Source organism: Gossypium arboreum, chromosome 13 (genome assembly GCF_025698485.1).
Source record: "Gossypium arboreum isolate Shixiya-1 chromosome 13, ASM2569848v2, whole genome shotgun sequence".
NCBI classification, from domain to species: Eukaryota; Viridiplantae; Streptophyta; class Magnoliopsida; order Malvales; family Malvaceae; genus Gossypium; species Gossypium arboreum.
The window spans coordinates 47028451-47100539 of record NC_069082.1 but is presented as its reverse complement, the minus strand read 5'-3'; the positions used below and the strand labels follow the sequence as shown (position 1 = coordinate 47100539).

General features: G+C 34.5%; 1 protein-coding gene across 1 annotated transcript; it reads right to left on the bottom strand.

Moving 5' to 3' along the window:
* Window positions 1–39470: 39470 nt before the first annotated feature.
* On the bottom strand, window positions 39471–57590 carry LOC108463048 (polyprenol reductase 2-like). Its single transcript, XM_053024416.1, has 6 exons — window positions 57304–57590; window positions 56941–57218; window positions 56627–56843; window positions 39998–40087; window positions 39844–39915; window positions 39471–39743 (listed from the first exon to the last, which is right to left on the bottom strand). The coding sequence occupies exons 1-6, from the start codon at window positions 57448–57450 to the stop codon at window positions 39639–39641; spliced, it is 909 nt and encodes a 302-aa protein (XP_052880376.1). The 5' UTR covers window positions 57451–57590; the 3' UTR covers window positions 39471–39638.
* Window positions 57591–72089: the final 14499 nt, after the last annotated feature.

The window sequence follows — 72089 nt, the reverse complement described above, 5'->3', positions numbered from 1 at the left end:
ATACTCAGTTTTGGCCATAAGGGCAAATTGAGTCCGAGATTCATTGGGCCGTATGAAATCTCCGAAAGAGTTGGTCCAGTTGCGTATAGATTGATTTTGCCCCCTGAACTTGAAAAGATTCACAACGTCTTTCATGTATCGATGCTTCGACGTTATAGATCTGATCCATCGCACATAATTAATCCATCAGAGGTTGAAATTCAATCCGACATGAGTTATGAAGAAGAACCGATTCGTATCCTAGCTCGTGAAGTGAAAGAGTTGCGAAACAAAATGGTTCCGTTAGTGAAAGTGTTATGGCTCAAACACGGGATCGAAGAAGCTACTTGGGAACCCGAGAACTCTATGAAAGAGCGATACCCAAACCTATTTACCGGTAAGATTTTCGGGGACGAAAATTTCTTAAGTGGGGGAGAGTTGTGACAGCCCTAAATTGACCCTAGTCAAAAAGTGGTTTCGGGACCACGAAACCGAGTCTTATAAATAATTAAAGGTTATATTCTGTGTTTATGATGTGCGTAAATGCTTGTGTGATAGTTCCATACTTTAATTTGGTCAGTGTATGTGAAATTTATTAGTAGGGACTTATGTGAGACAATTTAGAAATATGCTAGGCAAGTGTTCAAGTGGCCTATTAATATATGTGGGAAAGTGCTTGTCCTTGCATGTCAAATTAGCCAAATTAAAGCATAGTGGCGGCCATGCTATGGTGGAAACATGTCACAAACATGTTATGTTAGTGATGTATGTTAGGAAAAATAAAATAAGGAGCATGGTAATTAAATAATGAAAGGGAGGAGTGATGAAAAAAAATGGTCTCATCCATGCCCCCCCCTTTGCCGTGAATGGAAGAAAGAAAACAAAGAAAAAAAAATGTGTTCATCCTTGAACATCTTTGGCCGAATAGAAGAAAGAAAGGAAGGGAATGAGCTTGGAGAAAAATCAGCTTTGAAGGCTCACTAGATTAAGGTATGTTTAATGTTGCTTTGAAAGTTCATACATCCCTTGGATGATTAGTCTAAATTCTAACTATCTCATGGATGGATTTGGGATTATTAGAGAGTTAGTATTCGACTAAGAGGCTTCAAAAGTTTTAGTTGAAGCCTTGAGACTAGTAGCATGTTAGCTATATGGATGTGTTATGAGGCTTGAGGTATCTTGAGCATCCGACCATGGTAGGAATTAGAAGGGAAAATATGGTTATTGTTAGATGAAGTAGAGTCTAACAAATGAGCACATATGTGCATTAGTTGCTAGATGGAGAAGAATCGGCTAGCAAGTTGTGTGCTAAGGCGAATATAATTTTGTATAGTAATGAGTAATGCATGTGTTGAATTGATGGAAAGGAGAGGATGCTTTACTAGTGTATATATGTGTATTGGCCAAGTTTTGAACTTGAAACAAAATGGTGTTTAGTCCATACAAGTGACCATACTTGTAGAATGTATTAAGTGTTGCAATCGGCCTCAACATAGACATGTATGTTCGCCACATGAATGAGTACATAAGTTGATGTGTATGTTCGGCCAAAGGTAAGCATATTGATGGCTTTATCTTGACTTAGAAAATTCGCTAAGGGAATATTAGCTAATATGTTGAATTCGATTCGTGATTTCGTACATATGTGACTCTAATGTCTAATGTATATATGGGCTAAGTACCTTGAGGTCCTCTTTTGATGTTCAAATGAATTGTGTTAAATTGCTTAATGTGATTAAAAATGCACATGACCATTGTGTATTTGAGCTAAAGGGTGGCCATATGACCTATTAAACTCCTTGTCATGTAACACCCCGAACCCGAGACCGTCGCCGGAGTCGAACACGAGGTGTTAACAGACTTCAAACCACTTATTAGAAATTTCCCAGACAAGCTGCCAATCTGCATACGAGTCGTATTAAAAATCATATCTTGAGTTCTGAAACTCAAAATCCATTTCCGTAAATTTTTCCCGAAACTAGACTCATATATGCATCTACAAATTTTTTTCTAGAATTTTTGGTCGGGCCAATTAGTACAGTTTATTAGTTAAAGTCCCCCATGTTACAGGGATCGACTACACTGACCTTTGTGCATTACGACTTAGATATCTCCCTGTACAGGGCTTCAATACTGATGCCGTTTATTTCTACAGAAACTAGACTCGAAAAGTAATCTGTACATATATGGCATGGCTTCTAATTATCTCTGGTCCATTCACGATGAATTTCCAAAGTCAGGACAGGGACTCCAGTAACCGTTCTGGCCCTATCTCACGAAAACTTAAATATCTCTTAACATACGGCTCACATGGTCACTTCGTTTCTTCTATATGAAAATAGACTCATCGAGCTTCGATTACATAATTTATTAATTATTTAATTCCATTCCCACTTTTTTTAGTGATTTTTCAATCTTACGTCACTGCTGCTGCCAGCATCTGTTACTAAAGCAACTATGCCTATTTCGTGATTTCCCCTTGATCTAACTAGTAATTCATCATACATATCACAAATTATGATCATGACTAGCCATACCAAAGGCTAATCATTGTCAAATATCTCCCTACTACACTATTGCCATATCCTGAATTTTAACACCAAAAATAATCAACCATAACATATGGCATAAAAATCAATTACCAAGACTTGCGACCTAACATTATAGAACCAAATCCAACCGAACATTTATGCCATTTTCGCATGGCTAAAAGTTTACATACCAAATTTCAACAAAACATATTAGCCTATACATGCCGAAATGTTCTCCTAGACCGACTAAAAGAAGATACCAAAAGTTGCTAGCCGTGTGATGACTTCGATGACAATCCCGAGCACGCAAAAAGACGAGTCCAAGAAACCTAAAGTAGGTGACAAGCAAACACCGAGTGAGTATATAACTCAGTAAGTCATAAGCATTACATTGCCGTTCAGTAATAATATATCATAAGAGAAAATAAATAATGCGGGATTAAAATCCTCCATTCACACCCAAAGCGTGCTATAATTCCTTAGGCATTTCGGTTTAATCTCATACCAAGCCCTACTTTGATATTTCATACATTACACCATATGACATTGGATGCATTTATCTTCAAGTATAATCACCACATAGGTTCAAGACTTACCAAGCTCAATCCCAAATATAAATAAAATGTCTATTCCTCATGAGCTCAAGGTGTTTACTGCATCGCTGTCCATGATTGACTTGATAAGGCCGCACACTTAGAGCATGTATATTTATTAGAGAATGTATAATAAGCCCGCACACTTAGTGCTTAATAGTCGAACTCGCACACTTAGTGCTATATAATCAAACTCGCACACTTAGTGCTATACAATTTGAACCCGCACACTTAGTGCCAATTCATGATCATAAATGTTTACACCCGCACACTTAGTGCCGAAACCAATAACTCAATACATCTCACCTCTTTTCTTTTTCATTCAATACTTTCATCACCCCATGCATACATGTATATATATATATATATATTTATCATTCCATTCAGCATCATTACATAGACGTTATGACCATTTAAATTAATACAAAATATATGCTTAATGACTTACCTTATATTGGATGAAATGATTCCCAATCGACTACTCGATTATCTTTGCTTTGCCTTTGTTTGATTCTCCCTCTTTGATGTCTTGATCTAAAATAAATACATTTAGTAGTTTAATTTTCTTGCTGGATACTTATGTGTATAATTTAATGGTTTTCACCCCATTTCACAACTATCCTTGTTCAAAATATCAAAACCTCAACCATTATTCGATTAATGCTTCAAGGTCGAATGTATCATCACTATTAAGTTAACCTAGTCTCAAGTATTTTTAATCCTAATATACAACATCATGAATCAACTCAACCTTATAAGCCAATATTACTCCTTCAATCGATTGTAAAGAGTTAACAAAGAAAAATATATTTTCACAAACATATACACCTATATGGCCGATTATGTAACACCCCGAACCTGAGACCATCGCCGGTGTCGGACACGAGGGGTTAGCAAGCCAAGTTCACTTGTTTTGCCCATCCATTGGACATTTCCAGTCAGGCTGGAAAAACTGCGTCACTGTTGCCTTAAAAATCATATCTCGAGTTTCAAAACTCGGAAACTGGTTTCGTAAATTTTCTCTGAATTTAGACTCATATATCCATCCATGGATTTATTTCTAGAATTTTTGGACGGGCCAATTGGTACAGTTTATTAGTTAAAGTCATCCATGTTACAGGGATCGACTGCTCTGACCTTCGCGCGGTATAACTTGAATATCTCTCTGTACAGGGCTTTAATGCTGGTGCCGTTTGTTTCTAATGAAACTAGACTCAAAATGGAATCTGTACGTATAAGGTATGTCTCCTAATTCTTTCTGGATAATTTATAGTAAATTTTTAAAGTTGCGACAGGGAACCCAGAAACCGTTCTGGCCCTGTCTCACAATAGCTTTAATATCTCTTAACATGTAACTCCTATGACCATTTCGTTTCTTCCATATGAAAATAGACTCATCAATGTTCATTTACATAGCTGATTCACTATTTAATACCATTCCTACAAATTTTGGTGATTTTTCACATTCACGTTACTGCAGCTGGCAGCATCTGTTTTAAGGTAGGTCTCACCTATTTTGTAGTCTCCATGAACCAACTAGTCTTGCCTTACATAGGTCCACATATGATCATTTTAACCATGCCAATGGCTGATCATGTGACCAACATTCCCATTTCCAATTCATAGTCACATCATGACACCATATATATATATACAAACCGCAAATAGTTTAAGTTGATACTTCACTATTACGAGCCATTTTAGCGTGGCCGTATACATATACATCATAACATATTTAAACCAACAAGGGTAGTCTTATACATGCCATTTCAAGTTCAACCAAGAATTTATACCAAAATGGGGGCTTGATAGTGTGGATGACTTGACTTCAACGATCCCGAATCCGATTGCTATCGGCGAAATCTAGAAAAGCGAGAGCCAAAGCAGCGGAGTAAGCATTTTTATGCTTAGTAAGTCTCAAGGAATATAATCAACTCTAATTACAGCAATACATTCACATAGTTAAATGCATCATTTCATTAATGCACATTCACATAATCATACTTACTTCACCATCCCAACTCTTATGTTCATACACAAATAACGGCTTCATTAAGGCCGATAACTCGTTCCATCATAGGAGCGGATATTCACACGCTCTTACTCCTAGCGCCAAAGCACACACCGCACTTACCTTGTCATTGGAAAATTTCACAAGTGCATTAGCTGAAATTTTCCAGCAAGCTTATAATTTTCAAATCACATACCTTCGAGTTTAACCGGATGTCGCTACTCGATCAATCGTCTTGGGACATAGCCCGTTATGGTAACCCGCACCAAGGCCTCACGGACTTAACCCGGATATCACGATTTGCACAAATGCCTTGGTCTTAGCCGGATGTAGCCACTAGCACAATTGCCTTCGGTCTTAACCGGTTATAATTTCCAGCATAATTGTCTTCGGGCTTAGCCGGATATCATTCAATTTCTCATGCACACATACATCAATAATCATTGGACATACATATTTATTTTCGTTACTAAGGCTCAAACACAATTATAATCACTAACATAATTGCCTTGGGACTTAGCCGGGTATCATTCGAATACTCATACACATAAATCAATAATCAATACATCCATATTTCATTCCACATAATTCAAGTAAGGTCACTTCTTGAGGACTTACCTCGGATGTTGTCGAACGGCTTTTACGGCTATTCGATTACTTTTTCCTTCCCTTGTCCAATTGTGGCCCTCTTAGCTCTTGAGCTAATTCAAACAAATTCAATTTATCAAAACCTCATTGTGCTAGCTTATGGCGAATATGACAAGGAATTTAAATGGTCATATGGCCACCCTTTAGCTTGAATACACAATGGTCATGCACATTTTATACTACATCAAGCAATTCAATACAATTTATTCGAGCATCAAGGAAAAGCTAAGGCCTTCAATAGGCTACCCAAGGCGAATATACTTGTCCATGTTGAGGCCAATTATCCACTTAATACCACACAAAACAGCATGCATTTTACTAGTTAATGCTTTGCATATTGTAGCTCAAAACTTACAATATAGCATCAAGCACTCATATGTGTGCTAGGCGAATGTGCTTACAATTTCACAATTATTCTTCAACATCTTCTTCTTTAAACAAACTTATTCATCACTTCCTTCATAACCAAAACATCATGTGCAAACATATATATACATATATGAGCATGGCCGAATTTCAAGGTGTCCATAGCCATCCAAAACACAAATTTTAACTAACATGCAAGAAGCATGAACCATGCTCATGAATGCATCATGGCGAATATGACAATCATGCTCCTTTTCAACTTCAATCATGATAAAACAAAAGAAAGCTCAAAATCTTACTCAAGAGTAGACAATCCATCATTGCATGCATCATCATCAAGCTTCACACTTAGCATGCAATGGCTTTATCACCATAACAACTTTGGCCAAATACCATTTCCATGGCTTAACAAAGATTTGAGCCATGGCTAACATGCACATCAAGTTAGCAACCAAAACATGCATGAAACTCCTAACACAACCTCATACATACCTTAATCTTGATGCAAACTTAGCCAAATCTCCTTCTAGATCTCTTCCAAACCAAGCATGAAGCAAAAATCCTCCTTCTTCCTTAGTTTTGGCTCAAAGAAAGGATGAACAAAATTTTTTCTTTCCTTCTCTACAACTCACGGCAATGGGGGGATTACCACACTCACACACATTTTTTTTTCAATTTTTATCACCCATACACCTTTGTTTATTATTTCACCCTAATGCACCAAGAAAACATGTTTCATGACATGTTTAGCCCATCCTCCTTGTCATGGCCGGCCACCACCTATAAAGGGGAATTTGACATGCAAGTCCATTATTTTGCATGCATGCTTTAATTAGTCATCACACATTTCCTATCATACTTTCAAAGTTCATTACTAAGTCCTTTCTTGTGGAATTCACCCTTATAACACTAAATCAATCATCATAAAATGTCATACATGAGGACACACATATTATAGGCATCAAAATAAATTTTAATTATTTTATGCCTCGGTTTTGTGGTCCCGAGACCACCTTCGACTAGGGTCAATTTTGGGCTGTCACAACTCTCCCCACTTAAGAAATTTTCGTCCCGAAAATCTTACCGTATATAGGTTTGGATATCGCTCTTTCATAGAGTTCTCGGTCTCCCAAGTAGCTTCTTCTATCCCGTGCTTGAGCCATAACACTTTTACTAGCGGAACCCGCTTGTTTCATAACTCTTTCACTTCTCGTGATAGGATACGAATCGGTTATTCCTCATAACTCATATTAGCTTGAATTTCAATTTCGATGGACTAATCACGTGCGATGGATCGGATCTATAGCGTCGAAGCATCGAAGCGTGAAAGACATCGTGAACCTTTTCGAGTTCGGGGCAAAATCAAACGATATGCCTTTGGATCGACTCGCCGGATAACTCATATGGGCCAACGAACCTCGGGCTCAACTTGCCCTTACGGCCGAATCGAGTATCTTTTCCAAGGCGATACCTTGAGAAACACTTTATCACCCACGATACTCGATATCCTTACGCTTCAGTCCGCGTCGACTTCGACGATCGGAGGCTATCTTGAGACTTTCACGGATTACTTTCACTTTCATTCAGCATCCCTAATCAAATCCACCGAAAATCTTGCTTTCACCGAGCTCGGTCCAAAACAATGGTGTACGGCATTTACGACCGTACAAGGCCTCGTAGGTGCCATCTTAATACTTGATTGAAAGTTTGTTGTTGTAAGCGAATTCAATCAACGGCAAATACCGTTCCCATGAACCACTAAACTCGAGGACGCAACATCTTAACATATCCTCAAGTATCCGAATTATCCGCTCGGATTGACCATCGGTTTGGGGGTGAAAAGCGGTCTGAAATGCAACTTGGTACCCAAAGCTTCTTGCAACTTTTTCCAAAATCGCGAGGTAAATCTCGGATCTCTATCCGACACGATGGAAATAGGCACCCGTGTAATCTCATAATCTGAGAAACGTACAATTCAGCTAATTTGTCCATTGAAAAATCCGTACGTACGGGGACAAAGTGGGACGACTTAGTCAATCGATCTACCACGACCCAAACCGCATCCTTCTTACTTGCTGACAATGGCAGTCCGGATACAAAGTCCATTGTGACTCGATCCCATTTCCACTCGGGTATCGTGATTGGTTGAAGTAATCCACGAAGGCACCGATGTTCCGCTTTCACTTGTTGACATATTAAACATCTCGAAACAAAGTCGGAGATGTCTCGCTTCATACCATGCCACCAAAACCGAGCGTTTCAAATCATTGTACATCTTCGTACTCCCGGGTGGATTGCCATTCGGCTACAATGGGCTTCATTGAGAATTATCGAAATGAGTTCAATTCTTTGGAACACAGACGACTTTTGAACCTCAAACAATCGTCATCATCGATTTGAAACTCCGAATCCTTGTTCGAACACACTCAACCCATTTTGCGCCAACTCGTCGTCGACTTTCTGAGCTTCTCGAATTTGATGTATCAATAGTGGTTTGGCTTTCAATTCAGCTACTAACACACTATCGGATCGAGCAGACAAGTGCACATTCATCGTCGTAAAACAAATAATGATTTACGACTCAAGGCATCCGCAACCACATTCGCCTTTCCGGGTGATAGTCAATGACCAGCTCGTAATCCTTTAACAGCTCGAGCCAACGTCTTTGTCGCAGATTTAAGTCTCTTTGGATCATCAAATATTTGAGACTTTTGTGATCCGAGTATACATGGCACCTTTCACCAAATAAGTAATGTCGCCAAATCTTTAAGGCGAATCGATGGCGCCAATTCGAGATCATGAGTCGGATAATTTTTCTCATGTGGCTTTAATTGCCTCGACGCATAGGCCACAACTCGACCTTCTTGCATTAATACGCAACCTAACCCAAGTAGAGAGGCGTCGCTATAGATGACAAACTCTTTCTTGGGACTCGGGTTGCACTAGAATTGGGGCTTCATCAAATAAGTTTTCATTGATCGAAACTTTTTTGGCATTTCTCCGTCCATTCGAACTTAACATCCTTTTGGAGTAACCGTCATCGGCGTGGCTATCGTTGAGAAGCCTTTACAAATCGTTGGTAATAACCGGAAAGCCCCAAAAGCTCGAACCTCATAATATTTCTGAGGCTTCCAATTAAGTATGGCTAAAATTTTATTGGGCCCGACTCGAATACCGATGCTGATACCACATGACCCAAGAAGCTAACCTCTCTTAACGTAACTCACACTTGCTTGAACTTAGCATATAATTGCTTATCCGTAAAATTTGCAAGCACTAACCGCGGTGTTCAAGATGTTCGGTCTCATTTCTTGAATAGACCAAGATGTCATCAATGAACACGACTACTGAATCGATCCAAATATGGTCTAAAGATCCGATTCATTAAATCCATAAATACCGCAGGGGCATTAGTGAGCCCAAACGGCATCACTAGGAACTCATAGTGACCATTTCTCATTCTGACGGCAGTCTTGGGTACGTCCGAATCTCGGATTCGCAATTGATAATAGCCGATCTCAAATCTATTTTCGAGAACACTGAGGCTCCCTTTAGTTGATCGAACAAGTCATCGATACGTGGCAATGGATATTTGTTCTTTATTGTCGCTTTATTAAGTCGACGATAATCGATGCATACCGCATGGTTCCATCCTTCTTTTCACGAACAACACCGGCGCACCCAAGGCGAAAAACTCGGCGAGCAAAACCTCTATCCACCAATTCTTGCAACCGAGCTTCCAACTCCTTTAATTTTGTTGGTGCCATACGATACGGAGCTATCGAAATTGGAGTGGTACCGGTACCAATTCGATGCCAAATTCTATTTCCGAGCAGGTGGTAAACACGGCAATTCTTGAGGAAAACATCCGGTATTCACAAACCACGGGCACAGATTCGGGTTTCTTTTCGATTCCTTGTCATCGAAAGCACGTGACGCAAGGTACGCCGCACTCTTTTCTTACATATTTTCGGGCCAACATTGCGATATTACGGTGGCAACCCCTTTAAGTCCGTAGACTTAACCCGAATTATCTCGTTATTCGCGCACCTCAAATCGATAGTCTTGCTTTTGCAATTTACGACCGCATCGTGCATGGTCAACCTATCTAAACCAAGAATAACGTCAAATTCATCGAACGGCAAAAGCATCAAGTCCGCGGAAACAAGAACCTCGGAACACTAGGGACTTTTCTTGCACACTTTGTTGACAAGCACGTAATGACCCAAGGGGTTTGACACCGAATTACAAACTCGGTGAGACTCAATAGGCAAAGTCTTCTTTGGATGCTAAGGTTTCACATATATAAGATTGAGTAGAACCGGGGTCAATCAAAGCAATCACATTAGTATTGAAAAGAGTGAAAGCACCGTAATGACATCTAGAGAGGCAAACATCCTCGCGTCGCGTATGGCATAAGTCCTCACAGAGCACGAGCCTCGAGATCGATGGTAGCATCTCTAGATCCTCTCGACCGCCAACGACATTGCCCATATTTCTAGGTGGCCTACCTCGGCGATGGTAGCACCCGAGTTTCCACTCGACTCACATTCTTCAAGCATCCTCGGGCAATCCTTCCTAAAGTGGTCGGCCGATCCACACTTATAGCAGAGGCGATCACGAAACCAACAGCTCCCGAATGCCATTTGCCACAATGTTGACACTCCGCCTCTCTCGCGATCATTTCCACCATGGCGATCGAAGTGACTCGTGTGGTCACGGGGTCGATCGCGTCCTCGTCTAGACAAGCCCAAAGCGCCTCTAGACCGGTTCACATCATCTCGAAATCTCTTGATTGCTGTTGAAGAGACTTTCCGAGGACCTCTTCGAATTCTCCGGTTCCCACATCAGCTTTTTGTTTCTCCTTTCTAAGCTCTTCGACTTTACAAGCTCGCTCAACAAGTACTACGATCTCGTATTTCGAGAATGCCAACGAACATCCTTATATCATCATTCAGCCCATCCTCGAAGCGTTTACATAATAGCTTCGGACGAAATGCATTCTCGCGTATCGGCTAAGCCTCACAAATTTTCGTTCATAGTCGGTAACAGACATAGAACGTTGCTTAAGATCAAGAAATTCCTTCGCTTTTGGTCGATGAATCTCTGGTGATATACTTTTTTTTTTTTGAACTTGGTTTAAAAGAATTTCCAAGTCACTTGCTCTCTAGGTACCACAGAAGTCGAGTACTCCACCAATAGTAGGTGGAATCACGTAGCAAGGAGATGGTACACTTTAAGCACTCATCGGTGTACAAGATAGCTCATCGAGCACCGGATAGTGTTGTCCAACCAAAATTCAGCTCGTTCGGCATCATCATCATCCGTAGCTTTAAATTCAGTGGCCCCATGTTTCGAATCTTATCGATTGGGGCTTACTTGACCTTATTTGGTCGATTCTGGAAGTATTGTAGGTGCGGGGTTGCATTTGTCGGGAATGGAGGTTGTGGGACGGTAGTGTTAGTTCGAATGTATTGATTAAACCATTCGTTCATCACACTATAAAAGGCTTGCCTAGCCTCATCATTCGGATTGCTGGCCATAGGTTGAGAGTCATGGCGCTGTCCCTTGTCTGGGAGCAGGCGCCACACTCTCCACATCATCAGCTATTGCTCGGTTGGGATCGGGATCCATTGCTATAAACAAACTCAAAGTCAAATTGTCGAAATCACCACACTATCGATTCATCATTTAATGGCATGTATAGCTAGACCCCAAACACCTCACGGTAGTCCTAGAATCGACTAAACCGTGGCTCGATACCAATAAAATTGTAACACCCGAACACGAGACCATCGCCGTGTCGGACACGAGGGCTTAGCAAGCCAAGTTCACTTGTTTTGCCCATCCATTGGACATTTCAGTCAGGCTGGAAAAACTGCGTCACTGTCGCCTTAAAATCATATCTCGAGTTTCAAAACTCGGAAACTGGTTTCGTAAATTTTCTCTGAATTTAGACTCATATATCCATCCATGGATTTATTTCTAGAATTTTTGGACGGGCCAATTGGTACAGTTTATTAGTTAAAGTCATCCATGTTACAGGGATCGACTGCTCTGACCTTCGCGCGGTATAACTTGAATATCTCTCTGTACAGGGCTTTAATGCTGGTGTCGTTTGTTTCTAATGAAACTAGACTCAAAATGGAATCTGTAAGTATAAGGTATGTCTCCTAATTCTTTCTGGATAATTTATAGTAAATTTTTAAAGTTGCGACAGGGAACCCAGAAACCGTTCTGGCCCTGTCTCACAATAGCTTTAATATCTCTTAACATGTAACTCCTATGACCATTTCGTTTCTTCCATATGAAAATAGACTCATCAATGTTCATTTACATAGCTGATTCACTATTTAATACCATTCCTACAAATTTTGGTGATTTTTCACATTCACGTTACTGCAGCTGGCAGCATCTGTTTTAAGGTAGGTCTCACCTATTTTGTAGTCTCCATGAACCAACTAGTCTTGCCTTACATAGGTCCACATATGATCATTTTAACCATGCCAATGGCTGATCATGTGACCAACATTCCCATTTCAATTCATAGTCACATCATGACACCATATATATATATACAAACCGCAAATAGTTTAAGTTGATACTTCACTATTACGAGCCATTTTCGCGTGGCCGTACACATATACATCATAACATATTTAAACCAACAAGGGGTAGTCTTATACATGCCATTTCAAGTTCAACCAAGAATTTATACCAAAATGGGGGCTTGATAGTGTGGATGACTTGACTTCAACGATCCCGAATCCGATTGCTATCGGCGAAATCTAGAAAAGCGAGAGCCAAAGCAATGAGTAAGCATTTTATGCTTAGTAAGTCTCAAGGAATATAATCAACTCTAATTACAGCAATACATTCACATAGTTAAATGCATCATTTCATTAATGCACATTCACATAATCATACTTACTTCACCATCCCAACTCTTATGTTCATACACAAATAACGGCTTCATTAAGGCCGATAACTCGTTCCATCATAGGAGCGGATATTCACACGCTCTTACTCCTAGCGCAAAGCACACACCGCACTTACCTTGTCATTGGAAAATTTCACAAGTGCATTAGCTGAAATTTTCCAGCAAGCTTATAATTTTCAAATCACATACCTTGAGTTTAACCGGATGTCGCTACTCGATCAATCGTCTTGGGACATAGCCCGGTTATGGTAACCCGCACCAAGGCCTACGGGACTTAACCCGGATATCACGATTTGCACAAATGCCTTGGTCTTAGCCGGATAGAATGACTCATACGAATGCCTTGGTCTTAGCCGGATGTAGCCACTAGCACAATTGCCTTGGTCTTAACCGGTTATAATTTCCAGCATAATTGTCTTGGGCTTAGCCGGATATCATTCAATTTCTCATGCACACATACATCAATAATCATTGGACATACATATTTATTTTCGTTACTAAGGCTCAAACACAATTATAATCACTAACATAATTGCCTTGGGACTTAGCCGGGTATCATTCGAATACTCATACACACATAAATCAATAATCAATACATCCATATTTCATTCCACATAATTCAAGTAAGGTCACTTCTTGAGGACTTACCTCGGATGTTGTCGAACGGCTTTTACGGCTATTCGATTACTTTTTCCTTCCCTTGTCCAATTGTGGCCCTCTTAGCTCTTGAGCTAATTCAAACAAATTCAATTTATCAAAACCTCATTGTGCTAGCTTATGGCGAATATGACAAGGAATTTAAATGGTCATATGGCCACCCTTTAGCTTGAATACACAATGGTCATGCACATTTTATACTACATCAAGCAATTCAATACAATTTATTCGAGCATCAAGGAAAAGCTAAGGCCTTCAATAGGCTACCCAAGGCGAATATACTTGTCCATGTTGAGGCCAATTATCCACTTAATACCACACAAAAACAGCATGCATTTTACTAGTTAATGCTTTGCATATTGTAGCTCAAAACTTACAATATAGCATCAAGCACTCATATGTGTGCTAGGCGAATGTGCTTACAATTTCACAATTATTCTTCAACATCTTCTTCTTTAAACAAACTTATTCATCACTTCCTTCATAACCAAAACATCATGTGCAAACATATATATACATATATGAGCATGGCGAATTTCAAGGTGTCCATAGCCATCCAAAACACAAATTTTAACTAACATGCAAGAAGCATGAACCATGCTCATGAATGCATCATGGCGAATATGACAATCATGCTCCTTTTCAACTTCAATCATGATAAAACAGAAAGAAAGCTCAAAATCTTACTCAAGAGTAGACAATCCATCATTGCATGCATCATCATCAAGCTTCACACTTAGCATGCAATGGCTTTATCACCATAACAACTTTGGCCAAATACCATTTCCATGGCTTAACAAAGATTTGAGCCATGGCTAACATGCACATCAAGTTAGCAACCAAAACATGCATGAAACTCCTAACACAACCTCATACATACCTTAATCTTGATGCAAACTTAGCCAAATCTCCTTCTAGATCTCTTCCAAACCAAGCATGAAGCAAAATCCTCCTTCTTCCTTAGTTTTGGCTCAAAGAAAGGATGAACAAAATTTTTTCTTTCCTTCTCTACAACTCACGGCAATGGGGGATTACCACACTCACACACATTTTTTTTTTCATTTTTTATCACCCATACACCTTTGTTTATTATTTCACCCTAATGCACCAACAAAACATGTTTCATGACATGTTTAGCCCATCCTCCTTGTCATGGCCGGCCACCACCTATAAAGGGGAATTTGACATGCAAGTCCATTATTTTGCATGCATGCTTTAATTAGTCATCACACATTTCCCTATCATACTTTCAAAGTTCATTACTAAGTCCTTTCTTGTGGAATTCACCCTTATAACACTAAATCAATCATCATAAAATGTCATACATGAGCACACACATATTATAGGCATCAAAATAAATTTTAATTATTTTTATGCCTCGGTTTTGTGGTCCCGAGACCACCTTCCGACTAGGGTCAATTTTGGGCTGTCACAGATTATACCAAATTAAATTTAACCTTACTTATTCAAAAATCTTCATTCCATACTATCATCCCCCTTCTAACCCAAACAACATGCAAGTGACCTCCAATGTTAGCACTTAGATTCACGGCATGATGCCCAAACCACCATAAAAGCTCCGACTTTCTTAACATTACTAAGAGTGCCTCCAATTACTAACTTAACCTATCATAAAACTAAATCAACAATTCAAAACTTACCTCTTACTAGCTAAAGAAGAATGCCGAATTTCTTTTGGTAAGTTCCCTTATTTCTTCCTCTTCATTCAGCCAAGAAGATGAGAGAAAGATGGACACTTTTTTTGTTTTCCTTCTTACATTCACGGCAATGGGGAGGGAAACAACTACTCACACTTTTTTTTTCATTTCTTTATTACCCATTCTCACTAATTTATTTTTCCACCATGATGCACCAACAAAACATGTCTATGACATGTTTTGCCCATAATCTTTGTCATGGCCGGCCATTAGCAAATTAAAGGGAAATTGACATGCAAACCCTCATTTTTGCATGCATGATCAACTAGTCATCACACATTTCCCCATCATACTTTCAAAGTTTTCTACTAGGTCCTTTCTAGTGAAATTCACATTTATAACTCTAAATCAAAACATCAAAATGTCACACATGAGTTAACACATATTATAGGCATCAAAATAAATATTAAATTATTTTTATGCCTCGGTTTTGTGGTCCCGAAACCACATTCCGACTAGGGTCGTTTTAAGGCTGTCACATGTCATATTCGGCCATAAGCTAGCATAATGAGACTTTAATAAGTTAAATTTGTTTGAATTAGCTCAAGAGCTTAGAGGACCACAGTTGGATAAGGGAAAGGAAAAAGTTATCGAATAGCCACCGAAATCGTTCGACCACATCCAAGGTAAGTTTTCGAGTAATGGAACTTAGATTATGATTTGATTAGATCATGTTTTAAGCAAATCAAAATCATGCTCTTTGTATGTGGCTATTGAGTCGAAATTGCAAGTGTGATAAGTGTCTTGTGTTTGAGCTTTGGTAATGAAAATGAAATACGGATGTGTCATGATTTATTGATAAATGTGCATGGTTATTCGAATGATGTCCGAGCTAAGTCTCGAAGGCTTTGTGCTAAGTCACTAAATCCGGGTTAAGTCCCGAAGGCATTTGTGTGAGTTACTAATTCCGGGCTAAGCCCGAAGGCATTGGTGCGAGTCACTAAATCCGAGTTAAGTCCCGAAGGCATTTGTGCGAGTTACTAATTCCGGGCTAAGCCCGAAGGCATTGGTGCGAGTCACTAAATCCGGGTTAAGTCCCGAAGGCATTTGTGCGAGTTACTATAACCGGGCTATGTCCCGAAGGCATTTGAACGAGTAGCTATATCCGGTTAAATTCCGAAGGTACGTGATTCGGGAATGAGCGATCTTGCTGTAAAAATTTCAGTTAATACGCTTGTAAAATCCCAACAATGAGGTATGTTTCGTATGTGCACTGGAATAGTTGATTCCCTTCGAATAATATTCGCTCAGTCGAGTAATGAGCTTCCGGTATTTGGCTAAGATGATCCCTTATGTATGAATATAGGGGTTGGAATGTGAAGTAGGAATGATTTCAGAATATGTATATATGGAATTATCCGTTTAGTTATATGAGTGCTATACTTCAGATGTGCTTAAATTCTTCGCTCAAAACTTACTAAGCATTTAATGCTTACTCCGTTTATTTAATTCTCTGTTTTATAGATTTTGGTTCTTCAGCTATCAGATTCGGGATTTTGAAGTCAAAGTCGCCCGCACTATCAAAGCTCCTTTTGGTATACTTTTGGCTGAACTTTGAAATGGCATGTATAGGACTACCCTTTTGTTGTTGGTCATGTACCCTTCGGTTTTGTGTAAATTTGGATAGCCATGCGAAAATGGCTTAAATATACTTTGATCATAGCATTATAATCGTTTTGTATGTTGTCCGTCGAGAGGTATGGAAATGTTGGTAAGGGTTAGCCATGGGAATAGTTATTCATGATCACTTTTGGTATATGTATGACAAACTCTAGTTGATCCATGGAGGATCATGGAATAGGTAAAGTTTACCTTAAAAATAGATGCTGGCAGCAGCAGTGATGTGGATGTGAAAAATCACTAAAAATAGTAGGAATGGAATTAAATAGTGAATAAATTATGTAATCGAACCTTGATGAATCTATTTTCATAGGAAAGTAACGAAACATTCATATGAACAGTATATTTTGAGATGTTAAAGTTTTCGTGAGACAGGGCCAGAACGGTTTCTGGATCCCCTGATCTGACTTTGGAAATTCATTATAAATTAACCAGAGACATTTAGAAGTCATTCCATATATGTATAGATTCCTTTTTGAGTCTAGTTTCTATAGAAACAAACGGCATCAGTATTGAAGCCCTGTACAGGGAGATATCCAAGTCGTAATGCATGAAGGTCAGTGTAGTCGCACCCTGTAACAGGGGAGACTTTAACTAATAAACTGTACTAATTGACTCGACCAAAAATTCTAGAAACAAATTTGTAGATGATCATATGAGTCTAGTTTCTGGAAAAATTTACGAAACTGGTTTTCAAGTTTTTAAACTTAAGATATGATTTTTAAGGCGACAGTGATGCAGTAACCAGCTTGTCTGGAAAATTTTCAAATGGACTGTGAAAATAAGTGGATTAAGCCCGTTAACCCCTCGTGTCCGACTCCGGCAACGGTCTCAGGTACGGGGTGTTACATGTGTATTCTGAATGATAGGGCTTCAAAACGAGAAATTTTGGGTGAAGCTCAGAATATTACCTATGCAATTCATCCGAATAGTACGAAAATGTATAACAATTTGAAGGAAATGTATTGGTGGTCAAGTATGAAACGTGAAATATCTGATTTTGTGACTAAATATTTAGTATGTCAGTAGGTGAACGTCAAGCATCAGGTTCCATTGAGTTTATTACAACCTGTGATGATTCCGGAATGAAAATAGGAGCAAGTCACTATAAACTTTTTACGAGATTGCCCCTGCCTCCGAAAAAGAAAGATGTCGTTTGGGTTGTTGTTGACAGCTTGACGAAATCCGCGCACATTATTCTGGCTAGAATTGATTATTAACTCGAGAGATTAGTCAAGTTGTATATCTCTGAGATTGTCTGATTGCATGGTGTGCTAGTATCCATTATTTCCAATCAGAATCCATGATTCACCTTTAGATTTATGAGTTTATTACACTAATCTTTGGGCACCAAATTAACTTTTAGCATGACATTCTATCCCCAGATAGACGGTCAGTTGAACGTGTAATTCAGATTCTTGAAGATATGTTGAGATGTTGTGTTATTGAGTTTGAAGACAGTTGGGAGAAGGTGCTACCGTTAGCTAAATTTTCTTATAATAATAGCTATCAAAAGGGTATCAAAATGGCACCGTACAAAACTTTATATTGACGGAAGTGTAAGACTCTTTTGTCTTGGCCAGAGATAAGTGAAAGACAGATAATTGGTATTGATTTGATTCGTGAAACTGAAGATAAAGTTAATATTATTCGTGATTATTTGAAAGCTGCCTCTAATAAAAAAAAATCATATGCTAATCTGAAATGAAAATCTAACAGCCCATTTTTTAGTGGTGTCGAAAACAATGGTTCCAGGGCCACAAATCTGACGAGTAAATTCGTAAATGTTATTATTTAATATTTATGCGTCAAATATGGTAATAAAATAAATTTTGAATTGGCAATTTATGCTATTTGGATGAAAATTTGGTTCAAGTGGTATGATCCAAAAGCCAAGTGATTTTAGAAAGTAAGCTAATGAGACATCGTTTCTATAAATTGAGCCATAAATATTTTATAAAATATTTACGAAGTGTTATTAAAGTTGTCTTAAAGTTCCGTTAAGAAATTTTAATGTTTAGATAGTTAATTAAAGAAAAAGGATTAAATCATAAAAATCGTAAAACTTGATCACTTTTTATTTATATTAATTAATTGGATTAAAAAATATTTTTGCATGGCTTGGAATGGTAATATTTTTGAGTGGTTTTAGTTGTTTAAATTAAAAGTTTATAATTAAAATGATATTAAAATAAATTAAACATAAAATAAGAAAAGAAAACTATACCATCTTTTTCATTTCATCTCTCCCATCGAATAAGCCACCATGGAAGGAGAATTTGAAAGCTTCAAATACACTTTAGCATTCGATCTTTTGCATGGTATGAAATCTAAACTCGTTTTTAGTAATTTTTATGTTTTTGTGATTGTTGTAGCTTAATCTAATTAACCTGTACATCCATTTTCAAGACTGTTAAAAATTTCTAAAGTTTCCATGATGAATTTAATATGTTTTTGAAATGTTATGATAGATTGTTAAGCTTGGATGTTAAATGGACATGTTTTATTAAGTAATTTTTGATGATTTTCAAGTCTAGGGACTGATTTATGAAAAAAGGAAAAATTAAAGGAAAATATTACAAATTGATGATAAATATAGGCTACTATAAAGTTAGGTAAAATTGGTTAGCATGAATTTTAATTAAAATGGTTAAATTGCATGCTTTGGGCTTAGGGACTAAATTGTATAAAAGTAAAATGTTGGGGGCAATTTTGTAAAAATATCAAAAATGACATAATTGCATAAAATAAATTGATGTTTCTTAGAATTTGTGAATTGAATGGAATTATTATTTTAGATCAAGAATGAGTGAAAAATCAAGGAGAAGAGAAAATTACCAAATAGCCCTGTATTTAGTCGTTGCTACAGTTTAGTCAGGTAAGTTCGTATAAACTAGAATAACTTAAATGTTGTTTAAATTGAATGTTTAAATTATTGTTTGATGTAAATGAATCATACTATAAATATAGCAAAGCTATGATGAATTGACGGATATCGAGACCTGGTTAAGCCTTTGGAATTCTTAGGATACAAATGACATGTCATTATGACTTTTATGTTTTGGGTGCTGGTCTTGAACGTCCTATTGATGGCTGAGGTCCTACATTTGTTGTGGTTTCTCTACAGATTTTTTGAGTAGCATCGTGTAACTTACATTCTGACCCATAACTCGTGTGAACAGGCCTACTTCACAAATCATGTCAGCATTCATGTAAAGGAAATGTTATAGTTATATGTAAAGGCATACTTCGTATAAGCTTTCTCGAGTATTGGATGTAATTCTAGATGGTTCAACGGGTAAGAAAATAAATGGAACAGTAAGTGACTTAATGAAAAGGTTCATGATTATATGAAAGAGTTGATGCTTATGTAATGTATCTTATAAAATTCTACTTATGATGTAAATGAGTTTATATGTGTTGTTGATGAACCTATTAACATGTGAGTTCGGTGATGCTTAATAGGCTTATACTAAACTCAAGGCATTGGTAATGGTTTATGCTTAACCTCTAATTTGTAAGATAGGAAATATTAAGTATGCAAATGGAATGAATTAAAATCGTATGGTAACAATGATGAAATAAATGTTATGTTTTTACATGATTGATTTCATATGAATCATGAACAGATGTACTAACTTGTGAGTTTGATGGTGTTATATAGGCTTCTACTAAGTTTATGGCATTAGTAGAGATTCTTACTTTTACTATAAATTTCACTATTGAAATGGTAGGTTATGTTTTATAGATTATCGGAAGCTCAATTGGTTGGAAGTTCATCGGAGATCTATCGCACTACCTAGTGGACAATTCGATAGTTGTTGAGTAATTTGGTTAAGGTTTATAATGGCATGTATAGAGTGATTTGTAATGGTATTATGGTGCAAGTGTTAATGGTGTTTTGGTATGTATAAGGTTTGATGTTTGTTTGGTACACCTTGATGCCTTACCAAGTTATGTGATTTTGGTTACTTTAGAGTGCTTGTTGATATGGTTCTCTTGGCGTGTTGATGATGGTTTGAAAATGGTTACTTGTGACATATTTTATTTAATATTTGAACTAGATTATTATTTTGAAAATGGTCATATTAACATATATAAGGTGGTTTATAATGGTGCTTTGATGAGTAGTAAATGGTAAATTGGTATGTTTGTGCCTTGATGTTTAAGTATGGCTGATGGACTTATAATGCTTGAATAGCTAAGTGCTTGTGGTCACTTTTTTCTAATTGATGTGTATGGCATTCTGGTACAAGATGTTGAATTGGAAATTGTCAATTATGTTGTGTTTTAGCCATATAATAGAATGAGGTCTTTATGCATGGAATTAGATAATGTTCACATGTTTTGGTAAATGTTGTGTTGTTATAATTGTGGTGCCTTTGAATGACATATTGGTTAGTTGAGCTAGGATCTTGAAATGACATTTTGATGTATGTTTGGATGTTATTTATGTCCTCTTTTAAATCTGTGCAAATGAGTTGAATGTTCATGCATGGTAAGGTTATAAAATGGCTTGATTTAGGTGAAATTTAGGTTCACATGGCTTGAGACACGGGCGTGTGACTCAGCCATGTAAAGTATACACGGCCTGGCGACATGTTTGTGTGTCATCTGAGAATTTCTTAAGATTCCAAGTCAGTGAGTTACACGGCCTAACACACGGCCTATCACACGGGCGTGTGAGAGAGTTACACGGCATAAGACACGGGTGTGTGTCTCAACCGTGTGAGGCACATGGCCCAGCCACTCGGGCATGTGACCCTTATTTTGCAAATTTTGCATCTTTTTCCTAAACTTTCCAAATTATTGCAAATTGGTCCCCACTTGCTTGTAAGATATTTTTAGGGCCTCGAGTGCTTGATATAGGGACAGTGTGCATGTAATTGAGTGGTTTATGATGTGATTAATTTATGGGATGATATAATGTTTAAATATTTTTTATTATACGGTAATACTATGTAACCCTAATCCGGCGACGAAGACAGGTTAGAATTGTTGTAGAAAAGATTTTGAATTTCAGTTTGGGGATAAGGTATTCTTGAAAGTCTCACATTGGAGAAAATTTTTACGATTTGAAGGAAAACGGTAGCTTAGCCTGAGGTTTACAAGACTATATGAAATTCTTGAAAGAACAGGACCTGCAGCATATTTTCTGCTTTACCACCAAAGCTGGAAAAGATTCACAATGTTTTCTATGTGTCGATGTTACATTGATATTGTTCAGACCCGTCATATGTGATATATGTTGATGAGATTGAACTACAGTCAGATTTGTTGTATAATGAGGAACCGATTAAAATTCTAGCTCGAGAAATCAAAGAATTGATAAATAAATGCATAGCTTTAGTTAAGTACTTTGGCAACGTCATGGGGTTGAGGAAGCTACATGGGAACTAGAAAAACTATAAAATTACAATTTCTGAACCAACTCTTTGGTAAGATTTTTGAGGACAAAAATTTCTTTAGGGGGAGAGTTGTAACATCCAATTTTTCAAAGGTTTCAAAAACAGTGGTTATGAGACTATGATTCTAACTAGTGAGTCATTAGTTATGTTTTATTTAGTATTTATAAAATTTCTATAATGTCATATTAAAATTTGGTTAAGAAATTTTAACGTTTAGATAGTTAATTAGGTGAAAAGGATTAAACCGTAAAAGTTGAGAAAGTTTATTGCTATTAGTAAAAAGGGTTCAATAGCTTTAGAAACTTGATCTTTGTGGCCTTAAATGGCAACTAGACCATCACTAATTATAGTGGACAGTTATGGGTTAGTAAATTGTTAAATTTTGATGTTAATAGAAGGTGCGAAATAATAAATTAGAAAATAAATGAAAAATTCTATAAAATAAGATGGAATATCAATCATCTTCTTCTTTCTTTCACCTTAGCAAACCCAAATACCATTCATAATTTAGGGAAAATTTCGGCCAAGCTTGGTTTTGCTTGCATGGTATGTATTCAACTTAGAGGTTAAATCGTGAAGTATGATGAGTTTGGAGGGTTTTTGAAGTTTGATGACAAATTATAAGGCTTGATTGTTAGATTGGACTATTTTGTAAAGTGATTTTTAGTGATTTTGATTTTTAAGAATTTAATTGTTAAAGTTGTAAAATCTCATGAAAATACTATGAAATAGAGAAGTATATAGGTTGTTCATGGATTATAGGAAATTTTGCTATCTTGGTTTAAGCTTAAATGTGTTCAATTTGATAGTTTTGAGTTTAGGGGTAAATTCGTAAAATATGATTAAAATGAATTAGATGCATAAATTTGATTGTTTATGCGGTTTGAATTGATTTAATTAAACTAAAATATACTTTAGATTAAGAATCTCAATGATTGGAAGGCATACAAGGAAAAGGAAAAATTTTCGATTAGTCCCCAATAGTTGAATCATTTAACAGGTAAATTCATACTACATTCCATGGTTACAATTTGTTATTAAATGTTGTTAATTATATATATATTCTGAAATAGAAATCGGGCTATATGATAATAAAATTGAATTCTTGAGATAATTCCAATGGAACGAGTAAAAGTATCATACATAAGGTTTTTAAATGATTCTTGTTCTGGACCGAGCTCTAGCATTTGTCATGGACTCGGATATAGATGTGACACAGATTTATCCTGAACTAGTAATTTGTTTTCGTTTTAAAGGTTTAGCCTGGACTGGTAACTTTACATGTATGCATAGCTCTGGCCAGGCTATTTTTCTTCTATGTTATCATTGGTTTAGCCCGAACAGGTAACTTGACACATATATTTTTGTATCCGATTAGCTAATATAAACATCATCTGTTTCCCGAACTTGTGTATTGAATTCTTTTACAAAGTTTTATTGAAAAAGTAGTGGATGTATGGTGTTAAATTGTTTTATTAAAGTGAAGAAAATATGAACTCTGAGTATCCATATATTTTTTGTTTACTGACTTGGAGTCGTTGAATCATGTTGTGATAAGGTTAATACTTGAATAGTTATATGCAATTAACTACTAAATGAGTATGGTAAGTTACTAAATTGAATTGTATGAACCTACTAAGTATTTCGTGTACTTTTTATTATTCTTTGTAGATTGTGAATACTTGGAGCGTGTCGATTGGATCAATGGAGCTCACACCTATTGATGCGATCCGGCTCGGGTTGATGAGTCGAATTCACTTTGTTGCCCGATCGTCGTTCGAGAGAGTCATTCGTGCTTCGAGTTTTAGAATTAGAAGTGAATGAAAAGGGATGGGTTAGCAGAAGGTTTCAAGAAGGGTAAGTTTAGCAATAGGTTCGGTTAAGGGTAGCAAAGATGGATGAAGGATAGATGGTTCGGTTTGGGTAAACAAGAAAGAAAGTTAAAAGTTGGGAATGGAAAACGAACTCAACATTAGGAATGATTCAACACTAAAAAGTGTCACCCCGATTCCTATATTGTTAAGGTTTAATAATTATGGATAGATGGATAGGTGAACGCCACACCAAAATTGGTGATAAGTTCAAAACAAGACGATTGACGCCACTAGCACAAGCCAGATAAGTCTTTCGAAACTTGTACGAGATATGAGAGGAAGCAACCTCACAAGAACAAATGTTCATTAACAAATTTGGCAAAAGTCCCTTTATAATGAAATGTGCAAACTATTTATAGGCTTACAAATAGTAGCCGAATGGACAAACTAATAGCTTAAAGACTAAATAAATTCAGCTATGAATGCACTAGAATAATCTAGAACAAGTCTTTAATTTGCTAGGACTAGATTCGGCTGATGGGAACTCCATTGGACAGCTTCATGTGTAAGCAAAGCATCTTGGATGAATGTGAAGTCTTGGGAACTCAATAGCTTGTCTAAATTTGGCCATGGGATGAATGAAACATTCAAGAAGTGTCTCTTGGTCGAATAGACACCTAGGGAAGTCATTTGGACAACAAACAATTCATGTATTTCACCCCATACATTCGGCCATGCATTGAACTAGAAGGGAGCTTGAATCTGGTCGTACATGAACATTCATTAAATGCTCTTCATTCATGCATGTGTGCCGTCCAAAGTGAATGTATCTTCTCAACCCACATGCATGTAATTAACCTCCCATGTACATGAACTTAATTTCCCCCAAGCATTGAACCAGGCCGTGCATGAATCTTCTCATTCATTGAACTTTCCCATTCATGCATCTCTTCATGAATGTACCTTCCACATTCGGCTAACCTACATGGATTAAACACACAATTAAATAAAATATAACTATTCATAAAAATCATAATTTAAATTAATAAGTAAATAACTTAAAAGCAATAATTAAATTTAGACATAATAATTATAAGTCAACTTATGAAGTAAATTCGGCTAGCTCAAAAATAGTCAAAGCACTTAGTGAGCTAAGTTGAGCTAGGGGTTTCGGCATGAGCTGTAGCAAACTTAATTATAAATTAGATTAAAACTTAATTTATTGGAATGAAAAAGAAATAAGCTAGATCGAGCTAAATTCTAGCTTAAACGAGCTGAATCGAGCTCAAGTGAGCTGATGGGAGCTGAATGGCGCATGGGGAGCTGAAGAGGAGCTGAGATCGGATTGCAAAATGGTGCATGGAGTCTTCAAGGAGTTATCCTTAGCTCCTCCAACATCATAGACCTTGTTGTCATCCCAAATGCGCAACACCAAAGCTGATAAGGCGTCTTGAATTCGCTTGGTTCGAGCTCGAGTCATAGGGCCTTTTGGAAGCTCGATTAGATCTTGATTTGCATTTGAAGATGCCCCGGGCATGCTCACATCACCTATCACCATCTAACAGTGGTAGATTTTGAAGCCTTGAATTGTGGTTATTTGTGGCATGTATATAGGATGCTTATTTTGCAAATGTTGGACATGTTTTGACACTTTTTTTGTAAATGCACTTATGTGCAAAGTTGGTATATATATTTCATAGTTGGTATCTTGGTAATATGTAGTTATAAGATATGTTTGAATAATATTTTTGGATGATTATATGGTGACAAATTTGGTATGTTAATTGATAGTTGAAGGCTTGAATGAATGAGTTGATTTGGTTGATTATATATGGTGCCAATGAGGGCATATTGGTTAAGCACTTAGGTTGGATGTTTTGGTATGTTTATGCTCTTTTAAGTGTGTTTTGAAGGCTAGTGAATGGTTGATTTTGGTTTGGCTTGACATTTAAGGAATGTGTAATAACCTGTTTTTAATGAAACTGGAACAGTGGTTTCGGGACCACAAATTTGACGAGTAAATTATTAATTTAATATTTGTGGAGTGTTAATAAGGTCGTATAAAAATTTCGTTAAGAAATTTTGACGTTTGCATACTTAATTAAGTGAAAATGACTAAATCGTAAAAAGTGCTAAAGTAGAGTTTTAGTATCTAAAGGTGTTAAACAGCTATGAAACTTAATTGTAAGAGGACTTAGATGGTAATTAGACCATTTATAATGCTAGTGGAATTATATGGCAAGGTTTTATTGAAATTGTTAAAGTTTTTAAAGGTTATTTTAGTAAAATGGTAAATAAGCAATAAAATAAATAAGTAAACAAATATCATCTTCTTCCATTTGTTTTTCTTCTTCAACCGAAATTTTCAAAAAAGCAATAGCTAGGGTTCGGCTACTCCATTTTTGCTTGCATGGTATGTATTTTAACTTCATTTTTAATTATTTTTATGCTTTCAAGATCGTTGCAGCTTAATCTAGCTAGCCCAGGGTATGTATTTCAATTCTTGAAGTTTAATGAAAGATTATGAGTCCTTGTTGTTAAATAAACAAGTTCTGTAAAGTGATTTTTTATGAAAATGTCATTTAGGGACTTATTTGTAAAACTAGTAAAATTCCATGGTAAAATTATGAGATGTTGATTTGTAAGGTTGGTATAGGTCCCTAGAGAATTCAAATAGCATGAAATGAGGATGAAAATGCTTTAATTTCAATTTATGAACTTAAAGACTAAATTGTAAAAAGGTTAAAATATTAGGGGTAAAATTGTAATTTTTCAAAAATATGAATTATGTACTAAATTGAATAATAGAAGTACTAAATGAATTAAATTTATCTATTTAGATGAAGATAGAGCTTGAATGGGTTTAGATCGGGGAAAATCGAAAGCTTCATATTGATCTATAATGTTTTTACACTTTGTTTGTCGAGGTAAGTTCGTACGATTAAATAATTTTTTAATGTATGTTGATCAATATGTTATTTTGTTATTTACCAAATAATTTTTTAATGTATGTTGATCAATATGTTATTTTGTTATTTACCATCTAATTAAACGATGGAAAATCCAAAGATGTTACGGTGATTGTCGAGCCCCGTTTGAACCTTAGGAATGTGTAGTATACAAATGACATGTCATTAAGGTTTTCATGTTTTGGGTGCTGGTCTTGAATGTCCTACTGATGGCTGAGGTCTTGGTTGTGGACACTGTACAGCTTGTGTGAGTAGCATCGTATAGCTTACATTCTGACTTACAGCTTGTGTGAACAGACCCATTTCACAGCTCCTGTGAGCAACAATGTAAAGGAAAAGGAAAGGAAAGGTTATATGTTTAGCACACTTTATGTGAGCTTTCCCACGTATCTGATGTTATTTTAAATGGTTCAACAGGCATGAAAAGGAAAGGAATGGTAAGTGTTCAAATGACTTATGTAATGAAACTATGAAAAGGGTTGAAAAGAAATTGTTCAATGAAAATATATCTATGTTCATGAAAATGATGATTTCAAATGATGATCTTCATGGATACCTAGCTTACCTTATGTTAATTCAAGTTAATTATGAGTTGATGCACTAACATGTGTTGTTAATGGTGCTTAGGCTTGTGCCAAGCTTATGGTTGGATTGTATCATGTATAAATTTTAAGTTTATGCATTGAAAGGGTAAGTTATGTTCATGTTTTACGAACTTACTAAGCATTATATGCTTACGTAGTTTTCTTTCCTATGTTTTATAGATAATGTTTTATAGATTATCAGAAGCTCGATCGGTTTGGAAGCTCATCGGAGATCTATCACACTATCTAGCAATTATATCAGTAGTTTTTGATGTTTTGGCCAAGGTTATAATGGCATGTATAGGTGGACTTGTGTTTGAATGTTTGTTGACAATTTGGAGTGTATATATTATTTTGGTTGATATACTTTTGATACTTTTAATGCCTTGATAATATGTGTTAATATGGCTAAGTGTTAATACATGTTTCCATGGCCAATAAGGTATGTGATGGTATAGTTTTAATGTGGTCAAGATAGGGTAAGTTTTGAAATGGTATTGGACTTGATGTGTATGTATGAAATGTGGTAATGTTTTCCATGTTTAGGTAAGATTTGGTTGAATGCATTTGAGGTCCCTTTTTGGCATATTGGTTGGATGGATTTATGGTTTATTGAATTGGTTATTTCATGCAAGTTTTGGTAAGGTTTTGATGCTTTGTTCATGTGCAAAAAATGCTTTTATGTACATGCTTGATTGGGTGATAGAAATGGCTTGATTTTGGCCAATTTCAAGTCCACACAGCTTGAGACATGGGCGTGTGACTCAGCCGTGTGTGACACACGGTCATGCGACACGGTCGTGTGTCCCCTATAGGTTTTAAAGCATACAAGTCAAGCAGTTACACGGCCTAGCACACGACCTGGCACATGGGCCTGTGAGGCCATTTCGAGAGTTACACAGCTTGGCACACGGGCGTTTGGCTTGGCCGTGTGACCGAACTTCGAAAGTTATACGGGCACGGACACGGTCATATGTCCCTATTTCGATTGTTACACGGCTCGAGACACAGGCGTGTGTCTCAACCGTGTGACCCCTGCAATTCAAATTTTCTAACTTTTTCATGAACTTTTCGATTGATTCCAATTTAGTCTCGAATTATTTTTAAAGTGTTTTTAAGGCCTCGAGTGTTCGATTAAGGGACGATATGCATATATATGAATGATTTATGATATGTTTATGTTTTAAAGTTACGTTTTTACAGTAATGCTTTATAACCCTACTTCGATGACGGATACGAGTTAGGGGTGTTAAATAATGTGTATTGTTTTGGCTTGTTTTGGAAGTCATTTTGAGTACACTGGCTGTCACACAATAGTGTGCCACACACGATAGCACCACACGATCATGTGGCCTATTTAATTTTGGTGTAGGATTATCACACACAGTTTTAGGTTGTTACACGTCCTGAAGACATGACCCTATGACTTTATTTTGAACGTGTGACTCTATTTCGATTTGTACACGGTCTGGTGGCACGATTGTGGGAACCTATTTTTGAATTGTACACGGTTTAACCACACATCTTGGGCTATGTCACACGGTTTGGCGACATATCCTTATGACCCTTGTTTTCAACTTTTCTACATTTTTTTATTTTATTCCTAATTAATTCCTGATTGTTTCTAAATTTTTTTAGGTTCTGTAAGCTCGTTATAAAGCACGTGTTTGTATATAGCTATGAATGATGATTGGTTTTGAATATTTGATATTTAATTTAATAATTGAATGGTTTTATGCTATCATTTGATTCAATATGTGTCATAATACTCCGTAACCTTAATCCGAAAATAGTGATGGGTTAGGGGTGTTAGACATCTTCTAAAAAGATGCTATGATTTTCCATTTTCACCTCCCGTCGTACATTTCGCGTTTTCCCTCAAATTTTTCTGAATGGTATTTTATGACGTGATAGCTAACACCGTTCTTAAAGTTGTACTGCTTCAGTGAAGTAAGAAAAGCATCTTTGTTAGGGTATTCCATGCCAATTTCCAATACCTGGACATCTGAAGATGAACTTGCATGGCCAAGTGCTCTGTGCGGTAACTGCCGAAACTCTAAACCACCCTTGGCAGAGAGGTTGATGTTGGTCATGTGGGGTAAAGGTTCATATGCCCTAAATTGTGGATCTAGATCTGAAGCATTGTTCGAACTACCATCTTCAGAACCTCAAAATTCTGGCTTAGCTAGAGCCTTCTTTGGTTTTGAAAAAAAAAGTGTTATTTTCTAATCATCTGGATCTGACTATTGGATTGGATCGAGGTCTGACTCTAATCTATCAGCTGCATCTATTGGCCCTTCTTCATCAGCTGCACCTTTTTCTAAATCCGTGCCTTCATTATCATCATCAACCAAAGCATTCAATGTATCCTCGTCAGACCTTATAATAGGGAGTAAGTCATCGGTTCTTCTATAACCCAGGTGTTTGATAAAATCTACACTGGATTGCGAACCAATGTAGGTTGATGCACCCCTATATAAGTTCTTCCACATTAGGACATCAATCCACCAAACTTGAAATCAAACGCACTGATTGAATGTCATGCCTATGTGTTGAGGTTTGGGTTACACTCATACCCCGACTGATAGTGGTCGTCAAAGTTAAAATTGGTGCCAAAAATTGAAGAATGTCTAGCCATTGATGTTTCAGGGACATCATAGTAGGAGCTTTGTAACAAATTAGTGAACCCACTGTACAACTGTGTAGTAGAACTTTCTGCTTTAGCTTCTGTAACACCCCTAACCCGTATCCATCGTTGGACTAGGGTTAAGAGGCATTACCGAGCATATCAAAATATCTCGCAATCATTTCACAATCAAAAGACATGCATCGTCATATCATATTCAAACATCAACATTAAGTCCCTTTCTTAGGTCAATGAGACCATAAACATGCATTAGGAAGAGGTTGGGACTAAACCAAACACATACAAAATTTATCTGAAACTTAACAATGTTTTATTAAATTACAAAGGTCAAACACTTGTGTGAGGAGACTGTGTGCCTCACACGGCATTAGACATGCCCGTGTGTCTAGGCCGTGGCGAAACAAGGCATACATATTGATTTATCCACATGGCCACAAGATACGTTCATTTGTTTATCCCGTGTTCTAAACTGACTTCGCCACACGGCTTGGCACACGCCATTGTGTGCTCGACCGTGTGGTCTGCCCAAGCTCATTTCTAAATGGCCCTCGAGCAACACGGCAAAGACACACACCCGTGTCTCTACCCATGTGGGCAAAAATAAGCCATTTACAAGGCCAATATGCCACTTATTTGGGTCCTCCCTACAAATTCAAAGTCAAGTATCATATATGCAACATTTTCAGCCAAATTCAACTCCAAACATGTATCAAATCAATTTATAATATCATCAACCAATTTCATGTTCATTCTTTATACCAAAACATACTAAAATCATATGTCAAACATTACCAAATTCTCAACTATGAACATACCAAAATGACCATTTCACTTGGCCATTTACATATCACAAAACATATCATATTATTTAACTTAAAGTTCAAGCCGAATTATATAATCAATTACAACATACATATAAACCATGAAACATACTTCCCAAAATGAGCTTAAAACATAACACAATATTAGCATCATAATTAAGCCATTTTCGCATGGCTATATATATATATATATACACACACACACTTAAATCAAAATGAACCAACTCAAAACTAGCCTATACATGCCACATTACCAAAACTCAAAACTTTTATTTACCAAAGCGATAACAGGATAGTGTGATGACGTCTCCTACAACTTCCAATCCGAGCAAGTCTCTGACACTCTATAGACATAGTAAGCTTTGAAAGCTTAGTAATCCATAAGCAAATAAATCATTTCAATGATATTTATAAACCAATATCACTAAATCGAATTTAAGAAATTTCAATTACATATACATTCATTGTACTTGTAAATTCATATGACCACATTAAGTAACTCTATTTATCTTATTTATCAATGAACATATAACCATGCTTTCAAATTCGAATAACAACCGTTAGCTCAATCATATAAATCAAGCTAGCACATATTCATTACATCACCAACCAAACCATGGTATTTTATTACAAATCATACCTAAAGTTATATTAATTTCTTTATCAACACTTCCAAACTCGAATATCCACAATTCCCTTATTCACATAAACTAAATTCGTATACATGAATCATATAGCCAACTCAACCATTTTAAGTTCATTATCAGTTCAAGTTTTTGAACCAAGCAATTATACATCAAAGCCATGTTTCATGTTTCATAAATCTCATGTCTGAAGCATAAAACCACAATTTCATATAATGAGCGTATATAACACATCATTCAATTCTAATCATTGACCACTTATCATGTATGCACAGATCAGATTCATCAAGCTTCATACACATAGTATCAACTATCACAAAAGTATCGTACGTACCTAAACTTTCCTATATTTATTCATTTCTTTGTCATCTCTTTGTTCAATACATTAATTCGTTCGGGAGCCTTTCAATTCTCTAAGAATTCACACACTTAGTGCATCAGTGATTAGCCAAAGCCAAATCAATCTCGCACACTTAGTGCCATCTCAATAAACTGAAGCTATCTCGGTATCGCACACTTAGTGCCTCATATAGCCGAAGCTATTTCAATTTGCACACTTAGTGCTATTTATAGCCGAAGCTATTTTGAAACGCACACTTAGTGCCAAACATAGTCGATTTATCATCGTACTTAAACCATAGTTGTAACATCCCGAATTAGGGCCTAGTCAGAATAGTGTTTTCAGGACCACAAATCTGACATTAAATAATTATGTCATGATCATTATGAGGTCTAGGATATGAAAATGAACATGTGTTAAAGTTTCATGAAGAAATTCTATGTGTAAGGTGTCCAATTAGAAATTAGGAACCAAATTGAATAAATTGCAAAACTTGAGTTCTAGAAGCAATTTGTATGAAATTGCTTTGGAATGTTAATTAGAGGTCCTTAAATATGAATTTTCCCAATTTCTAAGTTTTTGGACAAAAATGGGCATGCATGGAAAATTTTGGAAGTTTAATAAGGAAGGGCATTTTGGTCATTTGGTAATAAACTAAATAAAAAAGGAAAAATCAAGCTAAAATCAGCTCATTTTCTTCTCCATGCTACCAAAATTCTAAGGGTCTCTATATCTAGGGTTTTCAACATTTTCAAGCTCAATAGTAAGTGCTCCCTAGCCTCATTTTTAACGTTCTTCGTATTTTTGAAATCCTAGTAACATGCTCTCTCTATTTCTACCCAAATTTCAAGCTAGGGTTCATCTTCAAAAATTTACCCATGCATGAGATGTTTGTGTTTTGATGATTTATGGAGGGATATGAGAGTTTAAAGGATGGTAAACAACTTTTACTATGTGGTTTTTCATGGAAATGGATTAAAGGAGTAAATTGTAAAAGTTGTGGAAATGGGTAGGAAAATATAGAATGAAGGGAAAACATGGGCTGCTATGAGTGTGAATAGCATTCACCTCGGCTTGGGTAGCCAAGGAATTTCATGCATTTCATTATACGAGCCTTAGGACTAAATCGTGAATATTTTGAAAGGTTAGGGCCAAAATGGTCATTTTTCCTGGGGGTGAGTTTTAGGCCTAAAACGAATAATGTGATGTATTAATAATCTAATTTTATTGATATAGACCCAGAGGAACCAATTCCGAAAGTCGACCGTGGAAAACGAAAGGTTTTGGAATAATCGAGACACGAAACCGAAGTAATTACCAGGTAAGTTCATATAACCCGAAGTAAACTCTTAATATACTTAAACATGCATGTTGTTGAATGTATGAAAATTTAGATATTCATTGCATGATAATTCATGAAATGTGCTTGTGTAAAAGAAAGATGATCAATGTCTCGGTTGAAATGTAAAAGGGAAATCCGATGGGTAAACTATGACTTACATGACATGAGATCCTGCATGTGTTGCAGAAAATGATTTAGCCCGAACGGATAATCCAATGATCTCAAATAGAAAGGATCTAGCCCGGATAGGTGTTCCTTGAGTGATCGACCCTCCCGAAGAATATGGTGCATTAAGGATTTAGCCCGGACAGGTAATCCGATTGAGGACTGAATTTAGCTTGGATTGGTAATTCAGATCTGAGCTTATGAGGGCAATTGTCATTAAAAAGGGATTTAGCCTAGACTGGTAATCCCGACATTGCTTTATGAGTTACTACTAAGGGGGATTTAGCCTGGACTGGTAATCCCGCCATAAGATATATGGTTCACGGGAGTGCGTACTCGAGATGATCACTTGTATGATTTGACGGTAAAAGGCTATCCATCGAGATTTTTTGAGAAATTCAACGGGGTTAACATGATGAAATAAAGAATGGGAATATTGAATTGATGAGCTCATCTAAGACTAATGACATGATGTATTGTTATGAGACTAACTTGATGATTGAGTGCATGTGATAGGGAAACTATTTCATGCTTGTTGAAATTACTGCTTAATATGGTTGTATACTAATTAACTAGTAAGTTTACTTTCCAGTTATCCGGACTTACTAAGCATATAAATGCTTACCCCCTTTTCTCCTTTCCCTGTCTTACAGAGCTCGTGGGCTCGTGAAGACTGGAAGACGGTTGGAGAATCAACACATTATCGACTGGTCCTACTTTGGTAAATAGATACTTTCATTTTGTTTAATGGCATGTATATGGTTTTTGGTTATTTTGTTATATGTGTCATTTGGCTAGCCAATGTAAAGGCCTAAATGGTATACTTATTCTTTTGCTCATATTGATGTAGGTTGTAAACCTACTAATGATGCATGTTTATGTTTAAATGTTTCATGAGATAAGATGATGAGGTTTATCATGAATAGATGCTTGAAATGGAACCTAATAATTTGAGAGTGGACATAGTATAAAATGGTATATGGTTGTAATATGGCCTAAGTATAAAATGTACTATGTTAATCCCTAATGTGAAAAGGATAATTTAGCATGTACTAAACCAATGAGATGAGGTTAGCATGCAATGAGTTATGTCAAGGTTGTTCAAGAGTACAATTAAGCCATGTTACATACCATTGAAATCTCTAAGTGTGTATGGATGATAGAGGGTGACCAAAGGCTTGAAAAATAGCCCTGAAAAGTTCCACACGGGTAACACGCGGGCATGTGTCTAGGCCGTGTGTAACACACGGTCAGCCCCATGGGCCTGTTGCTCGGTCGTGTGTCCCCTACACCGAAAATTTTAGGCCAGTTTGCATGGTAGTAAACACACGGCAGAGACACAGTCGTGTGTCTCAACCATATGGAGGACACGGCCTAGCGCATGGGCGTGTGCCTTGGCTGTGTGCCTCAAAATGAATGATGACATCATAAATAAAATGTCAAGGTTTTTGGACACGGGCCAAGGACACTGGTGTGTGCTTGCCATGTGAAAACCCCTATAGGTTCGAAATGAAAAATAAATCCAAATAATTCAACATGGATGGGACACACGGGCGGGTCCCTAAACACACGGGCGTGTGCTTTGCCTCTACACGGGCGTGTGAGGCCCCACCCTAGTAATTTTACTAAAATTTTCTATAGTTCTCTATTTAGTCCCCGGATCGCTTTTAATGTATGTTTTGGGCCTCGTAGGCCTATAATAGGGACACAATGATGTTGCTTTATTGGTTTTAAATTAAAATGAAATTTTATAACCCGTATTTTCTGAAAGTGTCCGAGTATTTTTCTGGTAACACCTTGTACCTTGTCCCGGTCTCGAGTACGAGTAAGGGGTGTTACAATAGTCAGTCACACACACACACACACACACACACACACATATATATATATATATATATATATATATTTCTTTACAACTCAATTTAGCACATATATTGTACATACATTTCAATTTAACAACATTTATTTACTTATGAACTTACCTCGTACTAACATGAACGGACCGGAGCGCCTATTCGATAATTTTCGACTTTCCCCGATCCAAATCAGATTTTCTTATTTCTTGATCTAATTCAATACAAAATTCAACTTATTTAATCATATATTTAATCAAATTCATCTAAAAACACATAAATGGTCTAATTACACTTTTGCCCCTGACATTTCATATTTTTTACAATTTAGTCCCTATTTCACAAAACACAAAAATATTCAAAATTTGACCACACCCATGCTTGGCTAAATTCACCTTGGGTCCCTAGCAGCCCATTAATTCAATTTATTTCACATTTTGACCCCTCAATTTACAAATTTCTCAATTTAGTCCTTAATACACATTTTTATCAAAAATCACTTAATTAAACATAATAATCTATCAACAAATATTTATTTTTCATCATCAAACAAAAAATTCATCACATTATCAACAATGGAAAATCTCAAATTCATCATCAATTCTGAAAATTAAAGCATGGGCTAGCTAATTTGCGAAGCAACGATCTCAAAAACGTAAAAATTATCAAAACCAAACAAAATTCATACCTCAATTTTAAATTCAAAGTGACGAGCCCTTAAACAATTTAAATGGCTTTCTTTTCTTCTCAAAACTGACCATAAAAGATGAACACCCACTAACTCATTGATTTGTTTTATTTATTTCTTATTAATATACCATTTACTATTTTAACCTTAGTAATTTAATTAGAAAATTATATAACATAAGCCTATAACCATCCATCCCATGGTTTAATGGCCAAATTTCAACATAAGGATCCCATCTTTAATAAATCAAATCAATTAAGCACTTTAACAATTTGAATGCCACTTTTACATTTTACGCGATTAAGTCCTTTTTACAAATGGAGCACACAAACGGTAAAATTTTTATACAAAACTTTCAAACATATTAATTCACATATTTTAAGCATGGAATATAATATAAAAATATTTTTCTGACTCGAATTTCTGGTCCCGAAACCATTGTTCCAACTAGGGTCTAAATCGGGCTGTTACAACTTCAGTTCCAACATTAGTTGCAACGGTGGCTGAAGATGGACCAACTCCGTCAGTCTCAAAAAATTTGACATATAACTCGATTACAACACTTTCGCTTGAGGAATGCGATGATATGACCGTATCCAGCTCGACCTCACTTTTCACATCAAAGAGCTTGTACTTAAGTGGGTCAACTGATGCTAAATATCTACATTGCAAGCTCAAAATTATTCCCCGGATCAAACCCCTGAGTTTCCTTCTTATTCTAGTCCATTGCTTACACAATTGAATGGTATAGTTGATAGCCAATTCCACGGATTGAGCTTCTGCAAATACAACCCCGACTTTAGTATTACAGATTTGACTGATGTAGTAAATGATGGATTTCACTCATCGGCTCATTTCAATTTAAAACGAATTGGATATTTCCAACAAAAAATATTTAAACGGTTATCTAAAGAAATACAGATGACTCTCGCAACTCAACTCTTTGTTGTTTGACATGAATTTTCTGTGTGCCTAAGTTTTGAATATTTCGGTACTTTAATAGCAAAATAGAAAAAGGAGAGAGGTAACGCGTGCTTCAAAATTTATTTCTAATGAAGCCTTTTCCTCAAATAATGATAATGAAATGTTATTCGGTGTTCGAAAATAAATTTCACAGATCACTAATTGAAATCAAACGCATGCTTCAAAAGGCATTCAGTGTCTTAAAATGTGCTTCAGATTTTACTCTGGATTGTCGGTTTTAGGTACCTTTTTTTTTGGATTTATGAAAATGTTAGTGAAAACTTGTCTAGCTAGGTGTGTTTTCCTGCCATGTCAAAAGGGATGCTTGCCCAGCTGGACGAGTTTTCACTAACATTTTCATAAAGCTTAAAAAAAAGTATCTGATCCTAAAAATTTTTCGGCAAATTTGAAGCACGTTTTGAATATATTCAATGAAAATGTTGGTCCTACAATGCATTTTCGACCACAAGATTTTTTCCTCTACAATCTCACCCTTTCCCCACGCCTATAGAAGAGGGTCCCCCTCCATTCTATCATCCCAAAAACACAATCTCTCCCACCCTCTATCCCTCCACTTTACAATATTTCTCTCTCTTTATTTTCTTCCCGCTTCATTGTTAAAAAGTTCTGTCGTTAATATAATTTTTAGTTTGAGGTAGGCTTGAGTCATCAATTATGCAATATCGCTTCAAGACGCACACATTTCATATATCCTACCGAGATGATACCGTTACCTCCGAACCTATCCTGTGGAAGTCTATGTAGAGGTCACAATCAATGACCATTATGCGGTCATGGCTCAGATTATAATGGGGGAACCAATTGACGATTGTTACATAGCCACGAGCTCAAACTTTTCGGATGCTTAGAAATGTTGTCTCATAAATACCATACATAAGTTTGAGGGTATGATTATAGGGAAAAATTGTAGGGCTTCCTGTTATAATCAGTGTAATTTTTTTCTCCATTCCCACGCAGCCAGTATCTTTAACCTTCCTTCTTATCTGAAAGCCATCATCGTTATGGACACAAGAGGATTCTCAAGAGGGCTGCGACTGTGAAATTGAGGTAAAGGTGGATCTTCTTTTGGGGCAACAATAGTTGATGTTATTAAACAACCCATTAATAACTACAACTACTGCAGCGCTAAACCTGATTTTGACCTCGACTCGGATGGAACATCCGCTCTACACCTGAGGGCCCTTTTATGTCCACCTTGGTGTCAGCCTTTTAATAAGAAGGAGAGGTTAAAGATACTGGCTACTTGGAAATAGAGAAAAAAATTACGTTGATTACACCAGCAAGCTCTTCGTTTTTCCCTATGATTATGACATCAATCTTATGTATGGTTTATATAAGACATCATTTGCAGGTATCCAAAAAGCTTGAACTCGTGACCGCATAACAACCGTCAATTGGTTCCTCTTTATACTCGAACTTGTGACCGTATCACAATCGCCGACTGGGACCTCCACTTAGACTTCAACCCGTGATCATATCAAGCACTGTCAACCTGAAACCTAACATCCAAATGATGGGTTTCTGAGGTAATGGTCTTATCCCGGCATGATATGTGAAATGTACATGTTTTGAGCCTTGTTATCGCATCCTCGGCCCCTCAAATCTACCTATAAACTTTTGTAGTTTCACCCCTAAAATTCTAACCCTAATAAATTTAAAAACCCTAACCCTAAAAAAATACAAACCGCTTTTACACTATCTCTCAAAAAACGGTCTATTTCCCTAAATTAAAAAAACGACCTAAAAAGAAAAATAAAAAAATCGGCGTACCTTATGTAGCCCAATATTAAAATCCATAAAAAGTAAATATAATATTTATATTTAATTCTCGACTTACCTTATTTAGCCCAATATTAAAATCCATAAAAAGTAAATATAATGTTTATATTTAATTCTCCATTACACAACTTTATACATGAATTGCTAATAGTAATTCATTAAAAATTGTCCTATTTTAATGTTCTAATTTATTTTATTATAAAGTAATTGGTGGAGTTTGATATCACTTAACTTAGAAGTATTAATTCAATAGTAAAATTTAAAAAAAAGTTCAACATTTCATTATAGTAAATTAGGATAAATTTCATTTACCTAAAAGAAACTACTCACTAATATACTTTAGTAATACTTAATATGACATAAAAGAAATTGATATAAGAAGGCATGCTGGCATAATTAATAGGATCAAATGATGGCAAGAAAGGCAAAAGTAGGGTTGTAGTATTACACAAGTGACAAGCCCATCAATTATTGTAAGGTTCTCAAACACCACTTGGCATTCAATGTGGGACGAATAATTACTCCCGCCCTAAAACATTAAAAGATGAAGGGAATCATGGCATATCGATGTTTTGGGTAATCTTCAAATTTACCAATATACCACTTCTGTGTTTCAGCTGCTGCAAACCCCAGATTTGTGACCTGCCGCCGCCAACCACCAAATATACAAAGATTTCAGGTCATTGAACAATCCTAGAAAGGCTAGCAAAATAAATGAAAGCTTCTTTTTTTTTTTTTTTACCACAAATGCTAGGAGTAACCAAATGGTGATGTCTGCTCCTCCACTAGCAATCAACAAGCCAACATAAATGACCTTTTTCATCATTGAAACCATGCAAATTATTAGCAAAATAAAAGGTGGTAACTAAAATGCGAGGAAGAGCGTGTGACCTTACAATCTCAGCCAAATAATGTGGAGATGAAACAATTTCAAACCAATCCCCTTTCGGGATTACGTACTCTTCACCTCCTGCTCGCATTGAACCCTACCCAATTCCAACACCCCACAATCTATGTTATTTTCTTTGGTCAAATTGTATAGAATGTATTTTTCAAACTTAAGATCAATTTTTTCATCATTTACATCATGGTGATCTAGTTTTTTTTTTAGTGTTACAAATACAATATATATACATGTTCAAGTGGCCACAAGCATTAAACTATTACAACACAAACTGTTTGAGTGATCACAAAGTAGAACAAATAATAAAAATTGATACAATTCATACTAAAACAAACTAACTAAACTAATTAGACTGGACTAAAACTCACACAAGATGTAACTTAGAGACCTAAATATAAAATTGCACATGATAAATCTTAAATCTAAATACTCAAAACTCAAGACCTTCACCTCTGCCAACAAAATTAAAACCTTTTTTGACCTATTTTTTAACATGAAATGATGTCCATGGCACAAGTTCTATTTTTTAATGGTGGAATAAATATTTTATATTTTTAGAATTATTTTATATTTTTAAATCTGAAAGAATTGTAAAAAGAATGACCGAGGTGTATATTTCACGCCATTATATATATATATATATATATATATATATATATTAAAATTCATCAAAGAATTAATGAAAAAGTTATATATATATATATATATATATATTAAAAATTCATCAAAGAATTAATGAAAAAAGTTATTCTTCTAATTAAATATACATAATAAAAAGTAGGAGGCTATATAAATGCGGGAGTTCTACTATGAACTCCTTAACTGAGGTTATGGCGAGATGCAACCTATTTAACAGGTGACAGATTAAATTATTTAATTTTTTAGAATTTGTTTTAAGTAATCATTTCATGCATTATTATATTTATAAAATTGTTTAATTTTTTATATTTTATGAATTATTTCAATTTTTGAAGTGATTTTTATTTTATTTTTCATAGATATATAGATGTGATCTATGTCATGATTTATGAGTTAATGTAATGTTGCATTTTCTTCCTAATAGAAAATAATGGGTTGAAATATCTATTAATATTCTACAATAAGTACTTTATTGAAGGCTTAAGTTATTACTCAACAAATAAAATTGAAATTATGAATGGATAAAATCAATTCAGAAGCTCTTTTTTTTTTTTTTATTCTTCAAAACATAGCAAACAGAATTTTGTCGGTATAATTTTGGACCTTCCAGTCCATATTTTCTCTATCTATTCTACAACCACATGAAAATAAATAATATAGGTTTGGTCCTTAAATTTATTTGTGACCCATAAGAGGCCGTATGAGGTGAAAATCTTATGTACGGTTTTGGACTAGCGATGGAAACAATTATGTTATCATTGACTATAATTATCTAACAGTTCAAGTACAGTTGAAATAGTTGAGGCGCAATCAAAAATATGGTTTTGAGGGATGGAATTTGTGGCGTCATCCAATACAATTTATCATTTTCTAATTTCTTCTCTAGCAGAATGTGAGAGATTACCTTTTGATTTACCAGAAGCCGAAGAAGAATTAGTATTAGGGTATCAAACCGAATATTTAGGTATCAAATTTGGTTTATTTTACGTTGCTTCACTCACCAATTAATTCTTTATAAAGTATTTTGTCATATCCCAAAAACCGGATTAGAAAAAATTGGGTTAGTGAAACCAAGTGTGGTCACATTTTGTTCTTGAATTCTAGTTGTAGGAATTTTGTTAAATGAATTGATTTGTTTTAGTGATTAAGTGTTGTACTTGTGTATGAGATGTTCTGGGTTTGAACTTTTTTCATTGAATTTTTGCTATTTTTGTCCCAACCCTTCTCTTTGAACATCTGGTTAATAAATTATTTTCGCTCAATTGTGACAACAATGAATCTGCTAGTTCAATGGTAAGGTTTCAGTTTATCCTTTGATTCTATGTTTGAATCCTTGCGTGTGCAAGCGAGAAATATTTTTGTTGTTCTCTGTTGTGCCGCTCATGTGGTTGGAATTTAAATGAATTTGAATTCTGGAGAATCTAATAGGTGGTTAGTTATCAGATTTAATGGAAGTTGGTAGGGGAGTTGGTAGTTTTTGAAAATAGGAAAAAAAAGAAATTATCCCTCTCATCTTCTCTTCTTTTTTCGCACGTCGATTTTCTTTCTTTTCTTTTATGTTTCCTTTCTTTTTCAGATATGATATTGTAAATTGCTGCCACTATTTTTTCCTTCTGACGTTTCTTTGTGGTCGTTTTATCGACTGGTAAGTTTTATGTATTCTATCTAGAAATTTTATTTTGGCATTTTCTTTAAGCATGAAAAATGACTTTGATTAATTGGCCAATTTGGTGGTCTATTTGTTTTGTATTACATTAGGTGGGTTTCTTTTTGTGTTTGGCGAACACTCCTCCGACGATCTAAGTGCGGTTTAGGGTTGCTAGTTTCATTTAGTTCGTAATAATCGATTGTTTGCGTATGATTTAGTGGTCGAATTCAGTATGAGATTTGCTAATTTGTTCATTTTGAATGGCGTTTTAGGTGTTGGATTTCTCACTGTCGGTTTTGCTTTAAAAAATAGTAAGATGTGTAATGAAAACTTGAAAAATAATGAGCAGCGCAATGCCGAAAAACTCACTGTCAATGTTACACCGCCGTGTGCCAAGTTATGTGGCAAACTATGTGTGTCACACAACCGTGTGCCAGATCGTGTGTGTCATACGAGCTGGGTTATTTGGGTTGTGTAGGCCACACAAACATGTTTAAGGCCGTGTAGGCCACAAGACCATGTGCATCCATTTTTGGAAATTTTCACTTAGGCCCGTTTGACTTCAAAATTCGTAATTAGACTTGAAATGTGGCATCTGTTGATTTGTGTTTGTATGTGATACATGTAATGTATGTGAAAAATATATGTACAATTTGTATTATGACAACTCCGAAAGCATGATTACATATGAAAAGTATGTATTACATCTATTTATGGAATATATATGTTAGTTTATTTATGCGTGTGCATCGAATAGGTTTGATTTTTGATGGAAGAAGTGTATTTTGGCAATATTACTGTAATTTTGGCAGTTAAACCACAATATCTGTATGGCAGCTTAGTTTCACCTTTATGAGTGACATACCACCACGACCCGGTGTGATTGGATGGATGGACTCTTATAGTCCTAATTGTTGTGATTGGTTGGACGAAGTTAGTCTGTAGCGGATGGGGGTAGGATCTGTGTTTGCATTTGTATCTGAATATGAATATGCATTTGTATCTAACTATGAAAAGACATATGAATTTGTATATGAGAATATGTTTGAATCTATATTTGAAAACATATCTATTTAGGTAACAGCCCGATTTTAGTGGTGTCGAAAATAGTGGTTTCGAGACCATAATTCCAACGGAATACTTTATAGATATTATTTAATTAGTATATTTATGAAGTCTATAGAGTCATATTAAACTTTGGTTGAGAAATTTTATTGTTTGCATAGCTTAATAATTAAAAAGGACTGAATTGTAAAAACTGCAAAGGTTGAGTAGTTAAATTAAAAGGGCTAAAAAGGATAATTTAACCATGGAAAATTAGTTAGTGGGATTTGATAAGATTATACTTAATAAAGTGGTTTAATTAGGCTTAATTAATGATTTATTAAAGCTTAATTAAGAAAGTTGAAATATTTACAAAAATGTCATAGTATATATAATAAACTAAACCTAAATTACAAGTAAAATTCTCCTTATTCTCTCATCTTCCTATGGAAAAAAAGGAAACAATGCTAGATTTCAACTTTGATTTTTAAGCTTTGATTTGGTAAGTGTATTGATGCTCGTTTTTAGTAATTTTTATGTTTTTGAGTTTGTATCAGTTTGGTCTAGCTAAATCGAGGACCAATTTGTGAAATGTTAAATGTTATAAAAGTTTCCATTGATGAATGAGGTTATTTCTTAAAGCTTATGATTAAATATGGAGCTTTGTTGATATGTTAGATTATTTTGAAAAGTGATTTTTAATGATTTTAATGTTTAGGGACTAAATTAATTAAATGATAAATTGCTTTTCGTTGAGGTGAAATTATTGCACATAGGGATTGATATGAAGTTATAGAATATTTGGGTATCATGGATGTTAGAAAAAAAAGAGTAAATTGCATGATTAGGGCTTAAGGACTGAATTGAATAAAATACAAAGTTAAAGGGCAAAGAGGTAAACAGCCAAAAAGGACTTAGTTGCATGAAAGGATAAAATTGTGTTGTTATTCTAATTGATGGAATGAAAATAATTATTTTTAGATCAAGAACGTGCTGATAACCGTGGAAAAGGGAAAATTGTGGAATAATCCATGTACTCTAGTCTCCTGCAAATCAGTTCGGTAAGTTCGTATGTTTAATTATACTCCTAAAATGCTTACATTCTTGTTAATATGCTCTTAATGAATGTTGTTTCATATACTGAAAGTATGTTCTATTGAGCCAAATCTTACTATTATACTGAATGAAGCTCAATTGAGCAAATCATACCTTATATTGAGTAGAGCTTAACTAAGCAAATCTTACTGTTATACTAACTGATGTTTAATCAAAAAAATTTTACTGTTATACTGACTGAAGCTCAAATGAGTAGAAATCTACAAATATACTGATGAAAAGCTCAATCGAGCAATGCCCACTGAGTATACTGAACTACTGAATTGGTTGTAATTACTGTTATAAACTGGTATAATAGAAATCTCTATGCTTAAATTTGATTTAATCCATGTTTGATTGGAAAGGTTTATTAATTTCTAAACGAACTTACTAAGCTTCATTTAAGGTTACCTATACTTTGTTCATTTTGCAGCCCATATTTTGAAGGCTAAGAAGATCAGGTCAATGCTAAGAATCACACTATTTGAGAATCTTGGTAGACTTAATTTCTTGGTTTTTGGTATATGGCATGTATTAGGACCCTATGTATTGTTATGTTAAATGCCTACCTTTTAAGTAAAATATTGTGATATGTTGTGCACTTGAACAACTTGTGATCTCCTACTTGTTACTTAAATGTGTTTGAAAGGCCATAGTATGAAATGGTATGCTATGATTTAACTTAATGCTTTTAATGAAGTGGATGTTTGCTTATAAAGATAAATGTGTTTGTGGTTACAAGTTGGGAATAAACCGTGATGAAATACATTAAGGTGTCAAGGTTGATAAATGTTTAATACCTAGAATGAATATATGATTATGTTTGAGTATTTTTGAAGTTGAATTGCACCTTCCATGTGTGTATTTGAAGGTGTGTAGGTACCTATGCAATAAGAAAGTGAAATTGAGTGAGAAATGAATCATTTTGGACTACACGGCCTAAGACACGGGCGTGTGACTCAGCTATGTAAGGCCTGGCTTTGCAGCACGGTCGTGTGTCACCTGAGAGTCTTTTGTATGCACGTTACTGAGTTACACTACCTAACACATAGCCTGGCACATTGGCGTATTAGACAGCTCAGAGAGTTACACGACCTGGCACATGATTTTGTAACACGACTGTGTGACCCTACTGAGAGAGTTACACAGCTGAGGACATAGACTGAGGCACGACTGTGTGTCCCTTGTTTGAAAGTTACACAACATGGGAGGTTCCACACAGCCTGGCCACACGGCCGTGTGTCCCTTATTTTCGAATTTTACTTCTTTTTCCTGAATTTTTGATTTGTTTTTATTTAGTCCTGACTTGCTCCCAAACTATTTTTAAGGCCTCAAGGGCTCAGTTAGGGATGAAATGCATAAGAATCAATGGTTTATGATATTTTTGAATTTATTAAATGTTCTTATGTTTAAAGGTTTCAATTTATTGGTAATACTCCGTAACTTTAATCTGGTAACAGATACGAGTTAGGGGTGTTACAATTTAGTTATGTATATCTGATTTTTTGTTTAGGATGTGTTACACACTGAGCTCGTAAAGCCCACTCTTTGTTTTTTATTCTTTCAAGTAATCAACAAGTTTAGAATTGGACGATGTGTGAGAGCTCGGATTGGTTTTTCACATAAGACAGTTCGAATGATTTTAATTAAGATTTTTGAACTTTTGATTTTTGGACTTAGTTTTTGGTTTTGTTTTTGGGTTTTTGATCTGTTTATTGGTTTTTGGGTGTTCTTAAACGTAAATTGCAAAATCATACAAATTTGACAAATTGGAATTCAATTTCCAAAACTTAAAAACTCTGAAAATATCCGCTACAAAATTTAGTATCAAACTAAATGCTTTTCCGGAAAATAATTAAGTTTTGTTTGAGATTTTATAAAGAACTTGTAAATGTTTTACCGAAATTAATATTTTCAAATCACATCATTACTAAAAATAGAGTGAAATTTCTGAAAGTTTTCATTGTTTTTATAAGTAAATGTTTAAGAGATCGTCTGTGAAATAGGTGTTTTCAAACTTAAGAATTTTTTGAAACTCGTATGAGCTTAGCTAAATTAAGATTTCAAATCACACAATTCTTAAGGTAGATCTTAGTTTTTCAAACGAGTTGACGTAACTTCTCCAGATTCAGCCATAACGTTTGGGCTAGGTGTGGGGTATTACATATTTTATTTGTCTTTGATAAATAAGACAACAGTCGTTGATGTTTTCCTAGAATTTCACTCACCTTAATATGACATTTTCAGTGGTACCAGAAACGGTGGTTTTGGAACCCTATATTCCAATGATCAAATTAATTAATATTGTTATTTAACATTTACGAAGTGATATTAGGGTTATATTGAATTTCGAATAGGTAGTTTTATTATTGAATAGTTAATTGTGAAACAATGACTAAATCGTAAATGTGGTAAAAGTTAAATTACTATAGATTGCAAGTGGAAAACTTTATTTAGGGACACATTGGAATTTTAAATGGACGGTTTGGTTTAGTTTTGTATGTTATTATTATAAATTATAATTAAATAACATAAAAATATTGAAAATTAAAATAAACAAATATGCATGATGGAAGGAAAAAGAAAGCATTTATGTCATCTTCCTCTCTTCTACTGATTTCACTATTGAAGAAGAGCTCTCTGGAGCTTTGAAGCTTTTGACACTTATTTAGGTATCCCAATTTAGTCTTTTTTCTTATAATTTTTATATTTTTGGAATTTCAGGAGCTTGATTTAGCTAGCTCATGGACTAATTAGAGAAACTGCTAAAGTTTACTAAAGTTATCATTGATGTATTTTAGAGCTTTTGTTGTCAAATAGTTGCATGTAAGCTTAAATGTTAGTTGGACTAATTTGTAAGTGAGATTTTGGATAGTTTTGTCATTAAGGACTAAAATATAAAATTTGCAAACAGTGGGGTGAAAATGATATGTTATATACTTCTAGAAAGTCAGCTAAAGATGAATTTGAAATCGGTTTTAAAATTGAAGCTCAAATTCAAAAGCTATGATTTTTTTTTTATTTTAGGGGCTAAATTAAAATAAAAGCAAAACTTGAAGAATTATTGCATAAATGAAATTGAGTTGTTATATAAATTCAATATGTTGTTAAATGATGTGTAGAATATATAATTGAGTTAAATTATTATTTAGATCAAGAATTACAATAACCGGAGGATTTACGAGGCAAAAGGAAAACTACTAAGTAGTCCCTGACAACTAAATAGTTACTGTTTTTCCAGGTAAGCTCATATAAATAAGTTTAAATTTTCGTTGATCATATTTGAATGTATGTTAATGGTTTATTGAAAGTTTTGAATTGATAATGAAATATGGAATTGGAAATGTTGAGGTTAATTCCCGATGCACTTAGTAAAAGTCTTGTATACAATATTACGGGTTGATACCCGATGGTATCGAGCTCCAGCATTTGTCGCAGACTCGAAGATACATGTGACACATATTTAGCCTAGACTGATAACCTTACATGTATATTAAGTCCTGGCTAGACTATTTGTTGTGTAGGTTTAACCCGAATAGGTAATCAGACACTAGTGTTGATAATTAGCTTGGATGAGCAGTTGGTATTAATTTTACCTGTGTACTGGACTCTTTTACTATGTTTCATCGAGTAGAATTTGTATTGAAATTAAAATGATGTTACAAAATAAATGTTGTCATTGGAAACATATGGAATGTGGAAAGGTATGTGGCGAATGTAAGTGTGAAAAATAAAATAAAATAAAGAACACACAGATTTTTACGTGGAAACCCTTTCAGGAAAAAACCACGGGTAGAGGAGAAGAAAATTTACTATGTCGAATTCAAATGAATACAAGAGGAATAGACTATGTTTATTTATAGGCTTGTAAAGCCATATTCTAATAAGACTGAAACACCTTATTCTAATCAATATCAAATAGATGGAATTTAATAAGGTTTAAAAAACCTTATTCTAAAATAAAATAAAAGAAGTGTAATTCTATATGGATTCTTCTTTTATTTTATTTTACCACTGTATTTTATTTAAATCGGGTCATTTAATTCTAACAATCTCCACCTTGACACGAATTCTCAATGAACAAGTTCTTCATCGCGAACTCTCAACGAACAAGTTCTCCACCTCTTCCATAAAATCCCTTAAGGGTTTAACTTCAACAATAAACAACAACCAAGTCTAAGCAATGCTCAAACTTGGTTATAGGAAATGACTTAGTCATCATATCTGCAGGAATTTCATGAGTACTAATTTTTCTCACAACAATATCACCACGAGCAATAATATCACGAACAAAATGATACCGAACATCAATGTGTTTTGTTCTCTCATGAAACATTTAATCTTTTGTAAGAAAGATTGCACTCTGACTGTCACAAAATACTGTACTGATTTGAAGGTCTTCATTGAGTTCACTAAAGAGTCCCTTCAACTAGATAGCTTCTTTACAAGCCTCAGTAATTGCCATGTACTTAGCTTCAGTGGTAGACAAAGTGACTGTAGTTTGCAAAGTGGCTTTCCAACTGATTGCACAACCTCCGATTGTAAAGACATAACCTGTGAGAGATCTTCTTCTATCAAGGTCTCCAACAAAATCAGCATCAACATACCCAATGACTCCATCTCTAGCTCTTCCAAACTATAAGCAAACATCAGTAGTACATCGTAAGTATCTTAAAATCCACTGAACTACTTTCCAGTGTTCTTTACCGGGATTCGCCATGTATCTGCTAACTGCACTGACTGCATATGATAAATCTGGACGTGAACAGACCATAACATACATGAGAGATTCCACTGCACTAAAATATGGAACATGTGACATGTACTCAATCTCATCATCTGATTGTGGAGACAAAGCTGATGAAAGTCTAAAATGGGCTGCTAAGAGAGTACTACCAGGCTTAGCACTCTGCATATTGAACCTGCAAAGAACTTTCTCAATGTACCCCTTCTGACTTAGGTACAATTTACTTGGTTTTCTATCTCTGAGAATCTCCATACCAAGTATCTTCTTTGCTGGTCCTAAATCTTTCATCTCAAATTCTTCACTTAGTTGGGTTTTGACCTTTCTTATCTCTCCTTTATCTTTTGTTGCTATCAATATGTCATCAACATAAAGAAGTAGATACACAAAAGAACCATTATTATTTTTCTTAAAGTAAACACAACTATCAAAACTACTTCTTTTGAAATCATGAGAAGTCATAAAGAAATCAAACCTCTTGTACCACTGTCTTGGTGACTGTTTCAAACCGTAAAAGGGACTTTTTCAGCAAGCAAACATAGTCCTCTTTTTCTGAGACTGTAAAAACCTCTGGTTTTTGCATGTAAATATTCTCCTCAAGTTTTCCATGCAAAAATGCAGTTTTTACATCTATCTGCTCAAGCTTCAAATCATGCATGGCCACAATACCAAGCAAAGCTCGAATCAAACTATGCTTAACAACTGGGGAGAACACATCTACGAAGTCCACTCCTGGAATTTGACTGTAACCCTTTGCAACAAGCTTTGCCTTATATCTAGGTTCTTCAACTCCTAGAGTCCTTTCTTTCTTTTTAAACACCCATTTACAACGAACAGTCTTCTTACTTTTAGGAAGTTTCACAAGATCTCATGTTTTGTCTTTGTGGAGTGATTCCATCTCCTATTGCATAGTAAACATCCATTTTTCTGAGTCTTTACAACTAACCGCCTCAGAATAATTAGATGGCTCTTGATTCGCATCTATATCTTCAGCCACATTTAAAGCATAAGCAAATAGATCAGCCTCAGCATACTTATTTGGAGGTTTAATTTCTCTTCTAGTTCTATTTTTGGCGATAGAGTATTGTGGTGAAGAAGCAACTTTATTCTCAATTTTTGTATTGGCTTGAGAAGTCAACTCTGTATTAATCTGATGCTCCACCTACTTTTGATTTTCTTTATTGGAAGTGTCTTTAAAAGATAAGTTTGGTAGCATAGCAGTTTCATCAAAAACAACATCTCTGCTAATCACAACTTTTCTATTTTCAAGACACCATAACTACCCTTTTACACCAGTTTTATAACCAAGAAAAACACATTTAATAGATCTCGGTTCCAATTTTCCATTATCAACATGAGCATATGCAGGACACCCAAAGATCTTTAAATTAGAATAACTAGCAGGATTACCAGACCATACCTATTGAGGAGTCTTTTTCTCAATGGCAACGGATGGGGATCGGTTGATCAAAAAACATGCAGTAGACGCTACTTCTGCCTAAAACGAATTTGGTAAGTTGGCATTTGACAACATACATTGAACCTTCTCCATGATCGTTCTATTCATTCGTTCTGCAACTCTGTTTTGCTGTGGAGTATGACAAACTGTCAAGTGTCTCACGATCCCTTCTAACTTGCACAATCTATTAAACTCATCAGAACAGAACTCTAAGTCATTGTCTATGCGGAGGTATTTTATTTGTTTTCCTGTCTGTTTTTCAATCATAATTTTCCCAGACTTAAATGCAGAAAATACATCGCTTTTCAGCTTCAAGAAGAACGCCCAAACTTTTCTAGAAAAATCATCAATAAAGGTTAACATATAATTAGCTCCACCTCTCGAAGGCACTCTGGATGGCCCCCACAGATCAGAATGAATATATTTCAATGTTCCTTTCATGTTATGGATTCCTCTGGTGAATCAAACTCTCTTTTGCTTCCCAAAAACACAGTGCTCACAAAAATTCAATTTGCAAATTCCTTGCCCATCAAGAAGCCCTCTTTTGCTCAATTCTGCCATGCTATTCTCACTCATATGCCCTAGGCGCATATGCCAAAGTTTAGTAATATCATCATCTGACAAGGAAGAGGAAGCGGCAGCTGCATCACCAATAACAGTAGAACCCTGCAAAATATATAACTTGGCAATCTTTCTCTGCCCTTTCATCACAACAAGGGAACCTTTGGAAATATTTAAAACCCCACTTTCAGCTGTGTATCTATACCCTTTTGAATCAAGAGTACTCAACGAAATTAAATTTCTTTTCAATTCTGGAACATGCCGTACGTCATAAGTGTTCTGAAAACTCCATCAAACATCTTAACTTTAATTGTTCCAACACTTGCGATTTTACACGAAGCATTATTTCTCATCAAAACAACACCTTCAGACACTATTTCGTAAGTTTTAAACCAATCCCGATTGGGACTCATGTGGAAGGCGCAGCCTGAATCAAGTATCTATTCCTCGCTTACTTTAGAATCATTGACAGAAGCGACTAGAAGTTCACCATCGCAGTAGTCTTCTACAACATCAGCTTCACCGAAATTTTCTAGTTATTTTCTCTTTTGATTCGCAGCCTCCCTTTGAATATTATTCTGTAGCTTATAGCACTCAGATTTAATGTACCATTTCTTCTTGCAGAAGTTGCAAGTTTTACCTCTGTTTGAAGACTTTGATCTACCCTTAGATTTACCGCAAGGATTTCGTTCCTGTATCCTTCCACGATCATCATCAGCATTCTAATCTTGTCTCTCACGAACAATGAGACCCTCTCCCTAAGAGTCGGGTTTAACCACAAGATGCTTCATCTTATCATACGAGGTCAAAGAATTATAAACCTCCTCAACTGTGAGAGACTCGCGGTTATATAAAATCGTGTCTCTAAAGGTTGAATAAGACGAGGGCAACGAACCAAGTAGAATCAACCCTAGATCTTCCTTATCATACCTCTATGGCCTTCAAGTTTGAGAGAATTTCTTTAAACACTATTAAGTGTTCATGTACAGATGCACCTTCCTCCAAACGATGAGCATAAAGATGCTGCTTCATGTGCAACTTGCTTGTTAGAGTTTTTGACATACATATTTGTTCTAGCCTTTTCCATAATGCAGCAGCGGTCTTCTCTTTCATCACATCCTGCAAAATTTCATTGGACAAATGTAGATGTAATTGTGTTAATGTCTTTCGATCCTTACGCTTCTTCTCTTCATCTATTAATGTCAAAGACATCTTATCTATCCCTAGCAAGGCATCCTCCAGATCCATCTGCGCAAGAACTGTTTGCATCTTAATCTGCCACAACGCAAATCTGGTGTTGTGATCCAATAGCGGAATTTCATACTTCAAAGACGCCATTACCATGATCGAGATGAACAACCCAGAAGCTCGGATACCAATTTGTGAAAAATAAAATAAATTAAAATAAAGAACACAAAGATTTTTACATGGAAACCCTTTCGGGAAAAAACCATGGGCAGAGGAGAAGAAATTTCACTTTGTTGAGTTCGAATGAATACAAGAGGAATAGACTATGTCTATTTATAAGCTTGTAAAGCCATATTCTAATAATACTGAAACACCTTATTCTAATCAATATCAAATAGATGGAATTTAATAAGGTTTAAAACCTTATTCTAAAATAAAATAAAAGAAGTGTAATTCTATATAGATTCTTCTTTTATTTTATTTTACCACTATATTTTATTTAAATAAGGATTCGGTCACTTAATTCTAATACTAAGTAAAATGGTTTTTTATAAAATTGATTCACGAAGTATTTAAGTTGAAATTTGTGTTTAAAAATTTGAAGTTATATATGTGGTTATGGCCTAAATCTCATTTGGTTGATGTTGTTGTGAATGTTATGATAGGTGGAAATTATGGTATAATGAATTGTAATTGTTAAGTTGATTAATGTAAGTTATTTGTTTATAATATATGAGCTTACTAAGTATTTATAATACTTTCCTATGTTACAACTTTGTAGATTTTGGACTTTGGAACGTACAAATCGGATTAGCGAGAAGCCTGCACTCTTCGTCTCCCAATTCGGTAGACTTTTGAATGTTTCAAACTTGGTTATATGTGGCATGTATATAGGTGGTCAAATACTTGTAATTTAATGGATGTGTTTAAGTTTTGGCATTGTTGAACTTGGGTTACATAAGTATATGCTTATGATAATTTAATGAGATAATGAATGGATATTAGTTCATGTGAATGATCAAGCCTTAAAGTTTAGTTACATTGATTTTGCTTATGGCATGTTATGTATATGAATTATAGATTGATTTGTGATGGCTTATACTTTTGAGGTACCTTGAGGTATATTGGTTAGAAATAGGATTGGTTTATGTCTTTAAATGTTATTTTGATGCATTTGGAACAAGTTTAAGAGTTGGTTGTTGCATGTACATGGCCAAGGTAAAAATTGTGTAAATAAATATATTGTAAAGGTGGGCAACTTTATTGTAAAGCTAGATAAATCTGTAACACCCCAAAACAGATGCATATATCATATACAGATTTATCAGACTAAACATGCTCAATATGCTTTATACAAATAACAGATACACATCTATTAGTATAACCAGGCATACATTAGTATCCTAATCAGATCAATCAACAGAATTCAATAACATACAGATAGTGGTTTAAGTAGCCCTTACCGACCCTATAGTAGGTCCACAATCGAACAGAATGACCCGCGCGACCCTAGGAAATATGTCAGAAATTAGGGCTCACGTGCCCATGTGGTATGCCCGTGTGAGCCCACACACCTAGATTGGCCTTGCCCGTGTGGCCCACACGGCCTGACCTAAGAATCCACACGCCCGTGTGTCATGCCTGTGTGGCCCACACGCCTAACTCGACCTAGCCCATATGGCCCACATGACCACACTAGAGCCACCACACGGCCGTGTCTTGTGCTAGGCCATGCCTACGTCGATCACACGGCCGTGTTCTCGCATACAACCTACAACACGGGTGACCACACGTCCGTATGGAGTCAAGAGAACAGTTTTTCGGCTTTTGTCAAAAACTCATTTTTTGCGATTTGGGTACACAACTGTCACGGGTTCGATGCAAAAATAATGTCGAACCATCCGGAACCTAAAAACAGAATACCCGCAACGAATTTAGCCAACAATTCACAAACCTTTTAAAACTAAACCAAAAGGTGCGCACATACTTACCACTAACACACTCGTTCAATCGCACCGATTCTAAAGCTAAAAAGAGTCTGCTGTTTCGCTCACTTCTCCTACGCAAATGACACTGTAAAGTTTCAACTTCCAGAATTCAACACTAAAAGAAACAAACGAAAGTCCACTTACCGATTACACGAAACTCAACAATTCGAAACTCGAATAAGTACTAGTGGCAAAACCAATAACGAAGGAAACAGTCTAATTCTGACAGGAAGTAGAAAAACAATAATAGCAATAAATAGAATTTTGTTTGGAGGAAGTTGAATGCAGAAACACAAAGAGAATTTTGGGAAAGAGAAAAATGAAATTCGAAGGAAAAAAAAAAGAAATAAAAACTTGGATATGCTAACATATCCCCTATTTTCCTCCCACAATCCCACTAACTCATAACCACTTCAAAATTTCTGCTCAATCGAAACTCTTTCAGTCCATCAAGCAAAAATAAACTCCCTCACTCACGCAGAGATTTGAACACAAGACCTCCAACACACTAACTCCATTACCACTCGAACCAGCAGGCTCATTCTAATATGAACTAACAGACAATTTAATATAAGTCCACCGAACAAAAGTAAGACTTGGATCAAAATAACAAAATTTAGCAAAGGTGAGACTTAAACTCAAGACCTCTCACACACACCCAGATTACTTAACCACTAAAGCAAATACACATTTGTGTCAAAAACTTACAAATACAGTAATAAGAAAGTAAGGGCATTACAAAATCGATTATAAAGGTATATATATTTACTCACATTGGCTGACACACGGCCTTGTGTCACACATGGGCAAGTGACATGACCGTGTGCTCTGTATAATCAGGGTGGTATTGTTTAAACATGATCTCAATCTCTCACACGGCTTAGTTATAAACCGTGTGAATGGTTGTAGGATTTTACTTTTAAGTCCACACTGTCTCAATTTGTTACACGGTCTAGCGACATAGCTATGTGACTTTGTTATGCACAGCTTCAGTTTGTGACACGGTTGAGATACACGGCCATGTGATTTAGCACTACACAGGCTCAGACTGGCCACATGACCGTGTGACCATATTTTACACTTTTGCTTAATTTCTTTTTGAAATGTTTTAAATTAGTCTCTGTTTGTTTCGAGATTGATTTTAGAGCTTTCGTAAGCTCGAATTAAGTTCAAATTTGCATGCAAGACATGATTTGTTTGATGAATTGTTGATTTAAGATTGTTTGGAATTAAATTGCATGTTCTGGTTCTATTATTTACTGTAGCATCTCATAACTTGATTCAAGCGACGGAAACGAGTGAGGGGTTTTACATAAGTAGTCTTTTTTGTGCAATTCTAAATGTGAAGTAAGTCTTTGTACCTTATTGTTGAAATTAACTATTTGAAATTCAACAAATCCCCTATCTTCTTTTTTCTTTTTCTTGAAAAATAATTGAGATGAATGAATTTTTTACCTTAAAACCAAAAAGTTTTTCCTTTTTTTTTTTAATGTGAATTTTCTTGACCAGTAATACTAATACCATCATTTTGATATACTTGATGGTTTTAAATTTGTTATGGACTCTATCATTTTTAAATAAAATTAATCAGGTTTCAGTTTAATTGGTATAGAGATACAAAAGAGAGAAATTTCTACAAAAGAGAAAATTTGAGAGTTCAAAATATTATTTTAGAATTTTTCAGGAATTACTTATTTTAGAAATCTTTTATATTTTAAGTAAATCTTTCATGTTTCAAGAAATGCTTAATACATTAATAGTTACTTAAAACATGCAATATTTTAAAATTTAAGTAATTCTTTTCATATTTAACGAATTTTAGAAACATTTTCATGTAATAACTCTTAACGAATTACTTCATGTTTTTATATTTTTAAGTATAACTCTTTAATGTAATAAGTAATTTTTGAACACCTTTTGTATATCATAAATTAATTTTTTTAAATTATTTCATGCTTTACGAATTGCTTAATTTATTAGAAAGCTTTTTATATTTTAAGTAACCCTTTCATGCATTAGTTTTATATTTTAAGTATTTTTTTAAGAAATTACTTAATTTCGTACAAACATTTCAATATTTTAATTAATTCTTTCAACGAATTACCTAATTATTAAAAAATGTTGTAATTTCATATTTTAAATAATTATTGTAACACTTTTTTTAATGATCCAAAACTTTATCTAACAGTGTATATTTCTTGGATTTTCCCAACTAGATCTTTCAAACAAGTTGGTGAAATGGACTGTTAACTTACAAGAATTGCATGACAACGGAGCTGATGAATCCAACCCCATAGAAATATAGCACTGCCAACCCACTGCTTCCATCCAAGCCACAGGGGGGATCTGTTCCCACCTATTACTTCCAATGGCTGCCATTGTTTCCTTCCTTCAGACACCAGGTCCAAAGTAAACTCAAACACCTCCGGGGCACAAGTGCAGCAAAGTGACAATGATGCTACTATGTAGTAACTGGCCATGCAAAAATATGTATCTGACCATCCAACATTTGAAAATAGTATAGCAAGAGAAAACAAATATGGTGAAAGGTGTTTAAGAAATTACTCGCCTCATGCCAATGAAATAGCCGAATATGTGCATGCGAGCTAAGGGCCGATAATGGAATACATATAATGACTCGTAAAGGCGTCTCAAGACTTGAGCTTCCATCAACCAAAGCAGGAACACAGCACGCCATACCCTGTGGGATTTGTGCAATGCAAAGATGGTTGATGAAGTTGAACCAGCAGTGCATGCATATAGCCATGTGGTGAGTAGCAAAAGGGTTGTCCACAGGGTACCCACCATGTAGAAATGAGAGAAGAATCTCTGAGGAACTGTGAACTTCTACAATCGACATAGCCAGTAAGATCCAAAAATGGTATTTGGTTTACAGCAGGAACATAACATGCAAAGAAGTAAAAACACTCACAGAGGAAGATGGATGCATTGTTTTCCCTCTTTTTGCTAACCCTAATATAGTTTGATGAAAGGGTCTCAAACGCAGTGAAGCTAAGATAATGGGAAGAATGGCAGCAACCAAAGTGAGTCTCAGCAATGCAACAAGTCCAACCTCCATTTTTTGATCTCCACCCCAAAAAACAAAGATATCAGATAAAAAAAGGAAAGCTTCAAAAGTTCCCTTAATGAAGCTTCAAAAACTCAGATCCGCAATGAATGCAAGGTAGATGAGCCTTATTGATTTTAGGTGCAGGTGGTCGCAGACTTGCATTAATTGAGATTGGCGTTTTATTGCTGATTACATGGCTGAGTTGCATTAGCCCAAAAGTTATATTAACCCATTTTTTATTTCATTCATAAAAGCGTGATAAATGAGATTTATGTAACAGTTGTTAAAATTTGTAATTATTTTGTTGGGATAAATAATTGGTTTAAAAAAATCAGATTATTAGAATTTTATAAATTAAAAAATAATTATATATAGAGGAAGAAAATAAATAAATTAAAAGATAGTCAATAGGGATATGAATATATTTGTAAAAATTTATAAATAAAAATTTAAAAAATAAATTGATTTTTGAAGTTTAACTTTTATCATATAATGAGATTATGTGTATTAAATTAAATAAAATTATAGGAATTTTTAAAATGAAATTTGAAAAAGGTAATCAAGCTACTAAAATCCTCTCTTCAAATTACTTACAAATTTTTAAATTCTTCCGTTTATTTACACAAACATCTAAATTTATTTTTAGACCTAATTATCTCATGCTTTACAAATTGCTTAATTTTTTTAAAAAAAATTTAAGCAACAAACATAGTATAATCTCAAAATATTAATTGCAATTTATACCAAACACGCTTTCAATTGATAGCTTAGCTCCCGTGATTGAATGGTTATATGCTTACCTTTTTCTGCAACATGACCCTAGGCTTGATTTCCCTCTTCTGCATATTTTTTTTTCTAAAGCATGTTATTTCAAATTTTTGTCTTTTCTAATTAACAAACATGTTTTTAAGTTTTTTTATTTTAAATTCATGTTTTTAATTAATAATTTTCCTGTTTATATAAACAAAATAGTAAATATGTAATTATATAATGAAATATATATTTTATATAATGAAATATTATGTTAAATATATTTTATTTTTTAAAACATCAACTATTTTTTATATATATGAAATATTTTCATATAAAACAATAAAGATATTTGAAATAATTAATTGATGCCAAATTTTAGTATTATATATTTTTGTATGTGCATTTGAAATATTTAGTTGAAATCTTTCGGTATAAAAATAATGACATTTGAAATAATTATTTTTATAATATTAGAATCTACAATATCCACCATGTAGGTGAAAATATAATGATAATTGAAATAATTATTTAAAATATTTTACATATAAAAATAATGATATTTGAAATAATTAATTGATTTTATATAATAGATTTTTTTATACAATGCCTAAAACTATCCATCTTAAATAAGATGATAAACACGCTTAACTGTGCTCGAATCCACGTCCTCCTACATCAACAATAAAGTCAAAACCAACTGAGTTAAGACTCAGTTGGTTATGTATTAGAATTTACCAGACTCGTAATATAGGTGACAAAATTTGATATTTGAAATAATTATTTAATTTTATAATATTAGAATTTATCATACCCATAATGTATGTGAAAAAATTTTGACATATAAAATTATATATAAAGAAAAATGTATCAATTGTTATAAAATAAAAAGACAGAAAGTAGAGAACAAAGCGAATGGGAAAGTAAGGAGATAGCGTATTTTATTGATTAATTGAAATATCTACAAAACTTCTTCAAAGTCTCTATTTATAGGCATATAAAATATAAATGAAGTAGAGATTTACTTCTAATGACTAAGAATTTAAAGCACATCAAAACTATCTTGACCTTGATGGACATCCACTTAATAAGATATTTATAACACTCCCCATTGAATCTCTATTGGTAGATAATGTGTCTCATTAAAACCTTACTAAGAAAAAAAACCATTGGGAAAAAAATCCTAGGGAAGGAAAAAAAATTACACATATTTATAATATGCATAATTACTTCCCCTCATCAAAACATCACATACTTTCTCATATTCTACGTATTCAATCTTGAATACTAGTTTTTCAAATGACTATTTGAATGTATTTCCTAAGCATTTATATCATCATTCTTTTGAAAGTCATAAGTGAGGGAAAATTTTAGGGAAATATATTTTGATCTCTTCAAGAGTTTCAGCAATAACCATACAAAACTTTAATCATGATTCTTTTATAAAAACACAAATAGGTATTTTGGATCATTTTATAATCCTCCTTCAACTACTATTTACCAAATATGTTCAAATAATTTCAATTCATATAAATGAACAATTTCCCGAGAATTTCAATATGCTTCTAGCATCCTAAATCCTTCAAGGATTTTAATATAAAATTTACTATATAGTGGTTCATAAAAGGTTGTAACAACAACCATTAGACGCTAGTTAAATCTTTTATGAATTGTCAAAATAATATATCTAAAGGTTATTGCATCCACCACAAAAGAATATTATATCTTTTCATAATCAATAACTTAGCAAAAAACTTCATATTTTTATTCTGCTTTTGCAAAACTACTTCATTTGTACCCTTACTGGCTTTATACCTTTAGATATTTGGACTACTGGTCCAAAAACTCCACGAATTTAATTGTACTTGAGTTGGGTCTTTCTATTTTGATAAATTTATTCCATATCTATATTTCTCAATAGATTTATTCAAGACCCTTCTTTTATTTCATTATTTCAATAATAATATTACATATAAAATCATTGTCAACCACTTTTATTATTCAGTTCCATATTTTCTCAAATTGACATAACTTATTGAGAACTATTATTTTCACTATTTTAATCTTCAGTTTCAAGTACCTAGATCTCTTCTGAAGTTTTAGTTATTAGTTATGTCTTAAGTCTCTTCTGGAGCACTCGCATCCACTATATGATCATCTAAAAGAAATTTCATATTTGGAACCGATCAATCTATTATTTATTCTAACTGATTGTCCTATTGGGACTTTGATTCAAATTAAAAATATTAGGTGGTATATAACACTTGGTTATTCTCATTAAGTTTGTAAATACATCTGGCGATTACCTTGTAATGAGCTATCATTGTTGAACTTCTGGTTCAAATTACTCTCCTCCTAACTCATTACAAGTTATTATTTCTCTCCCCCTAATGTCGGGAAAACTATCGAATCAAAATTGTAATCACAATGATATCATAATTGAATCTTCAATATGTAACACCCCTAACCCGTATCCGTCGCTGGAATAAGGTTTCGGAGCACTACTCAGATTTACATATCATTTAGCAAAAATTTCCGTTAAATACTTACCGATTCAATGCATCCTATTGATAAATATATTATCATTCAATCAATAGCTTGGCACTTGTGTGACAGCCCGATTTTTACCCTAGTCAGAACGGTGGTTTCGGGACCACGAATCCGAGTAAAAAAAAGTTATTATTTATTTATTATTTATCTATGTTTTGAATGCATGAATTTGGTTGGCGTGAAATTTTATTTTAAAATTTGCATCATTTGAATGTCGATTTATTGAATAGGGTCTAAATGCATAATATTAAAACTTAATGAGTTATTTGGTGATAACCAAATTATGAGGACTATTATTAGTGGAGGGATTTCATAGGAAATTTTGCCATTTCCAAGTGTAGTGGACGGCACTTGTTATTGTTATTAGTTTTATATAATGAATATATGCATTTTACCCTATTAGTATTATTATTATATTATTGTTATTGTTCTTGTCGAAATAAAAAGAAGAAGAAAATAGAAAAGAAACAAGACATTCGGCCTTCCTTGATTCAAAATTTAGGTATGTGTTTAGCTTTAATTTGAAATTGGTTGCATTTTTGAGATGTTAGTTGTCTTTTGATCATAACCCATGAATTTATTTTCCTAATTGTTGAACATTGAATGTTCGGTCATGAGGTTGATATGAAGAAATGCTTTAGTTCTTTGTTGAATGTGTTAGAAAATAAGAGTTGGTGTTTGATTATTGAGGTTTAAATTTAGATGTTAGGTGATTTTGTGTTTATGGTATGAAAATGAAATAAATTGTTAAATGGGAAGTTAATTGCGAAATGAAGATATGTAAGGATTCATATAGGCATATGGAGCATTCAGTTATGGTACATTGAAATAAAGAATTGATGTATTTTAATTATTAAATACTTTGGACTATTTAGCAAATGTTGAATACCATGAGGAGCAAATAAGTAAACTTATTAATTATGCATTAAGAATTGATTTGTTTATAAATTAAATTGAATGAGTTGAAATTGAAATTTTAATTAGATCAAGAAACGAGGAGATCGGAAACGGATAAGAGAAAAGCGAAATTAATTGAATAGCTGAGAAACTTAATCCGTCGATAATCGAGGTAAGTTTTAAGCAATTGAGTTGATTGAATTTAATTATAATGTAATTCATGAATTCAATGGAAGTACATAATTATATATGTATAGTTTGGTATAATCAAAAGTGAATACACATGTATGGTTTGATATCACCGAAGGTGAATATATATATATATATACATTTATTTGATCTAGCCGATTGTGGTATAAGTATGTGTATATATATTCAAAATGGTAGTAAGCTAGAGATGAGCACTAAGTGTGCGAAGTAAAATTGGTAATAAGTACTAAGTGTAAAAAAATTGATCATTTGGCACTAAGTGTGCAAACTGAAATTATACCGAGTACTAAGTGTACGAGATCGGTTAATGAGCACTAAGTGTGCGAGTTTATCTTTACGTATCAAAGATGGATTAAGGTGAATAAATGTTTATTTGTTTGTTTGAATTAAGCTCAAAAGAAAAAGGAGCTAAATTCGGAAAGGGGGAAAGCAAAAGTAGTTGATTAATCAATCCGTAATTGTGCAATGACATTCAAGGTAAGTCCTTAAGTAATTAAATTTGATTTGCTGCGCGCTTAAGATTATATAATATGATAAGAAATTATTTGACCTTTACAAGTTCGATTTTCAATAAGTATATTGAATTTAGGCTATAAAGCCGAATATGAAATGGATGATTTATGTATATAATGTGGCCGAATGACTATTAAGTAATGATGTGAAAGTGTGTAATATGTGTGTACAATTTTACTGTACTTATTTGTATAAAGTCGAATGTGAATTGAATGGTATATATGTGGTGACCGAATAGCTATTATGAAACAAAGTCAAAGAATGGGATATTTGTATAATTGATGAATTGTGACTATTGTTCCTACTTGATCGAGGTTGTGTGTGAAATAATTTGTGGATATGGCATATAGCCGAATGGTTATTAAAAGAGAAACTGGGATAGTGAAAAGATTATGTGTTCTTTATGTATGATTATTGAACCAAAAGTTAAAGGGTAGGTGTACATTTTGTGCTTATATTCGAATGAAGCAATTGAATTACTAATGTTATATGTTATGTGAAATGTGTTAACATGAGAAAAAAATATGCAAGATACTGGAAATGTATCCGGGCTAAAGTCTCGCAGGCTTCGTGCTGGAAATGTATCCGGGCTAAAGTCCCGTAGGCTTCGTGCTGGAAATGTATCCGGGCTAAAGTCCCATGAGCTTCGTCTTTGGAAATGTATCGGGCTAAAGTCCCGTAGGCTTCGTGCAGAAATGTATCCGGCTAAAGTCCCTGAGCTTTGTCTTGGTAATATAATTTCGGTTTTATACCTAGCAGGTCAAGTGCCGATGAATTTGATAAAAGTATACAATTACAAGATCCTACACTAAGATGACAAATTGAAAGTGTATTACATATTAAGTTGGCCAGGTATGTATCATGTACTAGTATGCGATTTTGATTTGAATTAAATTATAAATGTATAAAGTGATGCAACTGTGAATAAGTGTTATGACTATAAATGTGATCGTGATACATTCGGTAAATGTGTAAAGTTATGTGAAGTGATTCTATGTTTATATTCAAATATAAACACTTGGTCCTTGTGGAAAGGTTTGTGGAAGTATATGATTTTATTTTTAGGTGATTACGATCATGGAAAATTAAATGTGAATATGATATTGTATTTTATTCGTTTTAATTGAACTAAAGTTGATAGTGAAGCATTTTAATGCCTATGTTATATGAGTTCGATCTTGAATGACATGATATACATGTTTAAATAATTTGAATGCAAGGAATGTGTGAAAGAGCAAATTTGTAATAAATCTGCTTGGGACAGCAATAGTAGCGTGATTTTGGAAAATCACCATAAATTGTGAAAATTGAATTAGAAGCTGAATAAATTATGTAATTAAATCTTAATGAGTCTAGTTTCTTATAAAAGAAACTTTGTAAGCAAAAGAATTGTAGATAATGAGATATTTGAAGTGGCGTGACATAGAGTCAAAATGACTTCGAAATCCCCTATTCTATTTTTAGAAAATCATTGTAAATTGTACAATGATGATTATAAGATAAAATTTATATTCTTAGACTCCTTAATGAGTCTAGTTTCAAATTAAATAAACGAGAACATATTTTGAATTCTGTACAATGAGAAATCTGATTTATAGTGAAGAATGGTCAGAATAGTCAAATAGTGAAACAGGGGAAAATTTAAGAAAAATCTGGTATTGATTGGTCAAACCAAAAATTCTTAAAATTTTAGAGATATAAGATATATGAGTCTATTTTTAGGTAAAATTAACAGCACATGATTTGGAGTTTTGTAGCTCCAGTTATAAATAATTTAGTGACTACTGCTCAGCAAGATAGCTTGTAGTGATTATGTGATTATGTTGTTTAACATTGAATAAACTTGGTCAGATGTATGCAGTCCATGTGAAAATGAGACGTGATAAATAACAGATAAATATATGCTATATGTGCTTGACATGTGACCTTGTGGTTCCATGAATCAAACATGGAAAAATATGACATGTTTTGGTTGGTATGTATTGGATATGTGCAAGTTTTGTTCATACGAATGAATTGACAGTTATCACACGAATTTAAAATCATAGTCATAAGTTATTTGTAAATATAAATAAGTGAAGCTATTTAATAAGGTCATATGAACTTAAGATACTATGAATGTATATACAATTGAGATTATTTTTCAATTCGGATTAGTGATATGGAATTTTCATAATCATTGAAATGATTTATTTGCTTAAGGCTTACTAAGCTTTCAAAGCTTATTCTATGTGTTTTTCCTATGTCTATAGGGCTTCAGAGAAATTGCTTGGGTTGGAAGTCGAGGAGATTTCATCACACTATCGAGTTATCATGTGAGTAGATAAAGTTTGTATATCATTAAGGTTTAAGGCATGTATAGAATAGACTAATAGTGGAAGGATATTTTGGTTAACGTATTTAAGCCATGCGAATATGGCATCTTTTGGATGTTTAATTTTATAAGTTAGAAATTTGAGCACTAGTTGTGTCTAGCATTTATATAAAAAAAAATCTTTATTTCAAGAGAATGTTCAAAATTTTACTGTTAAGATCTGTTTTCTGATTTCCGGTAACGCCTTGTCCTATTCCGGCGACGGTTACGGGATATGGGTGTTACAACTTGTCTTAGCATCAATCAACATTGTTAGTATAGTTACGCATATTTTATATAAACTCAACATTGATATACTTATTTTCTCAACACGTCACACTTGAGTTTAATAATTGTCTCCACCTACATAATTTCCTTGTATCAATAAATTAAAGATAATCATATATGTGCATGTAATGAAATATATCATTCTCTTACCGTTTAAAATCATTTATTTCATTATATTAAAATTTCATGTACCATAATTTCCATATATTTCATGTATATTTATTCCAATAATAATTAATATCAAACTTAACATAAATCAAATTCTATATGCACATACTTTCCACACCATGTGTCCATATAACATGTACAAATCATTATATATATACTTCAAGCATATATGGTAATAATTCATTTTGTATTCATATTGTTTCCTATTATACGAATGTACTAATATTTCACATTCAATCCAATATAACATACAATTTAACATATTTTCATGCTCAATTATGATACACAAATTTACTTGACAAAATTACAAAAATAACTAGATTTAGGGGCATTTTGGTAATTTTTATTTTCCCAATTTTCATCCGATCTTGATCTAAATTGATAATTCCATTCAATTTATTAATTTAGACAATAAGTCAATTCATTTCCTTCAAATTGGTCAATTTTGATATCCTTACAAAATTACCCCTAAAATTTTACTTTTATTCAATTTAGTCTCTGAGCCTAAAACATACAAATTAGCCATGCTAGCTGAATATTCATACATATTCTCCTCCTCCTCCTCTCTATTCCTCATCCTTAATTTATATAACATGCTACAAGTAACATTATCAATACTTGTACTATTCACTTATATGTATATTCAAAATTGTCCATTTGCGTCATAGTCACTAAAATATTTATATCTTGAGCTACAGACTTCAAAATTAAGATCGGATAATTTTCCCTAAAACTGACTTAAATATCTTCTTACCATAAAATTTTCAGAATTTTTGGCTTAGCCAATAAGTACAGTTTATTCTTTAAAGTCACTTCTATTTTACTGTCTGACAGTTCTGACCCTTCTTTACTAAAACTTAATTATCTCCTCGTACAGGATTCAAATGATGTTCTCGTTTGTTTCTCTTGAAAATAGACTCATTTAGGATTCTAAACATGTAAGTTTAAGCCCCTAATTATTTTTCTCCAATTTTTGATGATTTTCCAAAGTCAGAACAGGGGAACCCGAAATCATTCTGACCTTGTCTCACAAAATTTATCATATTTCATGATTTACAATTCCATTGCTTACACCGTTTCTTCTATTAGGCTATTTTCCAAGCCTTTAGTCACCCATTTCTACTACTTGTGCCTAGTGGTTACCAAGTTTAAGAGAAAACATAATTTTACACTTGTAAATAATCTTAACGAAAATAGTTGTATGGAAACCTCATATCATTGGTTTCGTACATAAATGGTTATTTCCCCTTTAGTGTTATAGGTTCCTATGTTACTTTTATCCATCCGAAATTGGTTCATTCATGTGACTTATTTCCAATTGATAGTAACCCATCATTTTTAATTAAAACCATGCATAAAATCGTAGGTCATAGCCTACTTAAATTAAGCTAATTTTCATGGCCATATACAAAGAGATAAACATATTTTTACATACCTTCAATTGGTAAATCAAATGACACATATAAAAAAATACTCAAAAAAATACTATACATGCCATTGAACAAAATAAACAGAGTCTTTATATTAAAGCTTGTTTAGTTGATAGTGTGTTGACTCTCCAATTGTCTTCCAGTCCTTAGGAGTCCTCGAGCTCTGTGAGATAGGGAAAAAGCGAGGGGTAAGAATTTTCATGCTTAGTAAGCTCGAATAACCAGAAAGTAAACTTGCCGAGTAATTAGCATACATCCATATTTAAATCATGAAACCATCAATTATGAAACGGTTCCCTATCACATGCACTCAATCAATGAGTTAGTTACATATCAAAGCATCATGTAATTTATGTAGATTAGCTCATTATTCATCATCTTATTGACATACATCATATTAATCTCGTTGAGTTTCTAGGAAATATCGATGGAATACCCATTGTCCGTCAATTCTTATGAATGATCATTTCACATATATGTACTCCCGCGAACCTCACATCCCATGGCAGGATTACTAGTCCAAGCTAAATCCCCCATATCATGAACTCATAAGATGATGTCGGGATTACCAGTCCAGGCTAAATCTCTTATAGTGACAAACACCCTTAATGAGCTCGGATCTGAATTACCAGTCCAGGCTAAATTCAGACCCTAATTGGATTACCCGTCTGGGCTAAATCCATAATGCACACATGTTCTTCGAGAGGCTTGATCATTCAAGGAACACCCGTCCGGGCTAGATCCTTTTTCGTCTGGGCTAAATCCTTACTACAACACATGCAGGATCTCAGTTCACGTGTCAATGAGGGTTTATCTATCGAATTCCCTTTTTCAACCTCAACCGAGACATTTTTCACATGTTATCATCAAATATGCATTTTTATGATATTTCATACCAATAATAAATACAATCATCATGCATTCATAATTCATACAATTATACATATTAGGGGTTTACTTTAAGTTATCTGAACTTACCTGGTATTCATTTCAGAGTTATGTTTCGGTTATTCCGAAACCATGCGTTTACCATGAGCGACCTCCAGAATTTGATCCTCGAGGTCTATATCAACAAAATTAACTCATTAATACACTACATTATGCATTTCAAGTTTAATATCTACCCCGGTCCAAATGACCTTTTGTCCCTAACCTTTCACATTATTACAATTTAGTCCCTAGGCTCGTATAATGAAACACATGCACTTTCTATCTTACCCAAGTCTAGTCGAACTCTTTTCCTTCTTATGGTAGCCCACATTATCCATTATTTTCTCATTTCTACCACACATTTATATCTTTTGCAAAATAGTCCCTATAAGGGTTTTTTATGAAAATCAACTAGGAAAATATGTTTAATACACATTCATCTTTCATATTCCTCCATAATCCATCAAAATACAAGCAACTTATGCATGGGTAAATTTTTAAACATGAACCCTAACATGAAATATGGGTAGAAATGGAGAGAGCAAGCTACCAGGATTTCAAAAATACATAGAGCATGAAAAATGGGGCTTGGGAGCACTTACTATTGAGCTTGGAAAGTTTGGAAACCCTAGCTATGGAGAACCCTAAATTTTTGGCTGGATGAAAGAGAAAATAGCTGATTTTGGCTTGATTTTTCCCATTTTAATTCATTAAAATGACAAATAACCAAAATGCCCTTATGCCCTTTCTTTAAAATTTCATCCATGCAAGCCCATTTTTGTCCAAAAATTTAGAATTTGGGAAAATTGCTCTCCAAGACCTTCTAATTCTTAATCTAAAACAATTTCAAACAAATTTCTTCTAGAATTCAAGTTTTGCAATTTATTCAATTTAGTCTCTAATTTCTAATTGGACACCTTATACTTAGAATTTCTTCATGAAACTTTAACACATGCATATACTCATATTATAGGCCTCATAATAATCATAAAATAAATATTTTGATGTCAGATTTTTGGTCCTGAAACCACTATTCCGACAGGCCCTATTTCGGGATGTTACATTTCTCCCCCCTTTAGGGACTTTCGTACTCGAAAGTCTTACTAGAAAACAGATTCGGATATTGACTTCTCATGGTTTCTTCCAGCTCCTATGTAGCCTCTTCTACACCATGTCGATGCCATAGAACTTTTACAAGAGCCACATCTTTATTTCTCAACTGTTTAACTTCACGAGCTAATATCTTAACCGGTTCCTCTCCATAAGTCATGTCCGGTCGAATTTCAATCTCAGTCACATGAGAGGGGTCTGATCGGTATATCCTTAACATGGATACATGGAACACGTCATGAATCTTTTCCAGTTCGGGTGGCAACGCCAAACGATAGGCTAACGGTCTAACTCTTTCGGTAATCTCTTACGGTTCGATAAATCTTGGACTTGGTTTACCTTTCCGACCAAATCTCAATACCTTTTTCCATGGAGATACTTTCAAGAATACTATCTCCAACTTGAAACTCAATTTCCTTTCTTTTCAAATCAGCATAAGACTTTTGCTTATCTGATGCCGAACAATCCCGTATCACTTTAACTTTTTCTTCAGTTTCTTTAATCAGTTCAACTCTATGAATCTGATTTTCCTTGAGTTCTGTCAAGTACAATGGAGTTCGGCACTTCCTGTCATACAAGGCCTCATAAGGTGCCATATTCAAACTTGTTTGGAAACTATTGTTGTAGTCAAATTCTACCAATGGTAGGAATTTTTCCCAGCTACCCTGAAATTCGAGGATGTAACAACGCAACATGTCCTCGAGAATCTGAATCATCTGCTCAGACTGACCATCGGTTTGAGGGTGAAAAGCTATGCTAAAGCTCAACTGTGTACCCAAGGCTTCTTGTAACTTCTTTTAGAACCTCGAAGTGAACCTCGGGTCTCTGTCTGAAATAATCGACAGTGGTACTCCATGTAATCTTACTATCTCAGAAACGTACAAATCGGCCAATCTATTAAGGGAATAATCTGTCCTTACCGAGATAAAATGAGTCGACTTTGTCAATTTGTCCACTATAACCCATATGGCATCTTTCTTTTTCGGAGTCAAAGGTAATCCTGTCACGAAGTCCAGGGTAACTCTGTCCCACTTCCATTTGGGAACCATAACAGGCTGTAACAAACCTGAAGGCACTTGATGTTCAGCTTTAACTTGCTGACATACCAGGCATTTCGATACAAATTCAGAAATATCTCTTTTCATGCCATTCCACCAGTACATCTTCTTTAAATCGTTGTACATCTTGGTACCTCCCGGGTGAACAGACAAACGACTGTTATGTGCTTCTTGCAAAATCTTTCGAACAAGTTCTGTAACACCCCCTACTCGTATCCATTGCCGGAATAGGGTACAGGCATTACCGGAGTTTACTGAACATTTTCAGATAATTCTGAGTCATTTATTATTTAGATTTTGAAAATAATCATTACGTCTCTCTATTGGGCCCTCGAAGCCCCAAACATACACTAGAAACCAACTGGAATTAAATCGAGATTATAAAAAAAAATCGCAAAATCTTAAATTTTATTTTCATCTAAGTACTTACCATTTCAATGCTCCTTATAATTAAACATGTTACCATTCAATCAATAGCTTGGTACTTGTCTAAGCGTCAAACAACATCAATGTTAGTATACTTGTACATATTTCATATAAATTCAACATTGATATACTTATTTTCTCGACATGTCATACTTGAGTTTAATAATTGTCTTTACTTACATAATTTCCTTGTATCAACATATCAAAGACAATCATTTATGTACATGTCATGAAACATATCATTCTCTTACCATTTTTTTGTAAGTATATATATAAATCATTTCATTATATCAATATTTCATGCTCCATCATTTCCATATATTTTATGTATATTTATTCCGTAAAGTTTATATCAAACTTAACATAAATTATATTACATGTACTTATTCTTATTTCGTTTATTATCTTCATAATTATTTCATACAACTATTTTGTACATATATTTCCATATGACCAGTTCTTGTAGGCATTTCACACAACCATTTCATATAACCATTCGTCATCCGGTACATATTACCTGAATATCAATTGTTCAATAGATGTCATAGCGTCTCCCATCCACGATCTTATTTATCTTTGACGTGATGCCATAGTGTCTTTCAACTATGGTCTTACTCATTTTCTGTCATGTTGCCATGGTATCTTTCAACCATGTTCTTATTCATTTTCCCGTCATGTTGCCATGGTATCTTTCAACCATGGTCTTATTCATTTCATGTCACGCTGCCATGGTATCTTTCAACCATGGTCTTATTCATTTTCTATCATGTTGCCATGGTATCTTTCAATCATGGTCCTACACATTTCATATCATCTTGCCATGGTATCTTTCAACCATGGTCTTACACATTTCATATTAGTTTGCCATGGTATCTTTCAACCATGGTCTTACACATTTCATATCAGGTTGCCATGGTATCTTTCAACCATGGTGTTACACATTTCATATCAGAGAGCACACTCCCGCGAACCTCATCCTTACAGTGGGATTACCAGTCCAGGCTAAATCCCTTGTAATATAAACTCATAGAGTATTGTCGGGATTACCAGTCCAGGCTAAATCCCCTGTAATATAAACTCATAGAGTATTGTTGGGATTACCAGTCCAGGCTAAATCCCCTGCAACGACAATTACTCTAATGAGCTTGGATCTAAAATACCAGTCCAGGCTAAATTCAGACCGTAATTCGGATTACCCGTCCGGGCTAAATCCATTTTCTACATACTCTTTGAGAGGGCTATATCAGGATAGGATCACCCGTCCGGGCTAGATCTTTTTTACTGTCAATTCCTTTTCAAAGATCTATCGAATTTTCCTTTCATTCAATCGAGATTTCTTCCCCCCTTTTTTTATCAAATATATCAATGTTTTATCAATTTTCATATAATAAACATTCAAATCATATTCATATCAAAAACATACATTTCAATCATTTAAGAATATAATTCAAGTTACACGAACTTACCTAGCGAAATTGCAGCAATATTAAGATTTAGGGGCATTTTGGTAATTTACCATTTTCTCGATTTTCACTCGATCTTAAATTGACAATTTCATTCAATTTATTAATTTGGATAATAAAACAATTTATTCCCTTCAATTTGGTCATTTTTGACATTTTTACAAAATTGCCCCTGAAGTTTTACTTTTATTCAATTTAGTCCTTAAGCCGAAACATGCAAATTAGCCATGCTAGCTGGATATTCATATATATTTTCTCCTCATCCTCTCCATTCCACATCCTTAATGTTTATAACACACTTGTAAGTAACATCATCTATAATTTTTATTATTTACTTTCATGAATATTCAAGCTGTCCATCTGAGTCATAGTCACTAAATTATTTATATCTAGAGCTATAGAACTCCAAATTAAGATCCGAAAATTTTATATGAAACTAGACTCATACATATTTTTACCATAAAATTTCAGATTTTTTTTTTAGCCAATAAGTATAGTTTAT

Bases quoted from the DNA above. Each gene is read 5' to 3' on its own strand.
- LOC108463048 (XM_053024416.1), bottom strand. From the start codon at position 57,450: ATGGAGGTTGGACTTGTTGCATTGCTGAGACTCACTTTGGTTGCTGCC. The intron at 40,088-56,626 runs GTAAGTTAACAG...GGAATTGGGTAG, and splicing joins TCCGTTGTCATGCAATTCTT to GGTTCAATGCGAGCAGGAGG. The intron at 39,916-39,997 runs GTAAGGTCACAC...ATGATGAAAAAG, and splicing joins CACATTATTTGGCTGAGATT to GTCATTTATGTTGGCTTGTT.